Source organism: Mustela lutreola, chromosome 7 (genome assembly GCF_030435805.1).
Source record: "Mustela lutreola isolate mMusLut2 chromosome 7, mMusLut2.pri, whole genome shotgun sequence".
NCBI classification, from domain to species: domain Eukaryota; kingdom Metazoa; phylum Chordata; class Mammalia; order Carnivora; family Mustelidae; genus Mustela; species Mustela lutreola.
Window position 1 is genome coordinate 58,069,174 of NC_081296.1, and position 72,089 is coordinate 58,141,262.

Here is a 72,089-nt window from a genome sequence, read left to right on the forward strand (position 1 = left end):
TTTAGCCCAGAGAGGTCTTGTCAAACTGCTGATCTTCAGAACTACAGCATGATAAATTTGTTTAAACCACCAAGTTGTAATTTGTTACATTACATTGCCAATAGAAAAGTTATGCAGTTAATTCTGGCTCTGTCTGCTTACTGCCCTTGAAAAGTTATTTGTGGGTTTTGTCTAAGACCTAGCAGGAAAACACTGTCCTTCACAGAGGATTTGTGTTTGTATCTCTTAGGCACCTGAGGACACTTTGTTAGGGATATTGTTAAGCAAAGGTAAAGTATGAATTGCCAATATATATACTAAAACTGTTACTCTCTCTGTGGTCCAAACTTCTTTAAGATTTTTCACTCCTCTCTGGTCCTACCATACTCATTGTTATGACAACCTTCTGGACAGTTCATTTGAATTGGGTTAGGAAGTACACGTGGTTCTGTTTTATTTTTATTTTTTATATTTTAAAGATTTTATTATTTGACAGAGAGATAGAGAGCACAAGCAGGAAGAGTGGCAGGCAGAGGGAGAGGGAGAAGCAGACTCTTTGATGAGCAGGGAGCCCTATGTGGGGCTTGATCCCAGGACCCTGGGATCATGACCTGAGCTGAAGACAGATGCTTAACCCTCTGAGCCACCCAGATGCCCCAGGTTTATTTTAAAAATATTCTTTATTTGAGTGTAGTTGGTCCATAATGTTAGTTTTAGGTGTACCACATAGTGATTTGACAAGTCTATATGTTATGCTATGATCATCACAAGAGTAGTTATCATCTATCACCATGCAACGTTGTTACAATACCATTGATTATATTCCCTATGCTATAACTTCTATTCCCTTGATTTATTCATTCCATAACTGGAAGCCTGTATCTCCTACTCTCTTTCACCCATTTTGCCTATCTCCACATTCTTCTCCCTTCTTTCAACCATCAGTTTGTTCTCTGTATTTATAGATCTGATTTTTCTGTTTATTCATTTGTTTGTCCTTTAGATTCCATATATGAGTGAAATTATATGGTATTTGTCTTTCTCAATCTGACTTATTTCTCTTAGCACAATGCTCTCTAGGTCCTTCCATGTTGTTACAAATGGCAAGATCTTGTTCTTTTTTATGACTGAACTTGTTCTTTTATGTTCCATTGTGGGGTGTGTGTGTGTGTGTGTGTGTGTGTGTGTGTGTGTGTGTGTAGCACGTCTTCCTTATCCATTTGTCTTCACAGAAACTTATGTTTCTTCCATATCTTGGTATTATAAATAATGCTGCAATAAACTTAGAGTGCACATTATCTTTTTGAATTAGTGTTTTGTTTTCTTTGGGTAAATACATGGTAGTTCTGTTGTCCATTTATCCTAAGTATATACCCCTTTGCGTCCTGGCTCAAGATGAAGAGTATTTTTTTTGTGTGTGTGTGTGATTTTTTTTTTAATATAATTTTTTATTTTGTAGGGACACCTTGGTGGCTCAGTTGGCTCAGCATCTGTCTTCAGCTCAGGTCATGATCTCAGGGTCCTGGGATCAAGTCCTGCATCAGGCTCCTTGCTCGGCCCCTCCCCCTGCTCTCTCTCTCTCTCTCTTTCTCTTTCTCTCTCCCCTCATTCTTTTTCTCAAAGAAATAAATAAAATCTGTTAAAAAAGGAGTATTTTCTATAAGTCTCCCCATCTCAGGAGCTTTAACTTTCTGCAAAGCTTCTGAAATGAATCCCCAAATTTGCCACATTTGGAAACATTCTAAGGGAAAATGAAGGTTTAGTGTCCTAGTGTTTAACTTTTTGGGTTCTGAATCACCCAAAAAATCCACTGTTGTTCTTTCCTATCTTGTTAGCTTTTTATTTTATCAATTTTTTTTTCCTGTTGGTAGCAATTCTAAACAATTTAATGTTCCATTGTTAATAATTAGGGCAAGTTCTGTCGTTTCTACTTCTAAAAAAATCTTAATTTGCCCATTTCTCTCTGCTTCTACTGCTTTCACATTAATACACGTTCTAAAGTGTTTTATTTCAAAAAAGTCTTATCTCTTAAAAACACCAAATCTATCCATTTATGCCTATTTCTTTTGCCAGTATTCTGGTGTTTCTATTATTGGTTCTTTTCTGAAGGCAGCCAGTTAGTTACCTGCTTTCCCACTTTCCCCTATCTGATCCTTCTAGAGTGATATTCAAAAAACATTTATGAAATATTTTCAACTACTTCAGAAAAATTCTTTCAAATTCTTTCCACTCTTTTCAGAATAAAGTCAAAACTCCTTACCAGGACCTATAGGACTGTCGGTTCTGACTTCTAGCTACCTGTTCAAACTCATCTCATACTTTTCCTTATTCACGCATTCTGTCACCATGCTATCTAAAGTTGGTAACTTTTATTTGCTATCACATTGTTTTATTTGTTCATAGAAGTTATTAAAATCTGCAATTACTTTGTGTCTTGTCTTTCACATTAGAATGCTTACTCTGTTAGGGATAGTATCTCTCCTATCTTGTTCATAATCGTAATCACCTCAGTCATTAGCACAGTGCCTGGCATATATTTGCAGCTCAATAAATATTTGTTGAGTGAAAATATATTCTTTTTTTCTATAGGAGTTTTTACATGTTATCTATCTTCATATTTGTTTTCCACCTGTGGCTGGATTTATTAACTATAGGTGAAAGTTCTTGTGTCTGTAAATGATAAAATATTTTATCCTTCTTGTATGAGTGCTAAATATTTTCTTGTTCTCAGGAGAAATCCATACATTCAGTTTTAAAGTTTCTTCAGTTTAATGGAGCTCCAATTCTAGTTGGTTATAGAGTAAAATAAGTGCTTTCATAAACTCTAAACAAGGTAAAGATTTCTGTACCCCTGGGGATAAAAATATATGTTTATAAAAAATAAAAAATTTAAAAAAAAGAAATAATTTAAATTAAAAAAAAAGAAATTGAATTTCTAATGATTTAAATGTGCCAGCCTTTTAAGAAAAAAGAAATGAACAACTTCTAATGGAAGCTGCCAGCTCAGAAGCTTTTATATGTAAGGATCCAATTGCAGGTATTCAAAATGATTCCTTGTATAAATCAATAGTTTGGCTAGTTTAATTTGGAAAGAGCTGTGTTTTTCTTCATCAATTTATAATAGATTAGAATATAACACAAACATGCATTTTATGTTTTGTAAGGCCACTTCGTTTTTACATAGAAAAACTGCTTATTCTGAATTTAATAAACTTCACCTACTGGTTTCACTGATCTGATGAGCTAGGGTTACTTCTATGTATGTAGCATTCTTAAAAATATATAATTATGTAATGTTCCAAGATTCATTGTTTACATATATCACCCAGTGGAACACTACATCCAAAACTAATGATGTACTGTATGGTGACTGACATAATACAATAAAATAATGTTCAATTATGTGCTCAATCAAGTTGAATTTTATTTTTTTAAAAAATTATTTCAGTTAGCACATAGTACATCATAAGTTTTGTTGTAGTGTTTAACAATTAATTAGTTACATATAACACCCAGTGCTCATCCTACCACATGCCCTCCTTAATAGCCATCACTGAATTTTATTTCTAACAAGTGTTCTGTTATCAATAGTAATTGTGTTGCTCTGGAATGTCATCTTATACATAATTTCCAATATCCTTTGTTAACTTTAAGACCTTGGACTAACACTAAATTGATAATTAATGAAAAATCTTTGGATACCTAGACAACACTGAATAAAATAGAATATAGCAGCATTGATTATGAAGCCATTTTAATTTGCTTCCTATTTTTATGTATTATCAAATAGTTACCAGATAACAGTTTGATAGGGCATTTAGCTACCTTTAGACTATGTTAGGGCACATCTTCATTTTTGCTTCTTTAAGAAACATTAAAGGATATGTGTGACTATAGGTATTTATAAAATGTAGGCCTGTTGCTGTTCTGCTGAAATGCTTGTGTGTGAAAGATACTGTCAAGTATCAGCTCTTATTTTTCTCTATGCTGGTGAGGAAATAGAAGTTCCTATCTTAGTCTTTTGGGGCTGCTATAATAAAAACACAATAGATTGGGTGGCATAGGAACAGATATTTATTTCGCCTGGAAGTTGGGGAGATAGATGTAATAGAAAACTGCTAAACTGTGATAAGTGTGTGTGTGTGTGTGTGTGTGTGTGTGTGTGCATGTGTGTGCACGTGTGTGTGTTAGAAAAGGATATCCCAAAGGTTAATGTTGTATTGCCTTTTAGGATATTAACCAGTTTACATATTATTTATTTATTTATTTAATGGGAGAGCATATTCACAAATGACACCACAGACAAAGGGCTAATATCCAAGATGTATAAAGAAATTCTCAAACTCAACACAAAACAGATGATCACATAAAAAAAATGGGCAGACAACATGAACAGAAACTTCTCCAAAGAAGACATGTAAATGGTTAACACACACATTAAAAAATGTTCATCATCATTAGCTATCAGGGAGATTCAAATCAAAACCACACTGAGATACTACCTCACACCAGTTAGAATGGCCAAAATCAACAAGACATTAAACAACAAGTGTTGGAGAGGATGTGGAGAAAGGGGGACCCTCTCACCCTGTTGGTGGGAATGCAAATTGGTGCAACCACTTTGGAGAACAGTGTGGAGATTTCTCAAGAAATTAAAAATAGAACTTCCCTATGACCCTGCAATTGCACTCCTGGATATTTACCCCTAAGATACAGACATAGTGAAAAGAAGGGCCACATGTACCCCAGTGTTCATAACAGCAATGGCCACAATCGTCAAACTGTGGAAAGAGCCACAATGCCCCCCCCTTTTAAATAATTTTTTATTTCTTTTCAGTGTAACAGTATTCATTGTTTTTGTGCCACACCCAGTGCTCCATGCAATCCGTGCCCTCCCTAATACCCACCACCTGGTTCCCCCAACCTCCCACCCCCTGTCTCTTCAAAACCCTCAGGTTGTTTTTCAGAGTCCATAGTCTCTCATGGTTCACCTCCCCTTCCAATTTACCCCAGCTCCCTTCTCCTAACTCCCCATGTCCTCCATGCTATTTGTTATGCTCCACAAATAAGTGAAACCATAGGAATATTGATTCTCTCTGCTTGACTTATTTTACTCAGCATAATCTCTTCCAGTCCCATCCATGCTGCTACAAAAGTTGGGTATTCATCCTTTCTGATGGAGACATAATACTCCATAGCGTATATGGACCACATCTTCCTTATCCATTTGTCCGTTGAAGGGCATCTTGGTTCTTTCCACAGTTTGGTGACCGTGGCCATTGCTGCTATAAAATTGGGGTACAGATGGCCCTTCTTTTCCCTACATCTGTATCTTTGGGGTAAATACTCAGGAGTGCAATAGCAGGGTCATAAGGAAGCTCTATTTTTAATTTTTTGAGGACTCTCCACACTGTTCTCCAAAGTAGCTGCACCGACTTGCATTCTCACCAACAGTGTAAGAGGGTTCCCCTTTCTCCACATCCTCTCCAACACATGTTGTTTCCTATCTTGATAATTTTGGCCATTCTAACTGGTGGGAGGTGCTATCTCAGTGTGGTTTTAATTTGAATCTCCCTGATGGCTAGTGATGATGAACATTTTTTCATGTGTCTGATAGCCATTTGTATGTCTTCATTGGAGAAGTGTCTGCTCATATCCTCTTCCCTTTAACAGATGAATGGATAAAGAAAATATGGCCCATATATACAATGGAATATTATGCCTCCATCAATTTACACATAATTTAGAAATTTTATTTCAATGTTCTTTTTTATACTCTACATGAAATCACATTTTTATATTTTCTTTTGAATTGGCTTCATCATCCTACTCTCCCTCATTAAAGAGTTAAATATAATTTTTTTAAAGATTTTATTTATTTATTTGTAAGAGAGAGAGAGTGAGAGCGAGCACAGGCAGACAGAGTGGAAGGCAGAGTCAGAGGGAGAAGCAGGCTCCCTGCGGAGCAAGGAGCCCGATGTGGGACTTGATCCCAGGACGCTGGGATCATGACCTGAGCCGAAGGCAGCTGCTTAACCAACTGAGCCACCCAGGTGTTCCTTAAATATAATTTTTGACATGTTTTCATCATCTATTTGAGAAATTTATTTATAACATTTAGAAAATTATACTTTGATAACAATTTATAAAAATATTCAATTACTAATGACAGCAGCTGTGTTTTCTGTATGAGATCCATATATAGGCACCAATTAGTAAGCTGTTTGCAAACATCATCAAGAAATTCAGGTGTTATGTGAAGACACTGTAACACACTGAAGGGAGGGTTTCTGCTTCTACAGCTTCTGAAGATAACTTGATATTTAACCATTCAGCCTTGCCTACTTCGGGACCATGGTTGAGACAGAAAATAGTGAGAATAATTTTACTCAGGTATAGACTGACACATGGAGAAGTGGTAGCATATCTAGTGCCAAATTAATTAACCCAAAGTAAGTAAAAGGGGTGAACTGTGTTATGCAATAAGGTTTGTTTCAGAGCCTGCAGGGTCTAAGGTCAGCTTTCTAGCAAGAACTGAGATTCAGCAACAGGAGACTGGGGACTCCCAAGGCTCATTAGGCTGAGCAGTAGCATAAGGACCATAAAAGCCTCAGACACATCCAAAGCCCTGGGGGCAAGAGATCTTTCCCATTGTACAGCCAGCCCTCGACTAGGGCTCGACTTATAAGGCAGCAGTTAGGGCATAGACATGGGTAATTGTGATGGTCATCTGAGAGTTTCCAATTTTGCTGGACTGAAACTGTGTAGGGATTGGTGCAATGAAGAGCAGGGTAACATATTCCTTCCTTGAACTCACATAGCTTCTGACATGCAATCATGTAAGTTTTTCAGATGTGTCTTTTTCAAAGATCCATCTATCTCCCTTACTCCTTTTTCTGTCCTTGAAGCCATTTCTATACCTCTCTGACAGTCATTATTTTTAAATTTAAGAAATTGCTTGAGCTGTTCCAGGTTAATGCACTTGGAAGCATTCACAGAGCAATGACATTCTCATAGCATCAGGGTATTTTTGGACTGGTGGTAGTTGATAATAAGGTTTGGATAAGGTAGGATCAACTTAATATAATAGACAGCACTGGATTCATGGCAATATTGACTCAGGACTACCTAATTGTACAGTAGTTCTTCCTAGATCCCATTTTCCATTTATTTATTTCAGTTGTTTTTTGCTAAATTATTCACTTCTCCCAAACAAAATTTAAGATGCAGTATTTCAAACAAAGATTAGAGCAGAAAGATTATGTTCTTATCAATATGAAACACCATCATGGATATCATTTTCAATGAATGGTCTCCATTACTTGGTGTTGCAAGAGAAATTAGAATTACATCAGATACTCCCAAAATAAGTTCACATGGCATTTAAGCTTTGTGGTCAGATTTCTTCTGAGAATGCTCTTGGCTCAATACAGACAAAAATAAACAGACAAAATAGCAAAGTATATTGTTTGAAAAAACCATAACCACTCCCACAAGGAAAATTTAATTCTCTTTCTTAGTATTTTCTGCATAGACCTCTCAGGTTCCTTGCCTAGAAAAATTAGAGTATTTGCTCAGTTGTCCATAAATAGCCCTTGATTGTTTAAAAAGAGTTTGATTATGTCCTCTTTCCTCCATGCTGCACTGGGTACTTTCAGAAGGACTTTGATTTATCAGTAAGCATTCTCAATTCCTTTAGCTCATTTTGCCAACTTAAAGACATTTTTTATTGATTTTTCTATTCTTAGTTTATTCTTAGAATGTAAAGCATGAAAGGGTGCCTGGGTGGCTCAGTGGGTTAATCCTCTGCCTTCAGCTCAGGTCATGATCTTAGCGTCCTGGGATGGAGCCCTACATTGGGCTCTCTGCTCAGCAGGGGACCTGCTTCCCCCTCTCTCTGTCTCTACGTGCCTCCCTACTTGTGGTCTCTCTCTTTCTCTGTCAAATAAATAAATAAAATCTTAAAAAAAAAAAAAAGAATGTGAAGCATGAAATTAAAAAAAAGAAAAAAAGAATGTGAAGGATGAAACACTTGAGAGGGCCTGTACTACAGCTAGGAAAGTGATAATGGAGCTGGGATTTCCAAATATTGCTTCCCAGATCCCAACAGGAGTTTGGCATAGAAAAATCTGTTGTGGTAGAAGACAGTTTTAGGTGATGGACATTGCTTCATGCTGATGGGGATAGTAGGTTTTTTTGTTCTTCATGAATATTCACAGGCTGGATTTCTTAATGTGATCAGAGACTTTGGAAATGTAGAAGTTAGAGGTATTTCTGCCAAACGTGGCTGCTTATCAACATTGAAAGTAAACTTTCCAGAGTGGTTGGTATTACATTTTCATATTATCTAAAGACAGAAAATTTCTTGAGTTGGTAAAAAAATTTAAGAATAATTGGAAACTAGTCCATACCTCAATTACAACTCAAATATAGGATTGCCTATATTTGTCTCATGAAATTGAATGATTTCAACATCACTATTAGTCAAATCCTATTATGCTAATGTCCTAGGAATGATCTGAAAATATTTATTGTACTGAAGTCTCCAAATATTAAGTATTACTTTAAAGAGGTGGATCAAAGACTAGGACTTAACATTGTTTTGTGGTAATTTAGTTTTAATATCTTTTAAAAACACACTCTTATTTAATCTGCTTTTATGATTATTTTATTTTAATATTGTTTTAGTGCAAGCTTATCTTTCTCTATGCCTGTGCTATGGAAATAATAAGCATAAAATACAGGTGACTGCCCTTCACATATTATGTTTTCACATTAGGAAATAATCACACTGTTTCTCAGTCATAAATTAAAAGAATGCTTTGGGTTCTACTCTTCCATTTGTATTTTCCCCTTATTTTCAGAAAACTTTCAATTTTTTCTTTTTTAAAAAAATTATTTATTTTTTATTAATTTTCAGCATAACAGTATTTTTTTTTTTTTTTTTTTTTTTTTAGTATTCATTATTTTTGCACCACACCCAGTGCTCCATGCAATCTGTGCTGGTCTTAGATTCTTCCTAGTTTTCCAAAGATGAGGTTTGAATATAGATGCAGGATTTTAATGAGAGCTTGATCTCATTTAATTAAACATCTTAGATAATTGGAAAGAACATCAGAATGCCATCTCCATATGAAAATTTACAATCCTTGGTATATCCAAAGAAGATTAAAAAATTTCCATTGTTTCGAGCTCAAGTAGGGCTGTAAAAATGACAGCAAATGGTTTCCTGTCTGTTTTGCTTTGTTTTGTTTTCCAAAGGATTCTAGAGAGTGAGGTGGCTCCTTCCATTATCTATCAGATTGTAGAATCTATAGACCGGTGAATGTGATGGTCACATATGTGGTGTTACCAAGACATCCAAAAGTTCCTTGGGCCCCAAATCTCTCTCGCTTGCTTTTCTTGAAATACTGTATAAAGTGAAATTTCTTGGTAAGAAGGATTTTTCTTTTTGGGATATCTGAATAACTATCACATCACTTCCTTGACTGATTTGAAAGAACCAAGTGCAACCTGGAATAGGTAAATGGGATTGAGGACAGAAAAATACAAATTTTTTCTCACTCAATATACCAAGAGCTAGTTCTAGATTGAAAGTATACTAATCTAGGCAGAGAAACATCTGTTAATTCTTCACTGCTTCAAGGCAAGGAATGTGCCAATGTTCTCTAATTTTTTATTTGTAATCTGAGATATTCCCACCCAATATCTGGAATGAATGTAAATATAGAGCAGGAGGAAATGGATGAAACAATATCTTAGTGTAAACTTTACTTCTTTTAAGTGTACCTGTATTTGTTAAAAAGTCCAAAACAGCATAATTCATATTCCCAGATTATCCTCTCCTATGAAATGGGTCATGATGAGCTTCTTTTGTGTGTTGCAGCCATTGTTCTACTTATCTTCAGTCCGATGATTTCTTTAACTTTAGAGATAAATATTTTATTTCCTCTTGCCTATTCTCTCCAAAATTCCCATGTTCCGTCACCTGGGATAAATAAATGTAAAGAACACAAGCTTTCTGTCTTTTCTAAATGATTTCTTTAAATGTAATGTTAGTCACTATATATATAACATTAGTTTTTGATGTAGTGTTCCAAGATTCATTGTTTGCATATAACACCCAGTGCTCCATGCAATACATGCCCTTCTTAATACTCATCACTAGGTGAATTCAGCCCCCCACCCCCCTCCACTTTAAAACTCTGTTTTTTTCTTGGAGTCTATAGTCTCTCATGATTTGTCTCACCCTCTGATTTCCACCCCTTCATTTTTCCCTTCCTTCTCCTAAATGATTTGTTTCCTAATTTGTGTGTTCTTAATAACTTCTAACTTTTGTACAGCATAGTGATTTATAATACAAAGCATTCTTCTTTCAATATGATAAATTATCATGCAGTAAGCATTGTGGTATGAGTACAAAGATGAATAAGAAATACCGCCTCTGGGCACTGGGTGACTCAAGTTGTTTAAGCATCTAACTCCTGGTATGGGCTCAGGCTCTGAACTCTGCATGGAGTTGCCTTGAGATTCTCTCCTCTCTCTGGACCTTTCCCCCAACTCTTTCTCTCTCAAATAAATAAATAAATCTTTAAAACAAACAAAAGAAATGTTGCATTACTTTCGGTGACTTAGGTAATTTTTTATGTAGGTATATTTTGTTCATGAACAGATTATATTTTATTCTCAAAACAACCTTGGAAGATATTATTATCCCTATATTATATTGAATAAACAAGAAAACTCAGGTTTGATACCTTGCCTAAAGTCACTGCATTGGTGAGTAGTAGAGCTGCGCATTGGATCTAGATACTTCATTCCAGGACACTTGCTCTTAGAGGTTACAATAAAAAAAAAAAAAAAAAAATGGAATGAGGGCACCTGGGTGGCTCAGTGGGTTAAGCCTTTGCCTTCGGCTCAGGTCGTGATCTCAGGATCCTGGGATTGAGCCGTGCATCAGGCTTTGCTCAGCTGGGTGCTTGCTTCCCCTCCTCTCTCTGCCTGCCTTGATGCTGACTTGTGATCTCTGTCTGTCAAATAAATAAAATATTTTAAAAAAATGGAATGATTTTCATGTTCTCATCACATCATGTGCAGTTCATTGTCTTCCTCCCTCCCTAGTTTGCTGCAAATGCAACTTAAAAGTATTATAGGAAGGAAGAGTCAGAAGGTATGCAAACTTCCTCTTTCAATTCATACAAGAATGTATATTTCCTACCTCACAGACCTTATGTTTTTCATCTTGCAGTATGATTCTATAAACATAATCTCAAAATCTTATAATTCATATATATTGCCATTTCCAATTTGATTCCTTTTTCTCTAGGTCACTTGGTATTCTTGACTTTATGAAAAAAAGAAATGACTCCAAGGTGACAGAATTTGTTCTTCTGGGCCTATCATCCTCCTGGGAGCTACAGCTGTTTCTCTTCTTAATATTTTTGTTATTTTATGTGACTGTTGTTCTTGGAAACCTTCTGATAATGGTGACAGTGCGAGCTGATGCCCGCCTGCTCCAATCTCCTATGTACTATTTTTTGGGCCATCTGTCCTTCATTGATCTATGCCTGAGCTGTGTTACTGTGCCTAAGATGTTAGGAGATTTTCTACAGCAAAGGAAGATCATCTCTTTTTCAGGATGCTTGGCCCAGATCTACTTCTTGCACTTTCTGGGAGCCAGTGAGATGTTTCTGCTGACAGTCATGGCCTATGATAGGTACGTTGCCATATGTAATCCTTTGCACTACCTGACAGTCATGAACCGCCAGCTGTGCTTTCAGTTGGTTTTTGCCTGTTGGTGTGGGGGATTCATCCACTCTATCACACAGGTCACGCTGGTGATCCAGCTGCCCTTCTGTGGCCCCAATGAACTGGACAACTTCTACTGTGATATCCCACAGGTCATCAAGCTACCGTGCATGGACACATATGTAGTAGAGGTGCTGATGGTCTCTAACAGTGGTCTGCTATCTCTCGTTTGTTTCTTGGTCTTGCTATTCTCTTATGCCATCATCTTGATCACCCTCAGAACTCACTTCTGCCAAGGCCAGAGCAAGGCACTCTCTACCTGTGCCTCCCACCTAACAGTGGTCAGCCTGATCTTTGTGCCATGTGTTTTCATCTACCTGAGGCCTTTCTGCAGCTTCTCTGTGGATAAAGTGTTCTCCGTCTTTTACACAGTGATCACTCCAATGTTGAACCCTCTCATCTACACACTCAGAAATGCTGAAATGAAGACGGCTATGAGGAAGCTGAGAAAAAAAGCATGTGGCATCCTTCTGCCATATTAAAGGATGAACAGGAAGAGGTGATTTAGATAGCATAACTTTCTTGGGACATCCTTAACTCATCCTATACATGGGTATATGCATGAAACCAATTCCATGACTTTGGCATAAAAACCAGCATCAAAATTTTAATGCATTGCTGCTGATTGCTATTGAGGCATGGTGACTTTGTTGGGTGTTAAATATTAAGAAGCGGAGCTTATTGGCTCAGAAATTGAATGGTAGGTTCAAGAGGACACCTTGAAAGATCAACCCTTCTACCCTTTGTCTCTAACAAGTCTTCTTTGATTTATGTCATTTCACTTTTAAATTCTCTTCAAATGAAAGAAGGTATCCTATCTCCTTTTTTGTCTTCCTCATCTGGGTGTAACAACTCCCATGCCAGGAGGTTCCTTCTGATGTCCATCAGAGTCTCTTCTGAAGCAGTGTAAGTCCCTTTTGTCCTGTCTCCAAGAAAGCCTGAAAACAGAGCTAACCACTCTACCTATTAAAGTTTACCTAGGGACTGCATTATATATTGTGCCAAATTTTAGAAATGCACTTGAGTTCAGTATAGGTAAGTGAGCATGCTCTTTGTGAAGTTTACATGTGAAGGCAAGAAAGCCTGGGAGTGCCAGGTGTTGGAAACTCCCAGTTTTCTTCCCTGAAGGCTTCTCTAGAAGAGATATCCTATTCTCCTAGAATTTCTTTAAGTGGAGTTACAGCAGGGGATAAGTGTATAAGCTGGCTCTTCAACTGGTTGTTATATTTAAGAGCTCTGACCTGTAAAGGGAGAGGAAAATAAAAGAAAACTGTAGTTTAAAGTACTCATAGTTAATACCTTTAAGTCTCAAAGATAGATATATAAGTAGGTAATATTTTACAAATGATCTGGGATTTCTTTTTTTTTTTTTTAATGATTTATTTATTTTACATAGAGGAAGAGAGAGAGAGAGAATCTCAGGCAAACTCCTTGCCTAGTGTGGAGTCCAATGAAGCATTCAACCGCACAACCCTGAGATCATGACATCAACTCAAGTCAAGAGTTTGGTAGTCAATCCACTGAGCCATCTAGATGTCCTGAACTCAGATTTCTTAAGTGACTTTCACAAGATTACTCAAAAGAAGTATGATCACACAAGAAATATAGGAATTTTGGATAATTAAGATTGAACTAATATTTTTCTTTCCAGAAAGTCTTTGTCTTAATTAGATGGACTAATTACATATTTTCTACTTTATCTACAGATCTCCAGATTTAGGAGATCACTAAGAAGATACACAAAAGCATTTATATTTTAAGGTTATCTATTTCTGACATTAGGATCTTTGAACCTTCTTATGTCTATGGAAATGTATTAATTCTGTTCACTAAACAATAATATAATGATGGGCTTTTAGCAATATTTTTATATTTGCTCACTTATTTCCTAGTCAGTTGTGATGGAGAGGCTTTTAAAATTACTTAGCTGAAAAACATAACTCAAGAAAAGAATATCTTAAACTCCACCAAATAATAGGATTGCTAGGTAAATTGCAATACCTGTGCTCATGTAAAAGCTTGGATGATTTCTTACTAAGATGAGTGGGAAGGGGTAGGCATCCCTGTGTGCATCACACTTTCCTAACCATCCCTGGTATGGATCACATTCTCCTCTTTCACTCCACAGCATTTCTATTGAAGTCTTTTGCCTATAGAAGGAGAGAGGACACTGTCAGCCAGAGAGTAGTTGTATGAGTTGATTTAAGTGGTACTGTGTAGTCAGCAAGGCACATTGCAGGGACCTGAAACTCCAAGCTTTCTTTATATATTAATAGGCCACGACATCCTTTTTTCTAATGTCCCTCTTTCATAGCAAAATTTAGAGTCTTGGGATATCATTTGATTTGTCCTGTTGATATCTGGGATTGGTAGCATTATATCCAGAAAAACAAGAATTATGTATATTCCCTTTGGCATTTTCAATACTTACTTAATCAATTATCTATTAAAATTCTCTTTATTAATAAGCTGCTAACATTTCTGTTTGTCAGACTGTACATGAATGCTATTCATCTCCAGAGTTCCCTTCTCTAAAGCCCTGAGAATATTTCCAGGGCTGGCCTGAGCTTTTCCTTTGGTGCTATTCTCCTGAGGGCAATGCCTACACTGGTATGGGAACTTTTAGGCTGAGGGCACTGTGTGTAAACTGAGTGGACAAGTCCATTTTCTTTTCTTCTTATTTATTTATTTATTCATTTATTTATTTTCAGCATAACAGTATCATTATTTTTTTTTACCACACCCAGTGCTCCATGCAATCCGTGCCTCTATAATACCCACCACCTGGTACCCCGACCTCCCACCCCCCCGCCACTTCAAACCCCTCAGATTGTTTTTCAGAGTCCATAGTCTCTCATTATTCACCTCCCCTTCCAATTTACCCCAACCCCCTTCTCTCTAACTCCCCATGTCCTCCATGCTTTTTGTTATGCTCCACAAATAAGTGAAACCATATGATAATTGACTCTCTCTGCTTGACTTATTTCACTCAGCATAATCTCTTCCAGTCCCGTCCATGTTGCTCCAAAAGTTGGGTATTCATCCTTTCTGATGGAGGCATAATACTCCATAGTATATAAGGACCACATACATGAGAGACCTCTTGTATTGGGATCTAGAACCAAGAGAAGAGGTAGGCTGGGGACTGAGGGTCAAGCTTGGTCTTTCCACACTGCCATGTCTGGTGTAGAAATTCAAGGAGCCTGAGGATTTTATTTCATTTTATTTATTAAATTTCAATTTAAATTCTAGTTTGTTAACATACAGTACAATATTGGCTTCAGGAGTAGAATTCAGTGATTCATCACATACATACAATACCTAGTGAAGGAGCCTAAGAATTTTTCTCTCTTTTTAAAAAGATTTTATTAAAAAAATTATGTAATCTCTATCCCCTTGTGAAGTTCAAACTCACAACCCTGAGATATAGTGTCACACGCTCTACCAACTGAGCCAGCCAGGTGTCCCAGGAAGTGAAATTTTTTAAAGTAATCATTTTATAGATGGTAAGCACATAGAGAATAAGCACTTGTCAAACTTTCCAGACAAAGTGATAGCCTTGGAAGTAAAACATATATGTTGTTAAAATTGATCCATTAAAACATGAATAAAGTAAACTAAAGTAGTTTCAAAATTTTTTTCCATGTCAAAAATTTATGTCACATACATATTATTCTGTATTTTCTTTTAATTGCATTTTACCCCGTATTTGATGGACAGTGTCTGAAACAGTTGAGTAAAAGGGAAAATACGGAATATCCCAACTTTATTATATTTTTCTTTTTCTTAAAATTTCATTTTATTTTATTTTTTTATTTTTTGCTTTTTTTCCCATTTATTTATTTTCAGCATAACAGTATCATTATTTTTTCAACACATCCAGTGCTCCATGCAATCCGTGCCCTCTATAATACCCACAAACTGGTACCCCAACCTCTCACCCCCCCTGCCACTTCAAACCCCTCAGATTGTTTTTCAGAGTCCATAGTCTCTCATGGTTCACCTCCCCTTCCAATTTACCCCAACTCCCTTCTCTCTAACACCCCTTGTCCTCCATGATATTTGTTATGCTCCACAAATAAGTGAAACCATATGATAATTGACTCTCTCTGATTGACTTATTTCACTCAGCATAATCTCTTCCAGTCCCATCCATGTTGCTACAAAAGTTGGGTATTCATCCTTTCTGATGGAGGCTAATACTCCATAGTGTATATGGACCACATCTTCCTAATCCATTCGTCCGTTGAAGGGCATCTTGGTTCTTTCCATAGTTTGGCAACCGTGGCCATTGCTGCTATAAACATTGGGGAACCGATGGCCCTTCTTCTCACAACATCTGTATCTTTGGGGTAAATATCCAGGAGTGCAATTGCAGGGTCATAGGGAAGTTCCATTTTTAATTTCTTGAGGAATCTCCACACTGTTCTTCAAAGAGGCTGCACCACACTTGCATTCCCATCAATAGTGGAAGAGGGTTCCCCTTTCTCCACATCCTCTCCAACACATGTCGTTTCCTGTTTTTTTTTTTTTTTTTTTTAATTTTGGCCATTCTAACTGGTGTAAGGTGATATCTCAATGTGGTTTTAATTTGAATCTCCCTGAGGGCTAGTGATGATGAACATCACCAAGACAGCATGGTACTGGCATAAAAACAGACACATAGGCAAGTGGAACAGAGTAGAGAGCCCAGATATGGACCCTCAACTCTATGGTCAATTAATCTTCGACAAAACAGGAAAAAAATATACAGTGGAAAAAAGACAGTCTATTCAATAAATGGTGCTGGGAAAACTGGACAGCTATATGTAGAAGAATGAAACTCGACCATTCTCTTACACCGTACACAAAGATAAACTCAAAATGGATAAAAGACCTCAATGTGAGACAGGAATCCATCAGACTCCTAGAGGAGAACATAGGCAGTAATCTCTTCGATATCAGCCACAGCAACTTCTTTCAAGATATATCTCCAAAGGCAAAGGAAACAAAAGTGAAAATAAACTTTGGGGACTTCCTCAAAATCAAAAGCTTCTGCACAACAAAGGAAATAGTCAAGAAAACAAAGAGGCAACCCACGGAATGGGAGAAGATATTTGCCAATGACAGTACAGACAAAAGCTTGATATCCAGGATCTATAATGAACTCCTCAAACTCAACACACACGAAACAGGCAAACTTCAAAAAATGGGCAGAAGATATGAACAGACACTTCTCCAATCAAGACATACAAATGGCTATCAGACACATGAAAAAATGTTCATTTTATTTTTTTAGTGTTCCAAGATTCATTGTTTATGCACCACACCCCATGCTCCATGCAATACGTGCCCTCCATAATACTGAGAAGAAACAAAATTTTAAAAAACCCAAAAACAAAAAACAAAAAACCTCCAGGCCCTCCCAACATCCAACCCCCCCCCAAAACCCTCAGTTTGTTCCTCAGAGTCCACAGTCTCTCATGGTTCATCTCCCCCTCTAATTTTCCCCCAACTCACTTCTCTCCTTCACCCAATGTCTTCTGTATTATTCTTTATGTTCCACAAGTAAATGAAGCCATATAATAATTGATTCGCTCTGCTTGACTTATTTCACTCAGCATAATCTCCTTCAGTGCCATCCATGTTGATACAAAAGTTGGGTATTTATCCTTTCTGATGGAGGCATAAGACTCCATTGTATATATGGACCATATCTTCTTTATCCATTTGTTGGTTGTAGGGCATCTTGGCTCTTTCAACAGCTTGGCGACTGTGGCCATTGCTGCGGTAAACATTGGGGTACAGATGGCCCTTCTTTTCACTACATCTGTATCTTTGGGGTAAATACTCAGTAGTGCAATGGCAGGGTGATAGGGTAGCTCTATTTTTAGTTTCTTAATGAATCTCCGCACTGTTTTCCAAAGTGGCTGCACCAACTTGCATTCCCACCAACAGCGTAAGAGGGTTCCCATTTCTCCTCATCCTCTCTGATATTTGTTTACTGTCTTGTTAATTTTGGCAAGATTTTATTTCTTTTAACTGCATAGTATTCCATTATATATATATACCACATCTTCTTTATCCATTCATCTGTCAATGGACAGCTAGGTTCTTTCCATAGTTTGGCTATTGTGAACATTGCTGCTGTAAACATTCGGATGCATGTGCCCCTTTGGATCACTACATTTGTATCTTTAGGGTAAATACCCAGTAGTGTGATTCCTGGGTCATAGGATAGATCTATCTTCAACTTTCTAAGGATTCTCCATACTATTTTCCTGAGTAGCTATTCTCTGCTGGCATTCCTACTGACAGTGTAGGAATGTTTCTCCTCATCCTCGCCAGCATCTCTTGTTTCCTGACTTGTTAATTTTAGCTGTTCTGATTGATGTGAGGTGGTATCTCATTGTGGTTCTGATTTGTATTTCCCTGATGTCAAGTGATGTTGAACATTTTTTCATGTGTCCTTTGGCCATTTGTATGTATTCTTTGGAGGAATGTCAGTTCATGTCTTCTGCCCATTTCTTTTTTTCTTTTTTAAAAGATTTCATTTATTTACTTGACAGAGATTACAAGTAGGCAGAGAGGCAGTCAGAGAGAGAGAGGGAAGCAGGTTTCCTGCTGAGCAGAGAGCCTGATGTGGGTTTCTATCTCAGGACCCTGGGATCATGACCCAAGTAAAGGCAGAGGCTTTATCCCACTGGCCACCCAGGAGCCCCTCTTCTGCCAATTTCTTGATTGGATTATTCTTTGAGTGTTGAGCTTGTAAATTCTTTATAGATTTTGGATACTAGCCCTTTATCTAATCTGTCATATGCAAATATTTTCTCCCATTCTGTCTGTTGTCTTTTGGTTTTGTTGACAGTTTCCTTTGTTATGTAGAAACTTTTAATATTGATGAATTCCCAATGGTTCATTTTTGCTTTTGTGTCTCTTCCCTTTGTAGACAGGTCAAGCAAGAAATTACTGTGGCTGAGGTTGGAGAGATTGCTACCTGTGTTCTTCTCTAGGATTTTGATGAATACCTGTCTCACCTTTAGATCATTCATTCATTTTGACTTTATGTTTCTATATGCTGTAAGAAAATGATCCAGTTTCATTTTTTCTGCATGTGGCTGTCCAGTTTTCCCAAAACCATTTGTTGAAGAGACTTGTCTTTTCCCCAATGTATATTCTTTCCTGCTTTGTAGAAGATTAGTTGGCCATAGCATTGAAAGTATATTTCTGGGTCTCTATTCTGTTCCATTGATCTGTGTGTTTGTTTTTGTGCCATACCATACTGTCTTCATGATTATAGCTTTGTAATATAGCTTGAAGTCTGGCACTGTGATACCCCCAGTTTGGTTTTCTTTCTCAACATTCCTCTAGCTATTTGGTGTCTTTTCTTGTTTCATACACATTTTAGGATTATTTGTTCCAGCTCTGTGAAAAATGTCAATGGTATTTTACTAGGGATTGCATCAAATGTGTAGATTGCTCTGGGTAGCATAGACATTTTAATGATATTTATTCTCCCAATCCATGAACATGGAATATTTTTCCATTTCTTTGTGTCTTCCTCTATTTCTTTCAAAGGTGATCTATAGTTTTTAGATCTTTGGTTAGGTTTACTTCTTTGGTTAGGTTTACTCCTAGGTATCTTATGGCTTTTGGTGCAATTATAAATAGCATCAGTTCCTTAATCTCTCTTTCTTCTGTCCTGTTGTTAGTGTGTAGAAATGCAACTGACTTCTGTGCATTAATTTTACATCCTGCCACATTGCTCAATTGCTGTATGAGTGCTAACAATTTTGAGGTGGAGTCTTTTGGGTTTTCCATATAAAGTATCATGTCATCTGGGAAGAGTGAGAGTTTGACTTATTTGCTAATTTGAATGCCTTTTATTTCTTTTTTTGTTATCTGAATGCTGGGGCTAGGACTTCTAGTATATGTTGAACAGTGATGAGTGTGGGCATCCCTGTCATATTCCTGATAGAGAAAAAGGTCTCAGCTTTTCCCCATTGAGAATGATATTTGCTGTGGGCTTTTCCTAGATGGATTTTATGATATTGAAATATGTTCCCTCTCTCCCTAGACTGTGAAGAGTTTTATTCAGGAAAGAATGCTGTACTTTGTCAAATGCTTTCTCAGCATCTATTAGAAGATTGTATGGTTCTTGTCTATTCTTTTATTTGTGTAGTGTATCTCTTTGATTGATTTGCAAATATTGAAACACACTTGAGTTCCAAGAATAAATCCCACTTGGTCGTGGTGGATAAGCCTTTTAATGTACCATTAGATCCTATTGGCTATTATCTTGGTGAGAATTTTTGTATTCATATTCATCAGGGATATTGGTCTGTAATTCTACTTTTTGATGGGGTCCTTGTCTAGTTTGGGGATCAAGGTAATGTTGGCCTCATAGAACAAGTCTGGAAGTTTTCCTTCACTTTTATTTTTTGAAGCAACTTCAATAGAGTAGGTATTAATTCCTCTTCAAATATTCAGTAGAATTCCTCTTGGGAAGCCATTTGGCCCTGGACTCTTTTTTGGGGGAGGTTTTTTATTTTCTTACAGGTTATTGTTCTGTTCAGATTTTCTCTTTCTTCCTGTTTCAGTTTTGGTAGTTTTTTTTTTTTTAAAGATTTTATTTATTTATTTGAAAGAGAGAGAATGAATGAGAGAGAGCATGAGTAGGGGAAGAGGGAGAAGCAGACTCCCCTGCTGAGCAGGGAGCCTGATGTGGGGCTCGATCCCAGGACCCTGGGATCCTGACCTGAGTCAAAGGTAGTTGCTTAACTGATTGAGCTACTCAGGCATCCCACAGTTTTGGTAGTTTATAAGTTTCCAGGCATGCATGAATTTCTTCCAGATTGCCTAACTTGTTGGCATATAATTGCTCATAATATGATCTTAAAGTTGTATTTCCTTGGTGTTGGTATAGATCTATTTTCTTTCGTTCATGACTTTGTTCATTTGGGTCCTTTCTCTTTCTCTATGATAAATCTGGTGAGGAGTTTATTAATCTTATTAATTCTTTCAAAGAACCAGCTTTTTTTTTTTTCATTGACCTGTTCTACCGTTCTTCTGATTTCCATTTCATTGTTTTCTGCTTTAGTCTTTATTATTTTTCATCTTCTGCTTGGTTTAGGTTCTATTTGCTGTTTTGTTTTTTTTTTTTTTCAGCTCCTCTGGTATAAGGTTAGCTTGTGTATTTGAGATTTTTCTAATTTTTGAGAAAGGCTTGTATTGGTATAAGCTCCCTCTTGGGACACCTTTGTTGTATCCCAAGTTTTTGAACAGTTGTGTTTTCATTTTCCTTTGTTTCCATAAATTTTTTTTTAGATTTTATTTATTTATTTGACAGACAGAGATCACAAGTAAGCAGAGAGGCAGGCAGAGAGAAAGGGGGAAAAAGCTCCCTGCTGAGCAGAGAGCCTGATGTGGGGCTGGATCCCAGTACCCTGAGATCATGACCTGATCCAAAGGCAGAGGCTTTAACCCACTGAGCCACCCAGGTGCCCCTCCATGAATTTTTTTTAAATGTTTCTTTAATTTCCTGGTTGACCCATTCATTCTTTAGTAGGATGCTCTTTAACCCCTGAGTGTTTGAGTTCCTTTCAAATTTCCTCTTGTGATTGATTTCAAATATCAAAACATTGTGGTTTGAAAACATGGAGGGAATAAGCCCAATATTTGGGTATTGGTTGAAAGCCATTATGTGACCTATTTTGGAGAAAGTTCCATGTGCATTCAAGAAGAATGTGTTGCATGGAGCACTGGGTGTGGTGAAAAAATAATGATACTGTTATGCTGAAAATAAATAAATTTTTAAAAAAAGAAGAATGTGTATTCTGCTGCTTTAAAATGGAATGTTCTGTATAAATCTGTGAAGTCCATCTGATCCAGTGTATCATTCAAAAACCCTTGTTTCCTTGTTGATCTTCTCCTTCAATGATCTGTCCCTTGCTGTCCCCAGTATTCTGCTGCTTTAAAATGGAATGTTCTGTATAAATCTGTGAAGTCCATCTGGTCCAGTGTATCATTCAAAACCCTTGTTTCCTTGTTGATCTTCTCCTTCAATGATCTGTCCCTTGCTGTGAGTGGGGTGTTGATGTCCTCTGCTATTAGGTATTATTATAAATCTATTTCTTTAATTTGGTTATTAATTGGTTGATTTAATTAGCTGCTCCCAAATTAGGAGCATAAATATTCACAATTGTTAGGACTTCTTGTTAAGTAGACACTTTCAATGTGATATAGGGTCCCCTTCATCTTTTCCTACAGTCTTTGGTTTAAAATGTGATTTTTCTGCTATAAGGATTGCAATCCCAGCTTTTTCTTAAGGTCCATTGGCATGATAAATTGTTCTCTACCACCTCACTTTCAGTCTGAAGGTGTCTTTAGGTATAAAATGAATCTCTTGTCTACACCATATGGATGGATCTTGTTTTTCTATCCAATCTGATATTCTGTATCTTTTGATTGGAGCATTTAGCCCATTTACATTCAGAGTAACTATTGGAAGATATGAATTCAGGGCCATTGTATTACCTATAAAGTCCCTGTTTCTGTAGATTGTCTCTGTTTCTTTCTTGTCTGTGTTACTCTTGGGCTCTCTCTTTGTTTATAGGATCTCCTTAATATTTCCTCCAGGGTTGGCTTGGTGGTCAACTACTCTCTCAGTTTCTGTCTGTTCTGGAAGCTCTTTATCTCTCCTTCCACGCTGAATGACAGCCATGCTGGATAAAGCACTCTAGGCTGCATTTTTTTCTTTTCTCAGTTAGTACCCTGAATATTATCATACCACAATTTTCTGGTCTGCCAATTCTCTATGGATAGGTTTGATGCAGTCTAATCTTCCTACCCCTGTAGGTTAGGAACCTCTTGTCTGGAGGTGCTTTTAGGATTTTCTCTTTATCTCTGAAATTTGCAAACTTCACTATTATATGTTAGGGTGTTTTTTGGGGGGCAGGGAGAGGTCTTCTCTACCTCTTGGACATGAATGCCTGTTTCATGCCCCAGATTAGGAAGGTTCTGAGCTATGATTTGCTCAATTATACTTTCTGGCCTTTTCTTTCTTTCTTCCTTTTTGGGCACCACAATAATTCTGATATTATTTTATTTTATGGTATTGCTGATTGCTTGATGCCTCCCCTCATGGTCTATTAGTTGTATTTCTCTCTTTTCATCATCTTCCTTACTTTCCATCAACTTGTCTTCTGTGCCATTTACTCTGTGTTCTGGTCATTTACCCTAGTTGTTACAGCATCCAATTAGGCTGTATCTCAGAACACTTTTTAATTTTGGCCTGATTAAATATAATTTCTGCACTCAGAGATTCTCTATTGTCTTTTATCAATTGTCTTCTTTTTATTTGTTTTTTTATCACTCTATTATCTTGCCTTTTTTTCAATACCAGCTAGTAACTTTATAATTGTTATCCTGAATTCCATCTCTGACATCTTATTTATATCCATATCAATTAGATCTGTGGCAGAGAGTTTTAGCACTGGTTCTTTATTTTGTTGTGAATCCCTCCTTCTAGTGATTTTGTTGCAGAGTAGAATGGATGAATGAGTGAGCACTATCAAAAATATCAACCATTACCCAAGCAAAGTACACACTGAACAAATCTGAAGAGATCAGAAACCAGAAAAGAAAAAAAAAGAGAAAAAGAAAAAGAAAAAACCAAACAAACAATCAACAACAAAGAACAAGAGAAAAAAAAGGGGGGGGTGTTGCAAGAGAGAATAATCTCACAGGGTAGACAAACCAGGGTAATCCACTTTGGTCTTGAGTGTATTTTGGTCTCTCTGTTAGAAGACACTAAATCCCAAAACTGTAAAGAAAACAAAACATTCATATATAAAAAAATAAAATTGAATAGAGTGAAAGGAACCCAAAATGAAGAATTTATCTATAAAATGTAAATGTAAAAGATGAAAGTCAAAATACTTAAAAACAAAAAGTTGGTAAAATAAGAAACAAGTTGAATAGGGCAAATAGAAAAAAAAAGAAATGGAAAATTTTAAACTGAAAGATAAACAAATCATGAAAGAAAACCTTGAATTCCAAATACTATTTTCTTCTAGCACTGGAGTTTTATGGTCTTGTGTTGTTGGTAAACTTGCTGTTCAATTGTTCTTCCAGTTGGTCTTCTGGGGGAGGTGCCTGCTGTGCTGATTCTCAGGAACCTTTGGGCAGAGATGCACCATCCTTTGCCAGGGGGCTGGGTTCAGCGTAAGCTGTTTGTTTGCTGCGTGTGGCTTTTTTTCCCTGAAGGCTTCTAGTGCCCCTTTAGAGAATCAAAATAAAAATGGCCATGCTTGGATTTCCAGCCCCAGAATCAAAAGACCATTGTCCCATCTTCAATAAACCCTCAGGGATAAGTGGCCCTCACTTTTGTGTGTGCCAAACTCTGTAGACTCCTCCACGTGTGCACCCACACAATCCTCCCAGGGAAAGCAGAGGGTCGCTCAGTTACTTCACTTTATAGGATCCCCAGGCGCTGAGAGCTGTTTCCTGGTCATGTATGCATTCGCTCTACCCCAAACCCCCACCCCAGGAGAAGGTGGAGGGTCCCTGCATTTCTGTCCTTCCCAGGATCCCAGTGCAGAAAGCAGTCAACTGACCCAGTCATGGCTTGAAATTTATGGTGAATCAAGCTGAGAGCCCTGTCCTGATCTCACTGACCATACCCAGTTTCCCTGTTCCAATGTTGGGAACTTTATTAGTTCAGGAACCCCTGTCTTTTCTGTGACTCTGGGGATCCTGAGACCACAGTGTCCCACCTAGAAATCTACCCTATTTCCTGTTTCACCACCTGAGCACCTTTCAGGCAGGGAAGTCTCTCACTAAAGCACATTTCTAATGGTTCTGATTTTGCCCTCTCTGGTGCCTTATCACTTTATGGTCGCTGGCTTACTGAGGCCTTTCTCCCTACCACTGAGCTGATATATTCCCTCAGATTCATTTCTCCATACCTCCTATCTTGCAAAAACGATTCCAGATATTCTTTTCTTACATCTCAGATTGAATTCATGGGTGTTCAGTCTGATTTGATAATTATCTAGCTAAATTCAAGGGACCAGATGAAATGAGGTCTCCTCCCTTTCACTATCTTGCCTCCCCTACCATCTGAACTTTAGCAAATTTTAAAATGATTTTAACTGAAAACAGTTTAATAGTTTTATAAACTACTATACTTGGGCTGGTGGTGCAATATTGTGATACTGAGCATCATCCACCTTCCCTTGCACCAACTTTGCATGAATTGTGCAAAGCTGTAAAGATGGCCTGCATATTTTTAACTAGTAATTTACAAATTAGCCTTCAATATAGTTTTACAAGGTGTTCCTTAGTGGTAATTATACTCGTATTTTCTCTGCCTAACAATACTTTCCAATGCTACCTAATCACCTGTCTAGCCATTCCCTCAGGACTGTGGTGATACATAAAGACTGCTGGCAGACTCTCTCTCTTAGCATCCAGGAATATAGAAATAAAGTCTTACAGTCCAGTTCAGAAGCCATGGCATAGCTATAAGTTCATTAAATCTTCTGAGAGGAGAGAGAAAGAGGGAGAGGATCAATAACATAAGATCCCTTCTCAGGCTGTAGGTATAATCCTTTTGTAAAATTCGACACACACCTGAGAGAAGCATTTGTATACAGATTTCAATCTTTTAGCATGAATATCTAGGTACAGATCTCTTTTCCATCTCAGAAAGTTTTATTGATCCAAGAAGATCTCAGATTGTCCAAATCCATGTTGTGGGACCAGACTCAAGAAGATACCCAGCGTAAGTTTCCCATTTGTAATGATAAGTTAATAACCAGGGGAAGAAGCAAGGGCAGTTTTCATTGTTTCAAATTATATTCAGGATAAAAAGGAATCTTTAAGTTCTTCACCCACTTGCAACATCTGTTCTAATAGTTATATTCAGTAATTTAGGAAACGGTTTACTATAATTTAAAGTGTATCAATATAATTTCAATTGGAATTTAGTTCTAGTTTGACACTAACAGTGCAGCCTAGATAATTGTTTCCTCCCTGCACTTCACTGCTTTCACCAATGGTTAGATGAATAAAATAAAGTCAAGGGATCACTAAAGTTATTTTTCATCTATATAAGTATAGGATTTTACATAAGTTATGGTCCAGTCTAAGATGATTTGAGAAGGCCTTTTAAAGGCACTACTCTAAAATGAAAGATTTTATGTCAGGTATTAGGTTTTATTTGTCTTGTTATATTCACAGCAGAATACCAGACACAGAGAAAGTGCTCCATGAATATTTATCAGTTGAAAGGATAAATAAATATTGGTGCTGTGTGAAATGTAGAAGATGATATAGATGTTACCTTGAAAAGTCTACATTGTGTTACATTTACACATGTGCAGATTTTTTTAAAGAGTTTACTTATTCAGATTATTGTTCCCTATTTCTCAGTTCCACAGGTACTTAGTAAGTTACTTCCTCAGTTGTGGACAGTTAGGAGAACAGGATATATTGGGACTTTAAATGTTTTATAGGTAAAAGCTCAAAGGATTGACAGGTAATAAAATGATGTTAAGTGACCAGAGACATGAAAACATGTACATGTGTCATCATAATGTCTCTATGAGGGATATTGAAGTCAAGGACACTATTGCACAAAGGGCTTGCTGTGGGAGGGAACTTTATGTTAGGAAGGAGATCCAGAGTTTTTGATCTCTTTTCCTTGTAGATCACTCACAGAAGTGGAGCAGAACAGATAGCATAGAGGACAAGGGGAGATGGAGAGGAGAAGGGAGTTGAGGGAAATTGGAAGGGGGGGTGAACCATGAGAGACTATGGACTCTGAAAAACAGTCTGAGGGTTTTGAAGGGGCGGGGGATTGGGAGGTTGGGGGATCCAGGTGTTGGGTATTGGAGAGGGCACGGATTTCATGGAGCACTGGGTGTGGTGCAAAAATAATGAATACTGTTACGCTGAAAAAATAAAAAATTAAAATAGTAAAAAAAAAAAAAAAGAAATTAAAGACTAAATCTTTTCCCCAGAGGATTTCAGGGAACTGCAGTCTTGTTATTTGTTTGATTTGAAATAATTTAGGTGGGCTTAAATTTAAATAATTTACGTGGGTGTGATGGACATTAAGGAGGGCACTTGTAATGAACACTGTGTTTTATATACAATTGATGAATTACTTAACTGCACCTCTGAAACTAATAATATACTATATGCTAATTAATTGATTAAACAAAAGAATATGGACTGTATTCTGATACTATTCCTGACACAGAAAATATTTGAGAGGGTGAGTGTCAGCAGTAGAGACCATTTCTAAACACAGAGCACATGCAAATACGTATAAATGGGAATTAGGAGGTGAATATAGTAAGGAGTTTAATGTCCTAAAATGACTCCAATCCAGACTTTCTCCCTCTTTGTATTCAGCATGTTTTCTCATCACTAAGATGGGTAGAGGTAATTAAATATTCACTTACAGCATGCCATGTATATAAGTGCTTCATACGTGATACAGATCTAACCCATACAGCACTTATGTGGTGTATACTATTCTTATCCACTTTTAACCCTTGAGAAAACTGAGGTAAAGGGAAGTTAATTAACTTCCCTGAAGTCATAGTGTGAGCTAATAGGGGAGCTTGAATTTGAATCTAGGAAAGCTGGGTTTCAGGCTTCTTCATAGCAACTACTCTCTACTACCTCCCATTCCCACTGCCCTCCTGCTGCAGCAGTCATCGTTCTTTTTGATTCCCAAAATCATTCCTGACAAATTCCAACTCCTCAAACTTAACCCACAAGATCATGACCTGATCTCCTCTTCCTTTTTAGCCTTACTTCCTGACACTTTCCTTCATGGATTCTGTGATGAATTGTATCAAACCTGTTGGCATTTCTCAGAGGGGATGCCATGATGATTTATACCTTTTTTATTCCTATATCCTAATCCACCAGACCTAGAACATCCTTTCTGCCCTGTCTTCTTTTCTGTGTCCTCACCTTGCAGTCCTATTCATCATCAGTTAACTCTTTCAAAATTCCACTCAGTGAAGACCTTCTTTGGAGAGGTGCCCCTGACTCTCCTCTGGAATGGTGATTGCTTACATGTGGGTCTCATCTATTTGGTTGCCACCAAAGTCACTGAAATAGTGTCAAGATTAATGACCAGAATCACATCACTCATTGCATTCTCATTGTAAGTTTAAGCTAAGTTGGGCACAGAACCAATGTTGTGATGATCTTGCCAGTAGCAACTGTGGTCTCTGCCTATAAGAACTGTATATAGCTTTTCAGAAAAAAATCATGAGTAGCAGAAATGGTGCCTTGACTATTACAGAAAGTTTAAGACTTTCAAATGAGAGAGAAGATATACTGACTTTGATGCCCACAGCCTCAGCAATGTGCAAATTCATTAAGAACATAAATTTTGGAGTTCCATTGCCTAGGTTCAGATACCAACTCTGCCAATTACCTTTCTCTGTGACCCTGGGCAAGTTATGCACTTTCTCCATGCTTCAGTTTCCTCATTTCTAAAGTGGGGATGATGACGATAGGCTACACTGTATGAATGTTATGAGAATTAAGTGAATTACTACCACTTAGAACAATGCTTGGAACGTAGTAAATGTAATATAAGTGTTTTCTATTATTACCTAAATGTTTTTTCAACCCTTACGATTCTGTCAATTAGTTATGACTGAGCACAATTTAGCTTTGCTGATACAGTGTCAGAATGTTCAAAGATTTTTTTAAAAAGATTTTATCTATTTATTTGACAGAGAGAAATCACAAGTAGATGGAGAGGCAGGCAGAGAGAGAGAGGGAAGCAGGCTCTCTGCTGAGCAGAGAGCCCGATGCGGGACTCGATCCCAGGACTCTGAGATCATGACCTGAGCCGAAGGCAGCGGCTCAACCCACTGAGCCATCTTTTTAAAAAAGATTTTATTTATTTATTTGACAGAGAAAGAGCACAAGCAGGGAGAAAGACAGAGGCAGAGGGAGAAGCAAGCTCCCTGCTGCGTAGGGACCCCAGTGCAGGACTCAATCCCAGGACCCTGAGAGCATGACTTGAGCCAAAGGCAGTCGATTAACCAACTGAGTGACCCAGCTGCCCCAGAATGTTCAAACATTTTCATGGAATACATTCTCTAATCAAAGTACTTTGCAACATAAGAGAGCATTTGATTATTTTTAATGAAATTATTTTTCATGAGAAGTTTATCCATCTACTTTTCCATCATCTATCATCTATTTATCATCTATCATTATAATCTGTTTACTTATCTTTCTACCCCTTTTTCATTTATTTAAGGGTATGTATTACGTGGGTTTTGGAATTAATGATGGCTCCATTCAAATACCAGTCTCTTCACTGACTGTTATACTGGATGATTTACCTAAAGTCTTAAAAATTTGGTGCTCTTTAAAATGGAGATAGAAATTACAATGTTGCTGTGAGTATAGAATGAGGGGACATATCCTAATAGTTTAGCACACAGTCCTGCAGATAGTAAAGTGCTTAGTAAAAGTTTACTAACAGTATTACTGCTGTTAAGAATATGTCTTCAAAGGAAATGGATTTATATTATAGTTTATTATCTCAGGAATATAATCATGGATGAATTTCAATATCTTTTATTTCTATTGTCTATAGACAATCTATATATTGCCTATATAATTTTTATATAATAGATGAATAGATCAAATTAAAATTTCTACTAACTAGAAAGATCACACTTCATAGATTCAAATTACAAAGCAAGCCACCTCACAAATACAAAAAGAAATTTACACAAATGATCTCATTCTATTTCATGGAGTAAAATGACTATATCTATCTATATCTATCTATCTATCATCTATCTATATCGCTTCATGGAGTAAAATGACTATATCACCCATCTTTTATAAATGTGAAAACTGAGATTCAGAAAGAATAAATTGATTTACTTAAAGTAATCTAATAAGGATGCTAATCCAATAAGGTAAGGATGCTCAGTCTTAAATTACTCAGCTTCCACTATCCAGGCAGTAAAGAGATGTTCCTAACAAATATGGAATATATCTAGCAATTTGCAGTGCTTCAGAAAAGCCATTTTTATCCTGAGGAGCTTCTTTAGATCTTGTCTCATGATTTATCTCTTTCAGGAATTCTTCCCTGACAATTTTTACCCAACATTTGGTTCCGTATGCCTTCAGGATCCCCATATATACTTTATACTGTTGTATACTTTATATAATACCATATACATATATGGTATTAGGCACTTCTTTAATTATCATTTATAGCATTATCTGTATTGGAAATCTTATTCCTGATGCTTACCTATAATTACACAGAGAGGGCTTGTTCAAGGTAAAAGAACTGAATCTCAATAAGTTTTAAACTTTTCAACTCTTTAGAGAAACACAGGGAAAAGTATTTTTCTGTATAGCTTGACCACTCAGATACTCCTTACTGGCAAACAAAATGAAATTTTCATATGCAGACCAAGGTTGAGGACTCAAACTCCCTCAATTTGACTTGCAAGTATGGGTTATTGGTGAGCAGGAGGCGCTTGTATCTGTTGTTTTTCATCACTAAAATGACTTAATTTTTAATTGTACTGAAATTTATAACTTAATTTAGAAATTAAAACAATCTTTCTCACTTGATAAAATAGAATGTTATTCTTCTAAGGCTGATCTGTGTACATTATATTAAAAAAAGATTCACCTAAAAAATTTGACATCACATCTCAGCATCTGACTTCTTACATTTATTATAACCCTCTGAAATTAACTTATCCATTTGATTATGAATTTAAAATTTTCCAACCCAAAGAGAATTTCTGGAAAAATGAGAGAGAGAGAGAGAGAGAGAGACAGAGAGAGAAAGACAAGAATATGGATTATGGAACAACATTAAAAACAAATGAAAAACCCTCATGTTTTCTAGAGGGAGAAAGGAACTATATTTGGGAGAAAGGAACTATAGGCTTAAGTAACAAGGTGAGTCAATAATGTGGTAAGAAAATTGATGGTGAAGAAAATACCCATTAACTATGTTCAAGAAATATGAAGAATTTCACCTACTATCTAGCCTCACTCAAATATTTTCATAAGACTCTTCCTGTTGGACTTTACCATGCTTACAGTGGTTTATGATATTTATTTATTTTTGCAGGGAACCAGAGCCACCAAACCAGTATCACTTGGGTCCCCACGGAAGTGGCTAACAATGTCACTGAGTTTATATTCCTAGGACTTTCCCAAGATCCTGGATTGCAACTGATGTTCTTTGCCTTATTCCTCCTCTTCTACACTGTGATCATGGTGGGAAATCTACTCATTCTGCTTACGGTCTTTTCTGATCGTCGGCTCCATACACCCATGTATTTCTTTCTCAGTAACCTGTCATTCGTGGACATTGCCTATTCCTCAGCCACAGCACCTAAGATGATTGCAGACTTTATTTCTGAGAAAAAGACCATTTCCTACTGGGGCTGTGTAACTCAGATGTTTACCTTCCACTTTTTTGGTTGTGCTGAGATTTTTGTCTTGACCGTTATGGCTTTTGACCGCTATGCTGCCATTTGCCAACCTCTCCGTTATACTACCATCATGAGTGCCAATGTTTGTATTGTGCTGGCATCACTGTCCTGGTTGGGAGCCCTGGGTCATTCATTTGTTCAGACCTTCCTGACCTTTCAGCTACCTTTCTGCAATAATCGGGTTATTGACCACTACTTTTGTGATGTCCACCCAGTCCTAAAACTTGCCTGTGCTGATACAACCCTGGTAAATATGTTGGTGATTGCCAACAGTGGTCTCATCTCTCTGGGGTGTTTCCTCATTCTTCTGGCCTCCTACATTGTTATTCTATTTAGTCTTCGCAAGCGGTCTTCAGAGAGCCGGCGCAAGGCTCTATCTACCTGTGGGTCTCATTTCACTGTAGTGACTTTCTTCTTTGTCCCTTGTATCTTTATTTATCTGCGTCCATCCACTACTTTCCCACTGGATAAAGCTGTGTCTGTGTTTTATACTACCATCACCCCAATGTTAAACCCACTCATCTACACTCTGAGGAATGAGGATGTAAAGAATGCCATGAAACGGATTTGGAGCCGCAAGATCTCCTTGAAGGAAAAACAGAAGGGCTAGCTTATCAGAATGGCAGAATTGGAAAATTAGCTGATACCTTAAACGGTCTGTAATTTATTAATGATTTTAAGGAATAGGCTCTAAAATTCAACTATCTTGTAGCTTTCATTGAGCAGTCAAAAGTTTGAGACTATTTTCTTTTTCTGTCTTTAGGTGGGCTAAACTTAGACTTTTCCATATTGTTAAGGTTTATCTTTTCTTACTTTTATTTTTTTTCCTTTTTTTCATTTATTTATTTTCAGCATAACAGTATCATTATTTTTTCACCACACCCAGTGCTCCATGCAATCTGTGCCCTCTATAATACCCACCACCTGCTACCCCGACCTCCCACCCCCCTGCCACTTCAAACCACTCAGATTGTTTTTCAGTGTCCATAGTCTCTCATGATTCACCTCCCCTTCCACTTTACCCCAACCCCCTTCTCTGTAACTCCCCATGTCCTCCATGCTTTTTGTTATGTTCCACAAATAAGTGAAACCATATGATAATTGACTCTCTCTGCTTGACTTATTTCAATCAGCATAATCTCTTCCAGTCCTGTCCATGTTGCTACAAAAGTAGGGTATTCATCCTTTCTGATGGAGGCATAATACTCCATAGTGTATATGGACCACATCTTCCTTATCCATTCATCCGTTGAAGGGCATCTTGTTTCTTTCCACAGTTCGGCGACCGTGGCCATTGCTGCTATAAACATTGGGGTACAGATGGCCCTTCTTTTAACTACATCTGTATCTTCGGAGTAAATCCCAATGAGTGCAATTGGGTCATAGGGAAGCTCTATTTTTAATTTCTTGAGGAATCTCCACACTGTTCTCCAAAGAGGCTGCACCAACTTGCATTCCCACCAACAGTTTAAGAGAGTTCCCCTTTCTCCACATCCTCTCCAACACATGTTGTTTCCTGTCTTGCTAATTTTGGCCATTCTATCTGGTGTAAGGTGATATCTCAATGTAGTTTTAATTTGAGTCTCCCTGATGGCTAGTGATGATGAACATTTTTTCATGTGTCTGATAGTCATTTGTATGTCTTTATTGGAGAAGTGTCTGTCCATATCTTCTGCCCATTTTTTGATATGATTGTCTGTTTTGTGTGTGTTGAGTTTGTGGAGTTCTTTATAGATCCTGGATATCAACCTTTTGTCTGTACTGTCATTTGCAAATATCTTCTCCCATTCCGTGAGTTGCCTCTTTGTTTTTTTGAATGTTTCCTTTGCTGTGCAGAAGCTTTTGATTTTGATGAAGTCTCAAAAGTTCATCTTTGCTTTTGTTTCCTTTTCCTTTGGAGACATACCTTGAAAGAAGTTGCTGTGGCCGATATCGAAGGGATTGCTGCCTATGTTCTCCTCTAGGATTTTGATGGATTCCTGTCTCATGTTGAGGTCTTTTATCCATTTTGAGTTTATCTTTGTGTACGGTGTAAGAGAATGGTTGAGTTTTATTCTTCTACATATAGCGGTCCAGTTTTCCCAGCACCATTTATTGAAGAGACTGTCTTTTTTCCACTGTATATTTTTTCCTGTTTTGTCGAAGATTATTTGACCATAGAATTGAGGATCCATATCTGGGCTGTCTACTCTGTTCCACTGGTCTATGTGTCTGTTTTTATACCAGTACCGTGCTGTCTTGGTGATCACAGCTTTGTAGTTAAGCTTGAAATCAGGTAACGTGATGCCCCCAGTTTTATTTTTGTTTTTCAGCATTTCCTTAGCGATTCAGGGTCTCTTCTGATTCCATACAAATTTTAGGATTATTTGCTCAAGCTCTTTGAAGAATACCGGTGGAATGTTGATCAGAATAGCATTAAAAGTATAGATTGCTCTAGGAAGTATAGACATTTTAACAATGTTTATTCTTCCAATCCAAGAGCATGGAATGGTCTTCCATCTTTTTTGTCTTCTTCAATTTCTTTCATGAGTGTTCTGTAGTTCCTTGAGAACAGATCCTTTCCCTCTTTGGTTAGGTTATTCCCAGGTATCTTATGGTTCTTGGTGCTATAGTAAATTGAATCGATTCTCTAAATTCCCTTTCTGTATTTTCATTGTTAGTGTATAAGAAAGCCACTGATTTCTGCACATTGACTTTGTATCCTGCCACGTTGCTGAATTGCTGTATGAGTTCTAGTAGTTTGGGGGTGGAGTCTTTTGGGTTTTCCATATAAAGAATCATATCATCTGCAAAGAGAGAGAGTTTGACTTCTTCATTACCAATTTGGATACCTTTTATTTCCCTTTGTTGTCTGATTGCTGTTGCTAGGACTTCTAAAACTATTTTGAACAAGAGTGGTGAGAGTGGTCACCCTTGTCTTGTTTCTGATCTCAATGGGAAGGCTGCAAGCTTTTTCACATTGAGGATGATATTTGCTGTGGGTCTTTCATAGATAGATTTGATGAAGTTCAGGAATGTTCCCTCTATCCTTATACTTTGAAACATTTTAATCAGAAACGGATGCTGGATTTTGTCAAATGCTTTTCCTGCATCAATTGAGAGGACCATGTGATTCTTTTCTCTTTTTAATTTGTTCTATCACACTGATTGATTTGCCAATGTTGAACCATCCTTGTAGCCCAGGGATGAATCCCACCTGGTCATGGTGGATAATCTTTTTAATGTGCTGTTGGATCCTGTTTGCTAGGATCTTGCTGAGAATCTTAGCATCCATATTCATCAGTGATATTGGTCTTAAATTCTCCTTTTTGGGAGGGTCTTTGTCTGGTTTGGGGATCAGGGTAATGCTGGCTTCATAGAAAGAGTCAGGAAGTTTTCTTCTTTGAAACAGCTTCAGGAGAATAGGTGTTATTTCTTCTTTGAAAGTTTGGTATAATTCTCCGGGGAATCCATCAGGTCCTTGGCTCTTGTTTTTTGGGAGGTTTTTGATCACCGCTTCAATCTCATTACTAGATATTGGTCTATTCAGGTTGTCAATTTCTTCTTGATTTAATTTTGGGAGTTTACAGTTTTCCAGGAATGCATCCATTTCATCTAGGTTGCTTAGCTTATTGGCATATAACTGTTGATAATAACTTCTGATGATTGTTTCTACTTCCTTGGTGTTAGTTGTGATCTCTCCCTTTTCATTCATAATTTCATGTATTTGAGCTTTCTCTCTTTTATTTTGGATTAGTGTCTCCAATGGTTTATTGATCTTATTGATTCTTTCAAAAAACCAGCTTCTAGTTTCATTGATATGTTCTACTGCATCTCTGGTTTTTACCTCATCGATCTCAGCTCTAATCTTGATGATTTCCCTTCTTATGTGTGGAGTTGGTTTGATTTGTTGTTGATTCTCCAGTTCTTTATAGTGTAGAGACAGCTGCTGTGTTCTGGATTTTTCAATTTTTTTGAGGGAGGCTTGGATAGCTATGTATTTTCCCCTTAGGACTGCCTTTGCTGTATCCCATAGGTTTGGGACCAAAGTGTCTTCATTGTCATTGGTTTCCATGAATTGTTTCAGTTCTTCCTTGATCTCCTGGTTGATCCAAGCATTCTTAAGCAAGGTGGTCTTTAACTTCCAGATGTTTGAGTTCCTTCTGAACTTTTCCTTGTGATTGAGCTCCAGTTTCAAAGCATTGTGTTCTGAGAATGTGCAGGGAATAATCTCAGTCTTTTTGTATTGGTTGAGTCATGATTTGTGACTTATTTGTGGCCTATTCTGGAGAAAGTTCCATGTGCACTTGAGAAGAATGTGTATTCTGTTGTTTTAGGGTGGAATGGTTGTATATATCTATAAGGTCCATCTGTTCCAATGTGTCATTCAATGCTCTTGTTTCTTTATTGATTTTCTGCTTCGATGATCTATTTCTGAGAGAAGTGTGTTAAGATCTCCTACTATTAGTGTATTCATATCAGTATGACTCTTTATCTTGATTAACAGTTTTCTTATGTAATTGGCTGCTCCCATATTGGGGGCATAGATATTTACAATTGTTAGATCATCTTGGTGGATAGTCCCTTTAAGAATGATGTAGTGTCATTCTGGATCTCTGACTACAGTCTTTCGTTTAAAATATAATTTGTCTGATATAAGAATTGCTACCCCAGCCTTTTTTTGAGGCCCATTGGCATGAAAGATGCTTCGCCATACCTTCACTTTCAGTCTGGGTGTATCTTTAGGTTCAAAATGGGTCTCTTGTAGACAACATATGGATGGGTCCTGTTGTTTTATCCAGTCTGCAACCCTGTGCTGTTTTATGGGCGCATTTAATCCATTCACATTGAGGGTGATTATTGATAGATACGTTTTTATTGACATTGTGTTACCTTTGAAGTCTTTCTTTCTGTAAATTGTCTCTATATTTTTGTTCAATGCTATTCTTGGACTTTTTCCTCCTTTAAAGAAGCCCCCTTAATATTTCCTGCAGTATCGGCTTGGTGGTTGCATAGTCTTTTAAGCTATGCCGGTCCTGGAAACTCTTTATCTCTCCAACCATTTTGAATGTCAGTCTTGCTGGATAAAGTATTCTTGGCTGCATGTTTTTCTCATTCAGTGCCCTGAATATATCTTGCCAGCCCTTTCTGGCTTGCCAGGTCTCTGTAGACAGGTCTGAAGTTATTTTGATGGGCTTGCCTCTGTACGTAAGGATCTTCTTTGTCCTAGCTGCTTTCAAGAGGTTCTGCCTTCAATTATAATTCTTCATTCTTACTATTAGGTGTCTTGAGGACTTTCGAGAATCTGTAATCTTGCTGGGAAACCTTTCGGCCTCTAGTACATAAATGCTGGTTTCATTCACGAGATTTGGAAAATTTTCATGAAGAAGTTGTTCCACTATATCTGCTAGACTTCTTTCTTTCTCCTCCCCTTCAGGGATTCCAATAATTCTGACATTGGAACGTTTCATGGCATCATTTATTTCCCTGATTTTGTTTTCGTGGCTTCTAAGCTGTTTGTTCCAGGCTTCCTCCTGATTCTTTCTCTCTATCTGTTTGTCCTCCAGATCACTAATTCTATCTTCTGTTTCAGTTACTCTAGCGTTGAGAGAATTTAGATTAGATTGGAACTCATTGAGAGCATTGTGAAGCTCATCCTTGGTAGCTTTCAGCTCTTCCCTAATATTGAAAACATGATCTCTGGTCATTTTCAGTTCAGCCCTAATCAATTCTGTTTGGTCACCCATGGCTTTCTCCAACCTAGCTATTGCTTGGATAATTGTTAGCCTGAATTCTCTTTCCCACATATTGTCTATGTTGATAGCTGTTAGCTCTGTTGCAGAAGGTCCATCCTCTGTATTTTTCTTCTGTTGGGCATTCCTCCTCCTAGTCATTTTGGTGAGAGATGGCTGAATGGGTGTAGCTGGGTATGTCGACTGTGGCGCAGTCAAAGTGCACCCTGGAATGCTTCTCAGCAATCAGGGTTCCCCACCCAAATGAGTGGAAAAAGAAAAGGAAAAGAAAAAAAAGAGAAAGGGAGAGAGACAGGAAAGAAAGGTAAGATAAAAGAGAAGGTTTATCCCCAATGGGCCCCAGGGTAAGATTTATGAAGTATACAAACAGACATAGACAAACAAAAAGACTGATAAAAGTATATGACAAGAGAAAAAATATATATATATATATGAAGAACCTCATCAAAAAGAACCCTGAGTGTAAGATTTATATACTATCAGGACAAACACAAACACAAAAACTACCAGAAATACTGGTAGAAGAAAAAGATGGGAGAGTGGTTGTAAATTCTCAGTGTGGGTGAGGAAGGTTGTTTTGATTCTTCCTGGATGTATCTTGATATCTTTGTTAAAGGACTCAACTTCCCTAAGATAAGGGGGGATTAGGAATTGGTTTACCTATAGGGGTGGCATTGATTGGGGAAAGGGGATTACCTTGAAGTTTAACTCTATATGAATATTGGAAAATAAAATTTAAAAAAGGAATAAACTAAACTAAAATTAAAAAAAAAGAAATTTAAAAAATAGAAATGCAAAAGGAAAACACAGGTGTATGTTTCAAAAAGTTCAGGTTAGAAGGTTATTATGGAATTTGATGTACTGGACATCTCACTGTGACGGTAAATAGGTTAAAAAATTATCTATATAATAATAAAAAATTAACTATATAAAAAAAAAGAGCCAGAATAGTGGGATTGGATTAATAATAAAAATTGTCCTATGAAGTAGTGGTGGTTGTTCTCTTGTCGTCTTTTTTTTTTTCCTTTCCGGGTTGGTTTTCTGGGGGAGGGGCCTGCCACGTGGGTTTTCAGTCCCTGACGTTCTCTCAGCTAAGTCCTGGCATCCCCCTCAAGGGGGTGGGCTCTGAGGAAACTGTTTTTTTTCAGGCTTTTGTTCTCTGGAGGTTTTTATATTTGTTCACTTTTGTTTTTCTCTCTTGCCTTGACCGCTTTTGATGGTTTTTGTAGGTTTAGAGGAAAGCAAACTGCACCCTGACCTCCCTCTCAGAGAGAAGCCTCAGTCTGACTGCAGAGCCCATATAAATCCCCCCTTGGCTGCTGGCAGAGCAGGTTCCCAGTCGCGGTCCCTGGGGACTCAGGATTTTTTGCTTGTACCCAAAACCATGGCAGTGGCAGCTCTCTGGGCAGCTCCAGACTGCCAAAGAAGTTCCAAACAGGGATCACACACTGAGATTTTCCCGCTGGCCTAGGCTGGGAGGCCTGGTCTTTCCGGTCAGAGAGCACCTGGCTGGCGTTTGTGTGCACCTCTCTCAGGGGAGGGCGCGGGGCATGACTCGGACTCTGATGGCACAGCAGGGCACTTGCCTGGGGACTGCCAAAAGGCTGTGCTTCTGTTGGCTGGCGAGGCTCCCAGCCCCTCACGGGAGCCGGGCGCCATGCACTCTCAGGCACGCGCTGGTGGTTCAGGGAGAGACCTGGTTTCTCTGCCGCACTCTCTCTGGCTCTGTGCCAGGGGTGGCTGTCCTGGGTCTGGGGACTTAAGCCCCGACCCTAACACCCCGATTCCGCAATTTCCCCCCGTGATCCTTTGCTCTTTTTGAGTGCTTTCTACCAGACTCCCGAGTTAATGTTGGTCCCCAGGTGCAGGGCACTCTCGTATTGGGATATTACTTTCCAATGGGTCGCCTCTGGTGGCTCCCTCCCCCTTTTATTTATCTTTTGATATCAGTCCAACTTTCCCACTCCGCTTTACCTGCCCACTGGCGTCTTCTGCTCCAGTAGAAATCCAGACGTGTATAATTCTGATTTCAGGCTGATTTCGTGGGTGATTGGAGATCTTTGGAAGGTAATCAGCTCACTTTAGGGTGCAGGTTGAATGGGCACCTCCTCCTACATCCCCGCCATCTTGTCTCAAGCTTTTTTCTTACTTTTAGAATAGGAGAGTAAAAACTCCAATTCAATATCTCATTTAACTGCTATAGACCACTTCAATTCAAATAAGCTTTCTTAATCTACAATTAAAGGATTTGGAATGAGGTTATAGGAGAAAGATATTTTTGAGGAATCTGACCATTTCTCTTAGAAACAGAAATATAATAACAGCTGGGTAGAGTAGTTGGGTAGTCCTAAGAAAGGGCAATTTTATTCTGAGGAACTTTTATTTTTTGTTTTTTTACTTTTTAATATTTTATTTTTCTTAAAGTTTATTTTACTTATTTTAGGGAGAGAGACAATGTATGTGCACATGGAAGGTGGGGCAGAGGGAGAGAATCTTCAAGCAGACTCCCGGCTGAGTGCAGAGACTGATGTGGGCTTGATCTCATGACCCTAAGATCATACCTGAGCTGAAACCAAGAGTCTGACACTCAACCACTGAGCCACCCAGGCACCGTAAGATTTTATTTTTAAAGGGTCTCTTCACCCAACCTAGGGCTCAATCTCACAATCCCAAGATCATGAGTCACATGCTCTACTGACTGAGCCAGCCAGTCTTGTTCTAAAAACAAGAACTTTTTAGATCTTGCTTCATGGCTCATATCTTTAAAAAATTCTGCCCTGATTATTTTTGTCCAACATATATTTTCTGTGTGCCTTAAGAACAGCTCTATGTAGTTTATAAAATGCTTTCAGTTATTCTCTTTCTGGTTTTTGTTCCCTTAGTGGCTTTTATATAATTTCTACAACTTATTAAGGGTATAAATAATGTATTTTACTTCTTTTCCACTCCCTGTATATGGCACAGTGCTGGATTCACAGTAGATACTTATGACAGAACTGCCTGTTCAGTATCCATTGTTCCTTTTTCTCTTAGTAACAGAGACTTAACATTATTTATGGTGACCCCAATGAAATACATTTACCTGTCTGTCCCTTTCATGGAGGTGGATACTATGATGTCAACAACAGTTGGTGAGTGAGACTTCTGAAAACTCTTTAAAATGGTTTCTCTCCACTTATGCTTTATACATCATCACCATCAACATTTTCTTACATTTCCTTATATTTTTCATATTATTTTCCTCTGCAAAAAATGACCATTCTATCCTCTTTGTTAATACCTGTTTAAATAATAGATACAATGAAACTATATTTAAAATTGTGGGCTACATTGGTTTTCCCTTTCCCCTTTAAGATCTAAGTAAGAGAACAGCAGCAACAAGAACCACCATCACAAAGGGGAAACAAGTTTATACTCACAGTTACAAAGATAACAGGACAGAAGTTAGATTCTTCAGACAAAAGATTCCAACAAATATTTGGAAAAGAGGACAAAGGTGTGGTAATTGCTTTGACCACATAGAGAAGGCTAACACAAAAGTAGCAATTGAGGGGGAGACTGATGGTAAATAGACAAATTTATCTTCCAGAATCTCTGACATATCTGAGATGCCAGAACACCAGGTAAAGAAGATGGTAGGGTTCAGTAATAGGGAGATTAAGAGAAAGGGATGGTTTATCCTCCCATCCTCTCTTTTCACTCTCAGAGACTCACACAGCATATACTTCACAAACAGAATATCGACCTCTTTGCATCAAGAAATTAGATTAGAAAAAAGTCTTTCACATTCTGCCTTTGGAGATCATAAATAGAATGGCTTTCTCTCTGCTGGAAGTCTGACCAGAAACTTACTGGTTATTCAGCTCTACTCTATTGATCCAGATCTTTTGGTCAAAATTTTGGTGCCAAATTCTTTAACACACAAAAGATGTTGAAGTAAAATGTGAACCTTTAAGAAGGCCAAAAGGGACACAGTCTTTGGGGTGATTCGTGGTGGACGTTTTGAGGGCAGCTGACCTGCAGCCTGCGCGTCCCGGACCGCCTCCCGTGGAAGCCTGAGCCGGCCATGAAGCTTTCTCCCTTTGTCTCATAACCATGTCCACCAACGAGAATGCTAATTCACCAGCTGCCCGCCTTAACAGATTCAAGAACAAGGGGAAAGACAGTACAGAAATGAGGCGGCGTCGAATAGAAGTTAATGTGGAGCTGAGGAAAGCGAAGAAGGATAACCAGATGCTGAAAAGGAGAAACGTAAGCTCGTTTCCCGATGATGCTACCTCTCCACTGCAGGAAAACCGCAACAACCAGGGCACTGTAAATTGGTCAGTTGATGACATTGTCAAGGGCATAAATAGCAACAATTTGGAAAGCCAGCTCCAGGCTACTCAAGCTGCTAGGAAACTGCTTTCTCGGGAAAAGCAGCCCCCCATAGACAACATAATCCGGGCTGGTTTGATTCCAAAGTTTGTGTCCTTCTTGGGCAGAACTGATTGTAGTCCCATTCAGTTTGAATCCGCTTGGGCTCTCACCAACATTGCTTCTGGGACCTCAGAACAGACCAAGGCTGTGGTCGATGGAGGCGCGATCCCAGCGTTCATTTCCCTGTTGGCATCTTCCCACGCCCACATCAGCGAACAGGCTGTGTGGGCTCTAGGAAACATCGCAGGGGATGGTTCCGTTTTTCGAGACTTGGTTATCAAGTACGGTGCGGTTGATCCGCTTCTGGCTCTCCTCGCAGTTCCTGATATGTCATCGTTAGCAAGTGGCTACTTGCGTAACCTTACTTGGACACTTTCAAACCTTTGTCGCAACAAGAACCCTGCACCCCCGCTAGATGCCATTGAGCAGATTCTTCCTACCTTAGTTCGTCTCCTGCATCACGATGATCCAGAGGTCTTGGCAGATACCTGCTGGGCCATCTCCTACCTGACGGATGGTCCAAACGAACGGATTGAAATGGTCGTGAAAACAGGAGTTGTCCCGCAGCTTGTGAAGCTTCTAGGAGCTACTGAATTGCCCATTATGACTCCTGCGCTAAGAGCCATAGGAAATATTGTCACTGGGACAGATGAACAGACTCAGGTTGTAATAGACGCAGGAGCGCTTGCTATCTTTCCCAGCCTGCTAACAAACCCCAAAACTAATATTCAGAAGGAAGCCACGTGGACAATGTCAAACATCACAGCTGGCCGCCAGGACCAGATACAGCAAGTTGTGAATCATGGATTAGTCCCGTTCCTCGTTGGTGTTCTCTCTAAGGCAGACTTTAAGACACAAAAGGAAGCTGTCTGGGCTGTGACCAACTATACAAGTGGTGGGACAGTTGAACAGATTGTATACCTCGTCCATTGTGGCATAATAGAACCATTGATGAACCTCTTAACTGCGAAGGATACCAAAATTATTCTGGTCATTCTGGATGCCATTTCCAACATCTTTCAGGCTGCTGAGAAACTAGGTGAAACCGAGAAACTTAGTATAATGATTGAAGAATGTGGAGGTTTGGACAAAATCGAGGCTCTACAAAACCATGAAAATGAGTCTGTGTACAAAGCTTCATTAAACTTGATTGAGAAGTATTTCTCTGTAGAGGAAGAGGAAGATCAGAATGTTGTGCCAGAAACTACCTCTGAAGGCTATACGTTCCAGGTTCAGGATGGCACTGCTGGGACCTTTAACTTTTAGCTTGTACAGCCGACGCAGAAAGTTGTTTGTGGTGTGCTTTGTTTGGTAGAAGTTTGTCTTACTGTTTATCTACTAAGAACTCTTTTTAAATGTGTTTTGTTATTGTAGCACTTTTTACAACCAAACTCTACTTGACCAGTTCCAAACTGTAAAAACTGTATGAAGCTCCTCCTGCCAGTGGGTTTCTTATTTCCATGTGGACTCTCCTCTCTTGCAGTGTCCTGTAAATAAAGATTAAATTCCACCCTTTTCTTTAAAAAAAATAAAATAAAAAAAAAAAAGAAGGCCAAAAGGAATTTGGTGAAATCCAGGATAACACAGAAAAAGTTTACTTTGAAAATCACTGATATATTCACATTGATGAGAGATAATATTTACAATCCTGAAATAAGAACATGATACTTTTAAAAAACTAAAGAATAAAAATACTATTTTTGGGAGCTAAATAAAATAAAAAGAGTGATAAATAAAATTAAGACAAATCAATAGAGGGTTGAAATAGTCAAAGAAGTCTCCATGGAAGTAGAATTTTAAAAAATCAAAGAAATGAAAAAAATGAAAAAATTTTGAAAAATCTAAGCAAGAGGTAAACATTCAACTCATATTTGTCCCAGGAGAACAGAGAGGACAGAGGGGAAGAATTTAAAAGAAACACTGAAAGGAAGACTCATAGCAGGAAGATTTAAGTCTCAAGATTCAAAAGATGTACTGAGCACCCACCCTAGTGATGAGAAAACAATAACTAAGGTACATTATTATGAAGTTTGACTACGCTAGAGATTGAGAAGATTATAAAATTATTGAGAGAGATAGAAAAAGTATAGGCCACAGAAAGTATTCAAAATTCAAAAGACATTAGAATAATCAGTAACAACACTGGGCCCTTCAATATGGTGGAAAAGTGCCTGAATCTGATTTTCAGCCTAGAATTCTAGATAGAACAAAACCATCAGTCAGGTATGAAAGTAGAATTAGACCTTTTCAGCCATGCAAAGATTTGAAAAATTTACTTTATAAGTACCCTTTCTTTGAAAGTATGGGTAGGATGTGTGCCAGCAGAAGCAACATAAGGAAGTGATAGGCTCAAGAAATCCATGTAGGGGTGGCCCAAAGAACTTTTAAGATGAGAACTGTGTAGCAGTCATAGGAGTGATAGAAACAGATGAAAGCATAAGGACAGAAGCTCCAGGAAGGGAGGCTTCAGGAAACAGAAGTGGGAATTTATATTATCTATGATGATGGAGCATCTTAGTTATAAGGGCAAAGGCAATAGGATGGACCAAGTTGATGGGCGTAAGGACACATTTATATAAAATTGTCTGTATCATTTAGGACTCTAAGAGAAAACTGATGACACACTCCAAATAGGATAATTCACAAAGAGAAATTCACAGAGGGACTGTCTATAAAATTGCAGATATGGACGAGTCAGAGGGGCAGTACCATAAACAGGGATTAGAAGCAGTAGAGCTGTTAACACCATGATACCTTAGGGGACTGGCAGAGAGAATAGATAAAGAAACTCAAAAGGAGAGAGATTTTCTTTTTCCAGACTTTATTTTCTTAAAGCAGTCTTAAGGTTTACAGCAAAATTAAAGGAAAGATACGAAGATTTCCCATATACCTCCTGTGCCCACACATGCATAGCTTCCCTCATTTTCAGTGTCCCCCAACAGAGTGGTGTATTTATTACAACACATCATAATTACCTAATATCCATAATTTACATTATAGCTTACCCTTGGTGTTGGATATTTTGTAGATTTGGACAAATGCAAAATGACATGAATCCATCATTATATTATTATAGAGTAGTTTCACTTCCCTAAAAATTGTCTTTGCTCTGCTTTTCATCCTTCCCTATCCACACCCTACCTCCTGCTGCTCAAGCCCTGGCAAGCATTGATCTTTATACTGCCTCCATAGTTTTTCCTTTTCTAGAATGTCATATAGTTGGAATCATACAGTAGGTAGCATTTTCAGATTGACTTCTTTCACTTAGTGATATGCATTGAAGTTTCCTCTATGTTTCCCTTTTTTTTTTTTTTAATTTATTTATTGGACAGACAGAGATCACCAATAGGCAGAGAGGCAGGCAGAGAAAGAGAGGGAAGCAGGCTCCCTGCTGAGCAGAGAGCCCAATGAGGGGCTCGATCCCAGAACCCTGGGACCATGACCTGAGCCAAAGGCAGAGGCTTTAACCCACTGAGCCACCCAGGTGCCCCTCTATTTTTTTGTTAATTGAAATACAATTGACGTGAATGTTGTCAGAGGCAGGCCCCTGGCCAGGGCGGCCTCCACTATTAAAAGATGGCGCCTGGCTAGTTGCCAGGTTAGGATTGCCTCGTGAGACTAAGCGGAATGCCCAAAGAGGAAGTAAACAGCATTCGTTGCTAGCGAAGTTGTTCATTTAGGTGCACAGCCTGATTCGCTCCCTCCTGTACCCTGCTTGCTGATTGGTCATGTAAGCGTATATAAGTGTGTAGACTTGCGGAAATAGAAAGAAGATGCATCCGAACTGCGCCGAGGGTGATAAATGGCGCCGAAACCCGGGAACTAAAAAAAGGAATCTTGCAAGGTAATCCGCAGGAAAGTGGGGAGTAAAGGTCCACAGGTAAGCGGGGACATTAGCCACGTTCAAAAGTGGGAATTCCGCGGTAAAGCGGGGAGTAAAGGCCACGTTCAAAAGTGGGAATTCCGTGGTAAAGCAGGGAGTAAAAATAGAAAAACCTTGCAAGGGAGAAGTCCGCAGGTAAGCAGGGTAAAACCACGACAAAGGTGGTGGGAAACTTGTACAAGACCGCAACAAGAAGCGGGGCGGCCATAGAGCTGGGATTTTCTTATCGAAACCGCGGGTAAGCAGGGAAGGGGCCATGATCAAAGTGGTGGGAATCTTGTACAAGTCCACAATAAGAAGCGGGGCGGCCTTAGAGCCAGGATTTAGCAAGTCCGCAATAAGAAGCGGGATGGCCTTAGAGCCGGAATTTAGCGGCGAGTCTTTAACGTCCGCGTCTGTTGTCTGTGTGTTCATAATGGGATCTGAAGTATCTAAAGTGCGGTTGGAAGGGTCTTTAGAAGACCTGCTGAAAGCCAATGGAACTCCACTAAAAGCAAAAACTGCTCGGGCCTTTTTGAATACAGTGGAAAAGGCGGCTCCATGGTTCCTAGATGCTTCATCTAGCTAAACATACCTCAATGGGACCACTTAGGGGAGGATTTGAAGAAGCAGGACAATAAAATGCCTTTGCCACCCAGGACCCTGGCAATACGGACCTTAGTCCGGGGATGCCTGGTGGGGCCTAAACCCAAATGTGAATCAGCTCTACAAGAGGGAGCAGAGGCATTGGAGGAAGTGAAAGAGGAGCGGTCTTCCCGTGCCTCAGAGGGGGGTAGTTCTAGTGAAGAGGAAGAAGAAATGTCAGGGGAGGAGTTAGACTGTAAAATGCACTCCAAGTTTGAACAGTTGAAACTGTCGACCAGCGACGCCTAGTGGCCCTCCGCGGTATAATCCTATGGTGTTCCAAGGAGCTTGTAGCTGCTGCACCACATGTGGTAGTGGCAGGGTTTTGAGCTGGAGAGATCATGACCTGGCCTCTGCCTTTCCGGTTTTAGAGGACCAAAACAACCAGCGGTATCATCAGCCTCTTGATTTTAAACTAGTTAAGCAATTAAAGGAAGCAGTCATGCAGTATGGCCCTCAGGCAGCCTTTACGGTATCTTTGTTGGAGACCATAGCGGGAATGAACTTAGTCCCTGAAGACTGGGGTAACCTAGCCCGTGCAACCTTGTCAGGAGGGCAATATCTAGTATGGAAAACAGCCTGGCAAGAATACTCACAGGACACTGCCTGCCGTAATGCAGCGGCTGGAAATCCTCAGTGGGACCTAGAAATGTTAATGGGAATAGGACCGTATATGGGAAAGCAGGCCCAAATACAATACAACCCTGCGGTGTATCTGCAAATAGCCGCGGCGGCCACTAAAGCATGGAAGACAATTCAGGGCAGTGGGGATTTACAGGGTCAGCTGTCTAAGGTAATACAAGGACCAAATGAAGCATATGCTGATTTTGTAGCGAGGCTGATGCAAACAGCTGGTCGAATATTTGGGAGGTAGAGACAGCCATGCCATTGATAAAACAGCTGGCTTATGAGCAGGCTAATAATGGTGTAAAGAAGCCATCAGACCTTGGAAAAGCAAAGACTTGAGTACATATATTAAAGTTTGCAGGGATATCAATGACAATGTTATTCAAGGGCAGGTTATGGCTGCAGCTATCATTCAAGGTTTACAAGGATTACAGGGAGCTCAACAATAGAAACATAGGGGTACTCCTGGAGTTTGCTATTACTGCAAGAAGCCAGGACACCTGTAGGAGCTATAGTTACCAAAGAAGAGAGTTGGACCTTCCTATTTCAAAGCTCCTCTCCCCAAGAAACCAAGCTGCTCACAGTGATAAAAGCATTTCAAATGTTTCATCAAGAACCCTTCAACCTTTTATCAGATAGTAGATATGTGGTGCAAGCTGTCTCTATCATTGAAAATGTGGGTTTTATTAATGCCAGGTCTACTATCTCTGAGGCATTACAAGAAATCCAAACATTAGTTTGGGATAGGAAGGCTCCATTTTATATTGGCCACATACGAGCTCATACAACCTTACCAGGCCCCCTGACAAAAGGTAATCGGTTAGCAGACTCCTTAACCAGAGGATAATTTGTCTTTGCCATTGAGGACCTGGTGCAACAGGCGAGACATGATCATAAGCTGTTCCATGTGAATGCTTTAACTCTTTGCCTCAAATTTAACATAACAAAAGCACAGGCACGGGACATAGTAGTCTCCTGCAGAAATTGCATGACCTTACTACCTGCACCATCCTTGGGGGTTAATCCTAAGGGGTTGTTACCTAATCATATATGGCAAATGGATGTCACACATGTTTCAGAATTTGGAAAGTTAAGATATGTTCATGTCTCTGTAGATACCTGCTCTGGAATAATTTTCGCCTCAGTGCATACCGGGGGAAAAATCCAGAGATGTTATCACCCATTGCCTACAGGCTTTCGTGGCATGGGGAAAGCCACTCCAATTAAAGACAGATAATGGTCCAGCCTACACCTCACAACCCTTTAAAGCCTTCCTACAACAACTTGACATTCACTTGATACATGGAATACCCTATAATCCACAAGGACAGGGTGTTGTGGAGTGTGCGCATCTTACAATAAAAAATGCGCTTTATAAACAAAAAGGGGGAATAGGGGACACCTTCAGGTCCCCTAAAGATAAGCTCAACACCATTCTCATTATTTTGAATTTTTTAACGTTGGACAAAACGGGTAAATCAGCTGCAGACAGACATGCAAGTGATGCTGCTGCTTCCCCTAAGCCGTAGTACTTTGGAGGGATATCCTCACAGGAAAGTGGAATGGACGAGATCCAGTGTTAGTATGGAGTAGGGGGTCTGTATGTGTTTTTCCACAGGAAAAGGAGGCTCCAATTTGGATCCCAGAGTGGCTGGTGCGTGCAGCCTTGCCTCCAAACACCAGTCATGATGCTGAAGATGCTGATGATAACTCTGGGGATGCTACACCTCCTGCGGCAGACTCAAGCCAGAGAGCTGTGAGCAGTGGTTAAAGCATGGCTATATCCTTTACCAGTGACTAACTCTTCTCTCATATTCCCTCCTCTCCCTTTGATGCATGGCAGGTCTGTAACTTGCTAGGAGCATGTACTGATATCTCAGCAGTGTCCATGTTAAATTGTGGCAAATTCCTCAACTGTTCTTATAAACAAAATGACTCTAGTACCTTCGAGACAACAGTTAATGTGTCTTGTCCCAATAATATTACTTATCAGCCCACTCCCATATACGTCTGGCCACCGTTTCTTTTCCTCGGAACAAATGCTAGCGAGCTGAATGATACGTTGAATTGCACTAAGAATTGCTATCTTTCCCAGTGCTGGAATGTCACGGCCTTCAAGCTGGCTGTGATTATGCGTATCCCTACCCATGTTCCTATCCCAGTTTCCATTCCAGAGGACAAGTTACCGGTGGTGCTATCCAGAAAGAAGAGAGATTTTGGTATCACAGCCGCCATTGTGACAGCATTGGCTATATCTACAGCAGCTGCCATGGCAGCAGCAGTCTCGCTTGCTGCAACTATACCCACTGCGGAAGCTGTGAACACCCTTGCAGAAGGAACGGTGGCTGCCCTTCAAACACAGACTCAGATCAATGCACATCTGCAAGCAGGAATCCTGATAGTCAACTGGAGAGTGGATTTGGTTCAAGAAAAAGTGGACATACGGGGGGCCCTATTGAGACTGGAATGTATTAGCACCCTTCCCGGCAATTTGTGTAACTCCCATAGCCTATAATAATATGAGTGACTTACAGAATGTCTCCCGACAGCTCTCCCAATACTTGCGGGGGAATTAGTCCGCAGAATTCCAAAACTATACTCAGCACCTGCTACTAGGCATCACAAGGATAAATAACACCAGAGTTGAGCTTGCAACCCTCCCAGAGATAATCAAAACATTGCAAGATGTGTTAACCTTTACGAAACAATGGGCTAGCATAATTGGTCTGATGATAATCCTTGTAGTGGGCTTGATTCTGCTAGTAAGGAAACTGCAAATTTGGAGGCGACAGCAACATAGGCAACAGCAAGCCATGGTGCAGGCCTTGTTAGCCATCGAGGCTTTAACATCCCCCCAAGTGTGGCTAAGTATGCTGGATCGGTAGTCAACGACGGGTAAGGTTGGTGGCGGAAATATACCAACCTAAGACAGGACGCAGATCATTGATATCTGCCGTCTGATGACGGGTAAGAATATTCCCCACCACTGACAACCTAAGACAGGCACGATCCCTGCCATAAAAGAAAAAAGGGGGAGATGTCGGAGGAAGGCCCCTGGCCAAGGCAGCCTCCTCCATTAAAAGATGGCGCCTGGCTAGTTGCCAGGTTAGGATTGCCTCGTGAGACTAAGCGGAATGCCCAAAGAGGAAGTAAACAGCATTCGTTGCTAGCGAAGTTGTTCGTTTAGGTGCACAGCCTGATTCGCTCCCTCCTGTACCCTGCTCGCTGATTGGTCATGTAAGCATATATAAGTGTGTAGACTTGTGGAAATAAAGAGAGAGAAGATGCATCCAAACCAGGCTTCTTGTTGTCCTTGCGGGTCGAGGGCGATACAATGTTAAATTAATTTTAGGTGTAAACCATTGTGATTTGATTAATTTTAATTTTAAAATTAAATTTTAATTAAAATTAATATTAATTTTAATTAAAACATTAATTTTAGGTGTAAACCATTGTGATTTGATAACCATACCACCGTTGTGATAGACATTATGTTATACTTACCACTGTAGCTATCATTTGTGTAGCTATCATCTGTGATCTTACAACACTATTACAATACCATTGACTGTATTCTTTATGCTTTATCTTTTATCTCTGTTACTTATTCATTCCATAACTAGAAGCCTGTATCTCCCATTCCCCTTGACCCATATTGCCAATCCCCCAACCACCTCCTCTCTAGCAACCATCAGTTTTTTCCCTGTATTTATGGGTCTATTTCTGCTGATTTCTTCTTCTTATTCTTTTTTTTTAAGATTGCACCTGTGGGTAAAATAATATGGCATTTGTCTTTCTCTGATTTATTCCAGTCAACACAATATACACCACCTCTACCTATGTTGTTGCAAATGGCCAGATCTCATTACATTTTATGACTGAGTAGTATTCTGTTGTAGATATATGCCACATCTTTTTTTTTTTTTTCTATTCACCTGTCAGTGGACACTTGGGTTTCTTCCATATCTTAGCTATTGTAAATAATACTGCAATAAACATAAGGGTTCACATATCTTTTTGAATTAGTGTTTCCATTTTTTTTCAATTTTTTTTCTTTCAAAGAACCAGCTACTAGTTTCATTGATCTGTTCTACTCTTCTTTTGGTTTCTATTTCATTGATTTCTGCTCTGTATGATTTTGATAGATTCATGCCTCACATTGAGGTCTTTTATCCATTTCGAGTTTATTTTTGTGTATGGCATAAGAGAATGACTGAGTTTCATTCTTCTATAAATAGCTGCCCAATTTTCCCAGCAACATTTATTGAATAGACTTTTTTTTCTCACTGTATATATTTTCCTGCTTTGTCAAAGATTATTTGACCACAGAGTTGAGGGTCCATATCTGGGGTTTCTACTTTGTTACATTGGTTTATGTGTCTGTTTTTGTGCCAGTACCATGCTGTCTTGGTGATCATAGATTTATAGTAAAGCTTGAAATCAGGCAATGTGATGCCCCCAGTTTTGTTTTTTTTCTTTTTCAACATTTCCTTAGCAACTTGGGGTCTCTTCTGGTTCCACATTAGGGTTGCTTGTTCCAGTTCTTTGAAAAATACCAGTGGAATTTTTATTGGGATGGCATTGAAAGTATAGAGTCACAGGGGGCTCTAGACAGTATAGTTCTTTTTTTTTAATATAATTTTTTTATTTTTTATAAACATATATTTTTATCCCCAGGGGTACAGGTCTGTGAATCACCAGGTTTACACACTTCACAGCACTCACCAAAGCACATACCCTCCCCAATGTCCATAATACCACCCCCTTCTCCCAAACCCCCTCCCCCCAGCAACCCTCAGTTTGTTTTGTGAGATTAAGAGTCACTTATGGTTTGTCTCCCTCCCAATCCCATCTTCTTTCATTTATTCTTCTCGTACCAAACGTAGTGATCCAAAGGGGCACGTGTACTCGAATGTTTATAGCAGCAATGTCCTCAATAGCCAAACTATGGAAAGAACCTAGATGTCCATCAACAGATGAATGGATCAAGAAGATGTCGTATATATACACAATGGAATACTATGCAGCCATCAAAAGAAATGAAATCTTGCCATTTGCGACAACATGGATGGAACTAGAGCGTATCATGCTTAGACAGTATAGTTTTTGACAATGTTTATTCTTCTGGTCCATGAGCATGGAATACTCTTCCATTTTTTTGTGCTCTGATCTTTATTATTTCTCTTCTCCTTCTGGATTTAATCTTTACTTGTGGTTCTTTCTCCAGCTCCTTTAGGTGTAAGCTTAATTTGTTTATTTGAGATCTTTTTTGTTTCTTGAGAAAGGCTTGTATTGTTATATACTTTTCTCTCAGGACCATGTTTGCTGCATCCCAAAGGTTTTGGATGGTTGTGCTTTCATTTTCATTTGTTTCCATGATATTTAAAAATTCTTTAGTTTCCTGGTTGACCCATTTATCCTTTTGTAGAATGCTCTTTAGCCTCCACATAGTTGAGTTCTTTCCAAATTTTCTCTTGCAATTGAGTTCCAGTTTCAAAGCATTGTGTTCTGAAAATATGCAGGCAATGTTCCAGTTCCCGTTTCAAAGCACTGTATTCTGAAAATACACAGGTAGTCCCCCCACCCCCACCTTTTTGGTACCAGCTTCCATTTTCTTTGGATAGATACCTAGTAGCAGAATTAGTGAATCATATGGTATTTCTATTTTTAATTTTTTAGGAAACCTTCATGCTGATTCCTAGAGTGGCTATACCAATTTATATTCCCACCAACAGTGCACAGGTTTTCCTTTTCACCAATGCTTTTTATTTCTTATCTTTTTGATTCAAACTATTCTGAAAGATATAAGGTGATATCTCACTGTGGTGTTGATTTGCATTTCTCTGATGATTAGTGATGCTGAGCATTTCTTTATGTGTCTGTTGGCTAGCTGTCTTCTTTGGAAAAATGTCTACTCAGATCCCCTGCCCATTTTAAAATTGGATTTCTAATTTTTAATTTTTTATTAACATATAATGTATAATTAGCCTCAGGTTTACAGGTCTGTGAATCACCAGGTTTACATGCTTCACAGCACTCACCATAGCACATACCCTCCCCAATGTCCATAACAAATCACCCTCTTCCTACCCCCCCCCCCCAGCAACCCTCACTTTGTTTGAGAGATTAAGAGTCTCTTATGGTTTGTCTCCCTCCTGATCCCATCATTTCATTTTTTCCTTCCCTACACCCCACCCCACACACATTTCCTCTCAAATTCTTTATATCAGGGAGATTTTATGATAATTGTCTTTCTCTGATTGATTTATTTCCCTCAGCATAATACCTTCTAATTCCATCCACATCATTGCAAATGGCAAGATTTCATTTCTTTTGTTGACTGCATAGTATTCCATTGTATATATATACCACATATTCTCTATCCACTCATCTGTTGATGGACATCTAGATTCTTTCTATAGTTTGGCTATTGTGGACATTGCTGCTATAAACATTGGGGTGCCCCTTTGGATCACTACACTTGTATCTTTAGGGTAAATACCCAGTAGTGCAAATGCTGGGTTGTAGGGTACCTCTATTTTCCACTTTTTGAGGAACCTCCATGCTGTTTTCCAGAGTGGCTGCACCAGCTTGCATTCCCACCAACAGTGTAGGCAGGTTCCCCTTTCTCCACATCCTTGCCAGCATCTGTCATTTCCTGACTTGTTAATTTTAGCCATTCTGACTGGTGTGAGGTCATATCTCATTGTGGTTTTGATTTGTATTTCCCTGGTGCTAAGTGATGTGGATCACTTTTTCATGTGTCTGTTGGCCATCTGGATGTCTTCTTTGTGGAAATGTCTGTTCATGTCCTCTGCCCATTTCTTTTTTTTAAAATTTTTTATTTCTTTTCAGTATTCATTAACAGTATTCATTGTTTTTGCACCACACCCAGTGTTCCATGCAATCTATGCCCTCTATAATACCCACCACCTGGTTCCCCCAACCTCCTGCCCCCCCACCCCTTCTTGATTGGATTATTTGTTCTTTGGATGTTGAGTTTTCTAAGTTCTTTATAGGTTTTGGATACTAGCCCTTTATCTGATAGGTTATTAGCAAATATCTTCTCCCATTCTGTGAGTTGTCTTTTGGTTTTGTTGACTGTTTCCTTTGCTGTGCAAAAGCTTTTGATCTTGATGAAGTCCCAATAGTTCATTTTTGCCCTTGCTTCTTGCCTTTGGTGATGTTTCTAGGAAGAAGTTGCTGTGGCTGAGGTCAAAGAGGTTGAAGAGGATTCCTGTGTTCTCTAGGATTTTGATGGATTCCCATCTCACATTGAGGTCTTTCATCCATTTTGAGTCTATTTTTGTGTGTGTGGTTTAAGGAAATGGTCCAGTTTCATTCTTCTACATCTGGCTTCCAATTTTCCCAACACCATTTTTTGAAGAGACTGTCTTTTTTCCATTGGACATTCTTTCCTGCTTTGTTGAAGATTAGTTGACCATATAGTTGAGAGTATATTTCTGGGCTCTCTATTCTGTTCCATTGATCTGTGTGTCTGTTTTTGTGTCAGTACCATACTGTCTTGATGATGGCAGCTTTGTAATAGAGCTTGAAGTCTGAAATTTTGATGCCACCAATGATAGCTTTCTTTTTTCAACATTCCTCTGGCTATTTGAGGTCTTTTCTGGTTCCACATAAATTTTAGGATTATTTGTTCCATTTCTTTGAAAAAGATGGATGGTACTTTGATAGTAATTGCATTAAATGTGTAGATTGCTTTAGGTAGCATAGTTATTTTCACAATATTTATTCTTCCAATCCATAAACATGGAACATTTTTCCATTTTTTGGTGTCTTCCTCCATTTTTTTATGCATACTTTATAGTTTTCAGAGTACAGATTCTTTGCTTCTTTGGCTAGGTTTATTCCTAGGTATCTTATGGTTTTGGGTGTAATTGTAAATGGGATTGACTCCTTAACTTCTCTTTCTTCTGTCTTGTTGTTGGTGTATAGGAATGCAACGGATTTTTGTGCATTGATTTTATATCCTGATGCTTCAGTGAATTCCTGTATAAGTTCTAGCAGATTTGGAGTGGAGTCTTTTGGGTTTTTCACATAAAGTATTGTATCATCTGCAACAAGTGAGAGTTTGACTTATTCTTTCCCAATTTGGGTGCCTTTAATTTCTTTTTGTTGAAGCTAGGACTTCTTGTACTATGTTGAATAGCAGTGATGATAACGGACATCCCTGCTGTGTTCCTGACCTTAGTGGAAAAGCTCTCAGTTTTTCTCCATTGAGAGTGATATTTGCTGTGGGGTTTTCATAGATGGCTCTGATGATATTGAGGCATGTACCCTCTATTCATGCACTTTGAAGAGTTTTGATCAAGAAAGGATGCTGTACTTTGTCAAATGCTTTTTCAGAATCTATTGAGAGTACAATATAGTTCTTATTCTTTCTTTTATTAATGTATTGTATCACATCCATTTGTGGATGTTGAACCAACCTTGCAGCCCAGGAATAAATCCCACTTGGTCATGGTGAATAATCCTTTTAATGTACTGTTGGATCGTATTGGCTAGTATTTTGGTGAGAATTTTTGCATCTGTGTTCATCAAGGATATTGGTCTATAGTTCTTTTTGATGGGGTCTTTGTCTGGTTTTGAGATAAAGGTAACACTGGTCTCAGGGCGCCTGGGTGGCTCAGTGGGTTAAGCTTCTGCCTTCGCCTCAGGTCATGATCCCAGGGTCCTGGGATAGAGCCCCACATTGGGCTCTCTGCTCAGGAGGGAGCCTGTTTCCCTTCCTCTCTCTCTGCCTGCCTCTCTGCCTACTTGTGATCTCTCTTTGTCAAATAAATAAATAAAAATCTTTATTAAAAAAGGCAACACTGGCCTCATAAAATGAGTTTGGAAGTTGTCCTTCCAATTCTATTTTTTTGGAACAACTTCAGAGGATGGGTACTAATTCTTTAAATGTTTGGTAAAATTGCCCTGGCAGCCATCTGGCCCTGGGCTCTTCTTTTTTGGGAGATTTTTCATGACTTCTTCAATCTCCTTACTGGTAATGGGTCTGTTCAGGTTTTATCTTTCTTCCTGGCTCAGTTTTGGTAGTTTATATACCTCTCTAGGAATGCATCTATTTCTTCCAGATTTTCAAATTTGCTGGCATATAGTTACTCGTAATATGTTCTTATAATTGTTTGTATTTCTTTGGTGTTGGTTGTGATCTCTCCTCTTTCATTCATGATTTTATTTATTTGGGTCCTTTCTCTTTTCTTTTTGATAAGTCTGGCCAAGGGTTTGTCAATCTTATTAATTCTTTCAAAGAACCAGCTCCTTGTTTCATCGATTTGTTCTACTGTTGTTTTTGGTTTCTGTTTCATTGATTTCTGCTCTGATCTTTATGATTTATTTCTCTTCCCCTGGTGGGTTTAGGCTTTCTTTGCTGTCTTTCTCCAGCTCCTTTAGGTGTAGGGTTAGGTTGTGTACTTGAGACCCTTGTTTCTTGAGAAAGGCTTGTATTGCTATATACTTTCCTCTCAGGACCGCCTTTGCTGTGCCTCACAGATTTTGAACAATTGTGTTTTCATTATCATTTGTTTTCATGAATTTTTTCAATTCTTCTCTAATTTTCTGGTTGACCCATTCATTCTTTAGAAGGATGCTGTTTAGTCTCCATGTATTTGAGTTCTTTCCAAATTTCCTCTTGTGATTGAGTTCTAGCTTCAGAGTATTGTGGTCTGAAAATATGCAGGGAATGATCCCAATATTTTGGTACCAGTTGAGACCTGATTTGTGACCCAGGATGTGATCTATTCTGGAGAATGTTCCATGCGCACTAGAGAAGAATGTGTATTCTGTTGCTGTGGGATGGAATGTTCTGAATATATCTGTGATGTCCATTTGGTCCAGTGTGTCATTTAAGGGCTTTATTTCCTTGTTGATCTTTTGCTTGAATGATCTTTCCGTTTCAGTGAGGGGGTGTTAAAGTCCCCTACTATTATTGTATTATTGTCAATGTATTTCATTGATTTTGTTATTAATTGGATTATATATTAATTATATATTAATTGTTATTAATTGGATTATATAATTGGCTGCTCCCATGTTAGGGCATAGATACTTAAAATTGTGAGAGCGTCTTGTTGGACAGACCCTTTGAGTATGATATAGTGTCCTTCCTTATCTCTTATTATAGTCTTTGGCTTAAAATCTAATTTATCTGATATAAGGATTGCCACCCCAGCTTTCTTTTTTTAAAATTCGATTTATTTATTTTCAGCATAACAGTATTCATTATTTTTTCACCACATCCAGTACTCCATGCAATCTGTGCCTTCTATAATACCCACCACCTGGTACCCAACCTCCCACCCCCGGCCCCTTCAAAACCCTCAGATTGTTTTTCAGAGTCCATAGTCTCTCATGGTTCACCTCCCCTTCCAATTTCCCCCAACTCCCTTCTCCTCTCTATCTCCCCATGTCCTCCATGCTATTTGTTATGCTCCACAAATAAGTGAAACCATAGGATAATTGACTCTCTCTGCTTGACTTATTTCCCTCAGCATAATCTCTTCCAGTCCCGTCCATGTTGCTACAAAAGTTAGGTATTCATCCTTTCTGATGGAGGCATAATACTCCATAGTGTCTATGAACCACATTTTCCTTATCCATTCATCCGTTGAAGGGCATCTTGGTTCTTTCCACAGTTTGGCGACTGTGGCCATTGCTGCTATAAACATTGGGGTACAGATGGCCCTTCTTTTCACTACATCTGTATCTTTGGGTAAATCCCCAGTAGTGCAATGGCAGGGTCATAGGGAAGTTCTATTTTTAATTTCTTGAGGAATCTCCACACTGTTCTCCAAAGAGGCTGCACCAACCTGCATTCCCACTAACAGTGGAAGAGGGTTCCCCTTTCTCCACATCCTCTCCAACACATGTTGTTTCCTGTCTTGTTAATTTTGGCCATTCTAACTGGTGTAAGGTGGTATCTCAATGTGGTTTTAATTTGAATCTCCCTGATGGCTAGTGATGATGAACATTTTTTCATGTGTCTGATAGGCATTTGTTTGTCTTCATTGGACTCAAAATGGATAAAAGACCTCAACGTGAGACAGGAATCCATCAGAATCCTAGAGGAGAACATAGGCAGTAATCTCTTCAATATCAGCCACAGCAACTTCTTTCAAGATCTGTCTCCAAAGGAAAAGGAAACAAAAGCAAAAATAAACTTTCGGGACTTCATCAAAATCAAAAACTTCTGCACAGCAAAGGAAACAGTCAAAAAAAGAAAGAGGCAACCCACGGAATGGGAGAAGATATTTGCAAATGACAGTACAGACAAAAGGTTGATATCCAGGATCTATAATGTACTCCTCATACTCAACACACACAAAATAGGCAATCATATCAAAAAATGGGAAGAAGATATGAACAGACACTTCTCCAATGAAGACATACAAATGGCTATCAGGCACATGAAAAAATGTTCATCATCACTAGCCCCAGCTTTCTTTTGCTGTCCATTAGCATGGTAAATTATTTTCCACCCCCTCATTTTAAATCTGGAGGTGTCTTTGGGTCTAAAATGAGTTTCTTGTAGATAATGTATTGATAGATTTTGTTTTTTATCCATTCTGATACTCTGTGTCTTTTGGCTGTGTTATTTAGGCCATTTACATTCTGGGTAACTATTAACATATATGAATTTAATGCCATTGTATTGCCTGTAAGGTGACTTTTTGTGTATATTGTTTCTGTTCCTTTCTGGTCTACTACTTTTAGGCTCTCTCTTTGATTAGAGGACTCCTGGTTTGGTGTTTACAAATTCTTTTAGTTTTTGTTTGTCCTGGAAGGTTTTTTTCTCTCCTATTTTCAATGATAGCCTAGCTGGATATAGTATTCTTGGCTGCATGTTTTTCTCATTTAGTACTCTGAATATATCATACCAGTTCTTTCTGGCCTGCCGAATCTCTGTGGATAAGTCTGCTGCCAATCTAATATTTTTACCATTGTATGTTACAGACTTCTTGTCTCGAGCTGCTTTCAGGAATTTCTCTTTGTCACTAAGACTTGTAAGTTTTACTATTAGATGACGGGGTATGGACCTATTTTTATTGATTTTGAGGGGATTCTATGTGCCTCCTGGATTTTGGTGCTTATTCCCTTTGCCATATTAGGGAAATTCTCTACTATAATTTGCTCCAGTATACCTCTGAAACGCCCCTTCTTCTGGAATCCCAATTACTCTAATATTTTTTGTCTTATGGTATCACTTATCTCTCAAATTCTCCCCTCCAGTAGTTGTTTGTCTCTCTTTTGCTCAGCTCCTTTATTCTTCATCATTTGGTCTTCTATGTCACTAATTCTCTCTTCTGCCTCATTTTATCCTACCTGTAAGAGCCTCCATTTTTTATTGCACCTCATTTATAGCTTTTTAAATTTCAACTTGGTTAGATTTTAGTTCTTTTATTTCTCCAGAAAGAGCTTTTATTTCTCTGGACAGGGTTTCTCTAATATCTTCCTTGCCTTTTTCAAGCCCAGCTAGCAACTTGAGAATCATCATTCTTAACTCTAGATCTGACATATTACCAATGTCTGTATTGATTAGGTCCCTAGCCTTCAATACTGCTTCTTTTTTGTGGTGAGTTTTTTTCACCTTGTCATTTTATCCAGTTAAGAATGTATGAACCAGAGAATAAAATACTAAAATGGTGGAAAGACCCCCCCCCCCCCAAAATGTGCATTAACCAAACCAGAAGAGACCCCAAATAGTGGGTAGAAGAAAGGATTTCAAAGAATTCAAAAAAAATTTTAAAAAATTTAAATACATATATTACACTGGTGAATAGAACAGAGCCACCCACTTGATTTGGGGTGTATTTTGGTGTTGTAGAAGAAACTACCTCCCAGTATTTTAAAGAAAGAAAATATATGTATACACACACACACACACACACACACACACACACACAAAATAAGGGTAAACATGATGAAGGAATGGAATATGACTGTAAAGATGAAAATTAAAAAAAAAACATTCTAAAAAAGGAGTTGATAGGATAAGTCGGTTGGAAAAGAAAGAAAAAGAAAGTGGATAGAATTTGCTTAGGCTGGAGAATAGAAATAAGCCTTGTGCTAGATTTAGGATATATTTGGATCTAATAGAAGTTGTATCCCCAAAATTTTTAGAGGAAAAAACCCTAAATGTATACAAAAAATAAAGTTAGATACAATGAAGGGTAAAATATGACTATAATAATGAAGGTTCCAAAAGATTTTTTTAAAAGAAAGGCATTATTAAGATAACCTAGTTAAGAAATGTTAAAAGAGGGAAGAGGAAAAGTTTAAAAAATTGAATATGAAAAAATAAAATTAAAAAATTTAGTTTACTTTGCAAGACTAAGGAATCATGGGGAGAAAGCCATTAATTCCATGTTTTGCTTTCCCCTCTTTGGAATTCTGCTGTTCTCCTTGGTGAGTGAGCTTGGTCTTGGCTGGATATTCTTTTGATCTTCTGGGGGAGGGATCTATTGTAGTGATTATCAAGTGTCTTTCCCTGAGGTGGAATTGCACCACCCTTGCCAGGGGCTGGGCTAAGTAAGCTGCTTGAGTTTGCTCTCAGGAGCTTTTGTTCCCTGAACACTTTCCATAGTTCTCTGGAGGATAAGAATTAAAATGGTGGCCAGAAGAGCCAAGATCTTGGGGCCTGACTCCTCAGTGTGCCCTTGGAGAAAAACACTAAATCACTCCAATCTCCCTGGTCTCTGGCCATGCTCCATGCTCACCCAGCCTATGACTGAGCATTTCCCTTTCTGATGCATGGTCCCATTTGGAGTATCCAAACCCAGCAGATTCCTGCCTCCACAGGAGGAAGGTGAGTCTCCATGTTTCTGCCACTTTTGGGGTCCTTGTTCAAAGAGCAGTGGCCTAACTGCCTCGGATTGCACGTTAAGGTAACCCCAAGCTCAAAGTGCACTCCTCAGCTCCATCTCTGTAGCCAGCTTCCCTGCTCTTATACCTGTGAACTCTGCTATACTCAGAGACCCCTTATCCTTCTGTGACCCTGTGGGACCTGAGAACATGCTGTCCCCATGAGGGCTCCACTCCTGCATAGCCTCTGGAGTGATGTCTCTGAGTGGAACAGACTTTTAAAAGTTCTGATTTTGTGCTCCATTGCTCCGTTGCTCCGCCACTTTCCAGGAGCCAGCCCCTCCCTCTGCGGTCTACCTTCCTGTTGCTTTGGATTCACTTCTCCGCAGGTCCTATGTTTCAGAAAGTGGTCGATTTTTTGTTTCTAGAATTGCTGCTCTTCTTCTCTTCAATCTTCTGTTGGATTTGTAGGTGTTTGAAATGGTTTGATAACTATCTAACTGAACTCCGGCAACCTGATGTCATCTCGGCCTGCTACTCCTCCACCATCTTGACTCCTCCCTTAAATTAGATTTTGTTGTTGTTGTTGTTAAGTTGTGTAAGCTCTTTATATATATGGCTATTAACCCCTTATTAGATATATTATTATTGCAAATTATCTTCATTCTTTCAGTAGGTTACATTTTTATTTTATTGGCTTTCTTCCTTTGTTGCATAGAAACTCTTTATTTTGATGTATTTCCAGTAGATATTTTTGGTTTTGTTTCTCTTGCCTGAGGAAACATATCTAGAAAAATGTTGCTATTGCTAATACCAGAGAAATTACTTTCTATGTTCTTCTCTAGAATTTTTATGGTTTCAGGTCTCACATTTAGGTCTTTAATCCATATTGTTTTTTTTTTTTTTAAATATATGGTGTAATAAAGTGGTCCAGTTTCATTCTTTTTCATGTAGCTCTCCAGTCTTCTCAACACAATTTGTTGAATAGGCAGTCTTTTTCCCATTATATATTATTTCCTCCTTTTTCATAGATTAGTTGACATGTAAGTATAAATTTATTTCTGTGATCAGTATCCTGTTTTATTGATTTATGTATCCATTTTTGTGCCAGTACCATAATTCTTTGATTACTGCCACTTTATAGTATACTTTAAATATGGGATTGTATGATACCTCTAGCTTTATTCTTCTTTCTCAAGATTGCTTTGGCTATCCAAGGTCTTTTTTGGTTCTATACTCATTTTAGGATTATTTGTTCTAGTTATGTGAAAAATGCTCTTGGTATTTTGATAGGGATTGCATTGCATCTGTAGAATTGTTTGGGTACTATGTCCTTCTTAACATTAATTCTTCCAACCCATGGGCATAGATAATCTCTCCATTTGTTTTTGTTGTCTTCAATTTCTTTCATCAGTGTTTTATAGTTTTCAGAGTATAGTTCTTTAACCCCTTTGTTTAAGTTTATTTCTAGCTGTTTTATTCTTGTTGGTGTAATTGCAAATGGGATATTTTCTTAATTTCTCTTTCTGCTATTTGTTATTAGTATATATAAATGTATCCAACTTCTGCATATTAAGTTTGTATCTGCAACATTCTAAAGGTAATTCCCTTATAATCACTTCACAGAGTGTATGATATAAAGATAATTTTGAAAGAAAAATTTCTAAAAGATATGAAATGGAGATCAGGCTGTTAGAATAAAACTGAGATAGAACCTAAAGTTCTTTATCAGAGAACATTTCTAGATGAGAGGTATTGACAAGTATATGTGGATTCATAGATGGGACAGTTATAGGTTGATTTAGAGAAATAAATCTTGTTTCTCTTATTTCTCTCTTATTCATCATTATATGTCTGGTATCCCATATAGAGTCTGACATATAGTAGCTAATCATTAAGCACATGTAGAAGACACTAAAGAAAAGAAATATTAAGGAGTTTTTTACTTAAGATCTTTATTGAAAACATCAGTAGACTGTTTAAGCAATTCATGTAGTATTAGATTTGGATAGCTCTCCATTTTCCCAAGGATCCAACATCTCTAAGTGATATAGTCCTTTGGGACAGTAGAATTGGAAATGCACATCATAGTCTAGAGGGCATATTACACATCATAACATTTTCTACTTCTAATCTAGGAAAATAAGCCATTTTCTTTACTTGTTCTGGGAAATTCAGATGTGTTTTTCTGTTCTTTGGATGAGGAACACATCAACTTTTAAATTATTCCCTCAGTGTTTTGATTCCTGGCTGGCTGGCCCTGGCCTCTAGAGACTTGATTTTCTCCGTCACAATCCATGATACTAGTCAGCTCATTGTTACATCATGGAAAGAACTGATATATACCAAAATATAGAAGACAAAGCTTTCTGCTGTAGATGGGGGAAGAGGAACCTCTACCTCCTCTATAGTCCCTGGCTATACCAAAACTGTTGCCAGCAAGTGGTAGGTAGAAGTTTGGCATTATATTATTTACATAAAGTACTCTGTTTTTTGAGAAATGGGGTATACATAATAATGGGAATAACTCTGTGAAGTACTCAAAGAATAGTGGTAAGAAGCAGAAGCTTCTAGCAAGGAAAGGTGTTAGGAAAACTTAGTGATCATATAGAGTAGACCTTAACCATGGTGGACAAACAATTTCTTCTTTTGCTTCATGCCCACAGGTAAGGCATTTTGAACAAAGGCTGAACAGGAAATTGAGAAGATAATATGGCCATCTCATATTTACAGGGTGAGCCACTCTTAAAAAGTCTAAATTAAAGGAGGTTTTTCTGATTTATGGGTCTTCAGGGAGTACCAAATCATTAAAACAATCTTCCAAAATTTTGAATCTTGTCATTCCTAATATAAAGTCAGTAAAAACCTGACTTATGGTTTTTCAAAATGGCCACTGTAAAGTAGATGGGAGAGATAGGGCCTGACATGTTTCATTTTGGAGGGATGGAGTTGGTAGTAGCAACTCTGGAGGTGAATAAAGAAAAAAATCCCTTAAAAGCAAAGAGACTCTTATTTGAAATTAATATGGGTAAAATAGGTATCTTAGAGGATTCCAGAAAACAAATTCAGGAATCATGAAGCAGAGTCCGATAAAACAATTAAACTTGGAAATATTTGACAATTTTTTCTATAATATCATCAGCTAGTTTATTCACTTACAAATCCATCCATTCATCCATCTGACAAACACATATTAAGGACTGTAGTGTGCCAGAAGTTATTTTAGGCACTAGATAGATATATAAATGAGACATGCTTCATATATTTAAGGGACTCAGAGTTTCAGTTATATTTTTGCTCAAATATAAACTGAAAAAGTACAATGCAATGAGTAAGTGTTTTTTTTTTGTTTATGTGGTTGTTTTTGTTTTGATATGTGAATGGAGTATTACTATGGAAGCCCATATTTCTCCGGTGTTTGCTAGAAATTATTCATAAGAATTTCAGGCATTTTGGAAAAAAGGCCTTCTGAGACTAGGCAGATGATTTAACAATAGTGATTAAAAAATATGTATTTATTTTTAGGCAGAAATAGAATGTGCACAAGTTGGGGGAGGGACAGAAGGCAGAAGGCAGAAGGCAGAAGGTGAGAAAGAAGCAGACTTCCCACTGAATGGGGAGCCCAATGCTGGGCTTGATATCATGACCTATGAGATTGTGAACCATGAAAATATGCCTAAGCTGAAACCAAGAATCAGACTCTTAATGGACTGAGCTACCCAGGCTCCCCAAAAATAGTGACTTATCAGTAGTCACATAGGATTGTAGTTTGAGGAAAACAGGAGGAGATGGTAGTGATTAGAAGTCAAATGTTCCTGGCCTATTCTCTAAGCTGTTTCTCAGATTTAGTCTTCTGGATCCAAGGAGAGTAGTTGAGGATAGTGTGGGGAGAGAGAAGTCTAAACAGACATTAAAGGGCAATATTTTAGATATTAAATATAAGAAAAATAGTTTCTCTAATAAACTTATTTCTTTCAAAGGAAGTATAAGCATCATTATCATCATAATGACAATAGTAATAATCATTTAAATAAGTATGAATTATATACCAGGTATTTTTTCTGAGCTTTACATGCATTAGTTCATTAATCCCTACAATCATACCTATGAGGTAGATACTATTACTATCTCCATTGCACTAATGGACACATTAAGGGAGAGAAATGAGTTGCTCAAGGTCACATAGCTAGTAACTGGTCAGCTGAGATTAGAACCAAAGTACCCACACTACATTATCTATTTTTTTAAATTTATTTTTTATTTTCAGCATAACAGTATTCATAATTTTTGCACCACACCCAGTGCTCCATGCAATCCATGTCCTCTATAATACCCACCACCTGGTACCCCAACCTCCCACCCCCAGCCCCTTCAAAACCCTCAGATTGTTTTTCAGAGTCCATAGTCTCTCATGGTTCACCTCCCCTTCCAATTTCCCCCAACTCCCTTCTCCTCTCTATCTCCCCATGTCCTCCATGCTATTTGTTATGCTCCACAAATAAGTGAAACCATATGATAATTGACTCTCTCTGCTTGACTGATTTTACTCAGCATAATCTCTTCCAGTCCCGTCCATGTTGCTACAAAAGTTGGGTATAGATTCTTTCTGATGGAGGCATAATACTCTATAGTGTCTATGGACCACATTTTCCTTATCCATTCATCCGTTGAAGGGCATCTTGGTTCTTTCCACAGTTTGGCGACCATGGCCATTGCTGCTATAAGCATTGGGGTACAGATGGCCCTTCTTTTCACTACATCTAATGCACAAGCAGCAAATGATCCTTTCCTATTGAAATCAGCCCTTTTCTGATCCTAATGCTTTCTTGTTGCCTCATTTACTATGGGCCACAAAGTATATAGGAAATCAAGATAATAGCTACATTTCGGTATTCTCTGCTGTTGGTTTATCTGTGAGACTCAAGATCCCTGGTCTCCATATATCCCTCTATATGGTGAGAGTATTTTTGTATACTATCTCCTTACAGAGTAGTCTCAGAGGTCACAGAATATCTCCTTACAGAGTAAGATAGGTAAGTTCAATGTCTTAGGAATAGGAAAAATGAATATAAGTTATTTCTTTTACATGTTGTGTATATTCACAATGATGATTAAATCACTGTTCCTACACGTTGTCCCCCACATCGTTCTTAATAGACCTTCTTGGGGCCTTCACTCTCAATCCACTCTTATCTTCATAGAATCCTATAATTATATAGCTAAACTATTCATTAAAATTCTAGTTGAAATTCCTTATGTTGCTAGGAAGAATCTATTTCAGAAGGAAGTTGAATGACCTTCCTAAAGTCACAAAGATTTTGGTGGCTGAGCTGTCATAGGAATCCATATGTCTTAATTCTTCTTCAGTGCTCTTTAAAGCTGCCTTTCAAACTTGAATATATGCCATATAAGTACCCCACACTTTCTAAAATTCAATTCTTTGTAAGGACTTTGAAGAAATTAAAGGAATATATAATATTATATGTGCATGTCTATATGCAACATATGTAAGACTCATAAAGATAAAATGTTTCAAATAATGACTTTGTTTTTATGATTCCTTATCCTACTGTTCTAAAAATCTTTTTGAATGGTTTGCTCTAAAATGGATCTTAATGAGGTAGAGTATTCTTTAAAAATAAACTCCATGTATTTCTGTTTTCTAAAAATCCAGTATTGGGGCACCTGGGTGGCTGAGTCATTGGGCGTCTGCCTTCAGCTCAGGTCATGATCCCAGGGTCCTGGGATCGAGCCCTGCAACAAGCTTTCTGCTCAGTGGGAAGCCTGATTCTCCCTCTCCCACTACCCCTGTTTCTGTTCCCTCTCTAACTGTGTCTCTTGGTGTCAAAAAAATAAATAAAATCTTAAAAAATAATAAAAATCCAGTATCCTCTTTTTATGCTTGCCTCTAATATCCCTTCCTCACTTGACCTTAGTCCCTATTTCTCAGGATTTCCTTTGCTCTGTCCCCTAGCTCAGGGAAGGCTAAAGTTTTACCACATAGCCTTCACCATAGTCCCATGATCGCCAGGTTTGGAGGGCTGAAGTACCATTCTTTAGGGAAGAATTTTCAATAAATCTTCATTTGAATCTATTTATCAATGTTTTCCTTCTTCATTTTATAAAATTATTTTGCTTTTCATTTAAATGAATACTCACCAGTGGCAATGTGACCCATAAAGATCGACAGTTTTCATCCTCAGAAGAAATGAAGGACTAATAACTGCCTCTTTCTTTTACAGCTTTCTTCCCCTTCATCAGTACATTTCCTTCTCTTCCATTTTCCCAGCCTCTCAGTTTCAGCTTGCTCCTTCCATATTATGTTACTAAAGCAGGGTCTGAAAGCAGTTCTTTGCTTTGCAAGCTTTTTGTTTCCAGGAAGGGCTATGATAAGTAACTTTTACTCTGGGAGATACTGACTTCTTCATTTACATCTTTATCTAAGGAAAGAGCATCGACAGTGGTTATGATGATAGCTAATATTTTAAAAATGCCTCTTGTATGAGGTTAATCCAGTATCCTTTGAGTCATTTAATCTGTTTCAGGATCTCTGTGCTAAACTCCCTAATTCCTCAAATTGGCAAGATAACTATTCTATGTGATTACTAAAAGCTTGGCTAGATACATGGATGAACACTGGATTGTGGGTAAGGAAGAAGTTCTGCACAGATTCTTACTTTTCCCCAAAGCATTTGTTCCCTTGAGGAGTGTTCACAGTTCACTCACCTGTAGGGAAAGCCTCTGTACTTCCAGCTCTCTCCATAGTCATCCTCTAGATACTATATCCCTGCAGATTAAACACAGAATGGGAATTCACTAGATGTTGTTAAAAGAGGAACAGGAACAGGTTTTTTTAGATTTCACATATAAGTGAGTCATGCAGCATTTCTTTGTTTGGCTAATTTCACTTAGCATAACATCCCCCAGGTTCATCCATACTGTTGCAAATGGATAACAGTTAATGTTTTATAATCTCTTCTTTTAATGACAGAATTATAGACATAATTATTATTATATTATTTTTATATCACATTTCCTTTTTCCATGTGAGAGTAGAATGGTTGTTACCAGGGACAAGGAGGTAGGGGATAGGGAGATGTTGCTCAAAAACAAAGTTGCAATTATGAAGGATGAATGAATAGGTTTAGAGATCTAATGTACATAATAATGACTAATGTACAGAATAATGCTGAAATTTGCTAAGAGAGTAAATTTCAGGTATTCTTGTAATTGAAAAACCTGTGAAAACTGAAAACTGAAAAAAAATGGAAAAATTATGTGAAGAGATTCTGTTAATTGATGATAGTACTCATTTCACTATGTATATGTCTATCAGATTATTGTGTTGTACACCTTAAATATATATAATTTCTATTTAAAGAGAATAAAAAGAGAAACAGGCTTGGGAGGTATAGTGTAGCCAGGGTAAAGTAAAACCTGCTTGACCAACCAATACGGCTACTCAAAGAGTAAGTGCTGGCTTAGGATAGCTAACTCTTTCTAGATGACAGCCTAGGAAGGAAATGCCCTAACCTAGCCTCCATGGATGGCTTATCTCCTCTCAGAGTTCCCATAAACATAATTTCTTGCTCCAGATTATATTGCACAACCCCAAACTTTTCTTAGAGTGCAAATAGAGCATTCCTAAATATTTATGGCAGATCCATTCAAATTTTATTAAAAACCTGAATATGCTGGATGAACCTCATTTTAGACATAGAAGACATAAAGTTACCTTTTTTTTTTTTTAAAGATTTTATTTATTTATTTGACAGACAGAGATCACAAGTAGGCAAAAAGGCAGGCAGAGAGAGAAAGGGAAGCAGGCTCCCTGCTGAGCCGAGAGCCCGATGTGGGGCTCCATCCCAGGACCCTGGGATCATGACCTGAGCTGATGGCAGAGGATTTAAGCCACTGAGCCACCCAGGCACCACAAGAAAGTTTATAATAGTCGCTTCCTATGTCATTTCTAGAAGCCAAAGTCTGTTTAAAAGTTACCTTTTTAATAGCTTGCCATAATGGTGTTCAAATTCCAATTGGCTTTGGTAGTATGACAGTAATGACTACAATTTAACACTAAATCCTGCCAATTGCATCTCGTAAATATTTTCTAAAGAAAACACTTTATTTTTCTCAAGAGCTTTTGCTTTATCTGTAGTTTAAGCCACATCTAATCCTACTTCAATTTATTTACTAAATATGATTAATTAAAACACTGAGGTCCACCCTGAGCTATTCATGGATGTGGGAATATTTACCCTTTGTTAAATAGTCCCATAATGCTGAGCTTTCTGAGTGTTTTGTTTTCTGCTTTTTGTGTCATATTCCTGCTAAGTACTGGTCTTTTCTCTGTGTATCTACCTATAGTGAATCATCCCTTCTTTATGAATGCCTTTTTAACAGATCAGGAAGGCATATGTCTATGTCTGTTAAAATTATGCACAAATTGAGTCAGTAGATTTCAGGGAAGAAACACTGGGTTTCTTCAGTTAATAGTATACATAAGTTTAGTGCCTGGATGCTATTATATCTATTTGGTTTTGGTTTTACAGAATCTTTGTTTATTTATTTATTTATTTATTGGTTTTATAGAATTTTAACTTTGTTTTTTTATGCTTACCTCCTGAGGATAGACAATATTATAAAATAGCACATCTTAGAACAGAAACAACTCTTCAATATTGGCTGTTTGTTATAACAAACACTTGCTTTGATGGACAGTTTTTATATTACTTAAAAGAGGAAGCATATTTGGTAAAGTGAATGATTATCTTTTTTTAAAAATTTTTTAAATTAAATTTATTTTCAGCATAACAGTATTCATTATTTTTTCACCACACCCAGTACTCCATGCAATCTGTGCCCTGGATAATACGCACCACCTGGTACTTCAACCTCCCACCCCCCCACTCCCCCGCCACTTCAAACCCCTCAGATTGTTTTTCAGAGTCCATAGTCTCTCATGATTCACCTCCCCTTCCAATTTACCTCAAATCCCTTCTCCACTCGAACACCCCTTGTCCTCCATTATATTTGTTATGCTCCACAAATAGGTGAAACCATATGATAATTGACTCTCTTTGCTTGACTTATTTCACCCAGCATAATCTCTTCCAGTCCCGTCCATGTTGCTACAAAAGTTGGGTATTCATCCTTTCTGATGGAGGCATAATACTCCATAGTGTCTATGGACCACATTTTCCTTATCCATTTGTCCATTGAAGGGCATCTTGGTTCTTTCCACAGTTTGGCGACTACGGCCATTGCTGCTATAAACATTGGGGTACAGATGGTCCTTCTTTTCATGACATCTGTATCTTTGGGGTAAATACCCAGTAGTGCAATGGCAGGCTCATAGGGAAGTTCTACTTTTAATTTCTTGAGAAATCTCCACACTGCTTTCCAAAGAGGCTGCACCAACCTGCATTCCCACCAACAGTGGAAGAGGGTTCCCCTTTCTCCACATCCCCTCCAACACATGTTGTTTCCTGTCTTGTTAATTTTGGCCATTCTAACTGGTGTAAGGTTATATCTCAATGTGGTTTTAATTTGAATCTCCCTGATGGCTAGTGATGATGAACATTTTTTCATGTGTCTGATAGCCATTTGTATGTCTTCATTGGAGAAGTCTCTGTTCATATCTTCTGCCCATTTTTTTTCAATTTATTTATTTTCAGAAAAACAGTATTCATTATTTTTTCACCACACCCAGTGCTTCATGCAATCTGTGCCCTCTATAATACCCACCACCTGGTACCCCAACCTCCCACACCTCTGCCACTTCAAACCCCTCAGATTGTTTTTCAGGGTCCATAGTCTCTCATGATTAACCTCCCCTTCCAATTTACCCCAAATCCCTTCTCCTCTCTAACACCTCTTGTTCTCCATGATATTTGTTATGCTCCACAAATAAGTGAAACCATAGGATAATTGACTCTCTCTGCTTGACTTATTTCACTCAGCATAATCTCTTCCAGTTCTGTCCATGTTGCTACAAAAGTTGGGTATTCATCCTTTCTGTTGGAGGCATAATACTCCACAGTGTCTATGAACCACATCTTCCTTATCCATTCATCCATTGAAGGGCATCTTGGTTCTTTCCACAGTTTGGCGACCATGGCCATTGCTGCTATACACATTGGAGTACAGATGGCCCTTCTTTTCACTACATCTGTATCTTTGGGGTAAATACCTAGGAGTGCAATGTCCGGGTCATAGGGCTTTTTAATATGATTGCCTGTTTTGTGTGTGTTGAGTTTGAGGAGTTCATTATAGATCCTGGATATCAACCTTTTGTCTGTACTGTCATTTGCAAATATCTTCTCCCATTCCGTGGGTTGCCTCTTTGTTTTTTTGACTGTTTCCTTTGCTGTGCAGAAGCTTTTGATTTTGATGAAGTCCCAAAAGTTTATTTTCACTTTTGTTTCCTTTGCCTTTGGAAACATATCTTGAAAGAAGTTACTGTGGCTGATATAGAAGAGATTACTGCCTATGTTCTCCTCTAGGTTTCTGATGGATTGGATTCATACAGCAATTCAGCAACATGGCAGGATAGAAAGTCAATGTGCAGAAATCAGTGGCTTTCTTATACACTAAAAATGAAAATACAGAAAGGGAAATTAGAGAATCGATTTCATTTACTATAGCACCAAGAACCATAAGATACCTGGGAATAAACCTAACAAAAGAGGTAAAGGATCTGTACTTGAGGAACTACAGAACACTCATGAAGGAAATTGAAGAAGCCACAAAAAGTTGTAAGACCATTCCATGCTCTTGGATTGGAAGAATAAACATTGTTAAAATGTCTATACTGCCTAGATCAATCTATACTTTTAATGCCATTCTGAACAAAATTCCACCAGTATTCTTTAATTTTATTTGATAAATTTAAATATATTTAAATTTATTTGACAGACAGAGGTCATAAGTGCGCAGAAAGGCAGGCAGAGAGAGAGAGGAAGGAAAGCAGGCTCCCTGCAGAGCAGAGAGCCCAATGTGGGACTCGATCCCAGGACTCTGGGATCATGATCTGAGCCAAAAGCAGAGGCTTTAACCCACTGAGCCATCCAGGCGCCCTGATTATCTTATTTTTATTTGATGGTTTTGTTGTATCTAATAGTGGTATGTTGGTATGTTCAATACTAGGACTTGAGGAAAACTTTAGCAATAATTTTATTCTCACACCTTGAAGTGACAGAATGGGTCAGCCTGGGTGGCAAGCATACCCATTTCTCAGATCACAATATCTTCTTCCTACCTTCCTGGAACAGTAGATAAACTGCATGATCAGTGGAATAATGGCATCTGGTCAGAGCCTGAGGGATTTTCATATATGACCCTGTGTTGTTGCATATTGTGGCTGCTTGCCTATTGCCAAGGATTAAGCTATATAAGATTTGGTTAAGGAAAAAATGTCCATTCACCACCATACATGAAGCCCTGAGATCTTTATGAAAGATTAAACTGAAAATACTGCCAGATCAGTGTGCCCAACGTTAGACAACAGCATAAATTTCCAAGTTGGCTAGATTTCTTAACATCAACAAAAAATCTAGAAATAACTAGATTTTCTTGTTACCAGTCTACCATTTAGCTTCTCTCATACTGCTTACTAAGGTAGGTATATAGGGAAAGCATTACTGCTCTGCTGAGTTTCATAAAAAAATAGATTAATACAAAATTAATAAC

The 72,089-nt window shown here is 38.3% G+C and overlaps 4 protein-coding genes across 4 annotated transcripts; all 4 read left to right on the forward strand.

Moving 5' to 3' along the window:
* The first annotated feature begins 11,327 nt into the window (after window positions 1-11,327).
* LOC131835251 (olfactory receptor 4Q3-like) lies at window positions 11,328-12,276 on the forward strand. Its single transcript, XM_059179611.1, is given in 2 exon segments — window positions 11,328-12,236; window positions 12,238-12,276. Coding segments are annotated over 2 exon segments (948 nt in total).
* A 13,242-nt stretch (window positions 12,277-25,518) lies between these two features.
* LOC131837125 (olfactory receptor 4S2-like) lies at window positions 25,519-31,902 on the forward strand. The gene is made up of 2 exons (XM_059183384.1): window positions 25,519-25,552; window positions 30,926-31,902. Exons 1-2 carry the CDS (start codon window positions 25,519-25,521, stop codon window positions 31,900-31,902), a joined length of 1,011 nt encoding a protein of 336 aa, XP_059039367.1.
* Window positions 31,903-41,053: 9,151 nt separating this feature from the next.
* Window positions 41,054-42,958, forward strand: LOC131836052 (importin subunit alpha-1-like). Its single transcript, XM_059181067.1, has one exon. The coding sequence runs from the start codon at window positions 41,120-41,122 to the stop codon at window positions 42,707-42,709; it is 1,590 nt and encodes a 529-aa protein (XP_059037050.1). The 5' UTR covers window positions 41,054-41,119; the 3' UTR covers window positions 42,710-42,958.
* A 2,273-nt stretch (window positions 42,959-45,231) lies between these two features.
* LOC131835252 (uncharacterized) lies at window positions 45,232-49,872 on the forward strand. Its single transcript, XM_059179612.1, has 2 exons — window positions 45,232-45,323; window positions 48,196-49,872. Exon 2 carries the CDS (start codon window positions 48,466-48,468, stop codon window positions 49,090-49,092), a length of 627 nt encoding a protein of 208 aa, XP_059035595.1. The 5' UTR covers window positions 45,232-45,323; window positions 48,196-48,465; the 3' UTR covers window positions 49,093-49,872.
* The last annotated feature ends 22,217 nt before the right edge of the window (window positions 49,873-72,089 follow it).

Excerpts from the sequence above, each read along its gene's own strand:
- LOC131837125 (XM_059183384.1), top strand. The coding sequence starts at position 25,519 with ATGTTGTGGGACCAGACTCAAGAAGATACCCAGC. Across the intron at positions 25,553-30,925 it reads GACTCAAGAAGATACCCAGC|GGAACCAGAGCCACCAAACC; the intron begins GTAAGTTTCCCA and ends TTATTTTTGCAG.
- LOC131836052 (XM_059181067.1), top strand. The coding sequence starts at position 41,120 with ATGTCCACCAACGAGAATGCTAATTCACCAGCTGCCCGCCTTAACAGA.
- LOC131835252 (XM_059179612.1), top strand. The coding sequence starts at position 48,466 with ATGTTAAATTGTGGCAAATTCCTCAACTGTTCTTATAAACAAAATGAC.